We start from the raw sequence: 72,089 nt of genomic DNA, 5'->3' as shown, positions 1-72,089 counted from the left end.
TATGCATAAAAATGTAGAAGTTATGATCATTTTATTTTGTCGTGACAAATGAAAAAACGAATGCGTGTTATTTATAGGTAGGATTAATAAATGTAGGATTAGTAAATGTGAAACAAAGAGGCGTCCTGAAAAATTTTATTTAAAACGATAGATCTTATTAATTATTATTATTATCGTAGATGCTTTAATGTCAAAAATCTTATTTCGATAATTCTTTGTGAATGAGATTACCAATCCCATTTCCATTTTCTTTTTAAAAGTATTCCAGATATAATAAGGATGTGTATATACAAAATCATATTTTTGTCGTATACAACAAAGATAAAAAAGTGTAAAAATTGTTATATCCGCTTATAATATTTTTATAATTGTAAGTGTGGCAGATAAGTAGAGTTCTATAAAAATAATAAATATTTATTCGTTTATATAAAAAATAATATAAAAATATTGTATATATTATACAATACATTTTGCAGTCTTGTTAATCGGACACAATATTAATAAAATGCATATAAAATAAATATAAATAAAGCATAGTTATACATGCGTTTATATAATATTGCTATTTTTCGTCATTTTGACATTTTGTGCGTCTGAGTTTTTTTCTGTCCTTCTGTTAAAGAACTATCTACATAAGTTCGTACATAAACTCGTTCGTCCATTACGTCAAGCAGATCGCTACGAGACTCTCTGTTGAAGGCATGTTCTATTTCATAATTAATAACGCGGAAGCTGAACGATCTTTAATAAATTGACAATAAAATTTCTGCATAATTATATTTTATCGAGTCACTAATTAAATTACTATTTACTAATTATTTACGCGTAAACTTTTAAGATATACTTTACAATTCATCACAGTATAAAATTACACAATCTTCATAATAAACCTTCAAAAATCTTATCAGAAAAACTTAAACGTTTTCTAAGTCTTTGGTGTCACATCATTTTGCTTAAAATCGAACGCAATTTAACGTCAAAAGCTATTTGTTTATAAAATAGTTTTGATTTAAAAGTATAAAGACCACCCAATCTCAATAAATATTATCATAAAAGTGTAAATAAAAAATAAATAATTAAAAAACGGTATATAAAAGATTAAAGTAATTGGAAAAAAATAAAGAAAGTAGTATACATGTGTGTGTGTGTGTACGTGTATGCGTGTAACTATGTATGTGTGTATGTGTGTGTACATTCTCATGTTCATTTAGCTCTACATTCAACATTAATTTATAATTATCCGATACTGAGTATAATTTGTCAAAAATTCTATTTAACGCGTAAGACGGTTAGACAGTCATAGCGCCAAATATGTAAAATTGTAAACCAAAAGTAAGATAATCACATTTAATATGTAATGTGAATGTATTGTAGATCTAAATTTTTGAGATATCACAGATTCAAATACTAAGAGCGAGAAAAATATAATAGCACTCGTGGGTAATCTAATGTCCTACTGACGAGAGTCCCGCAGTATCCGCGATTATCTATAAATAGAGTCACGAAAGTAGGTAAAACTCTTGTATTGCATGTCCTTCACACATCGGAGATGCCCTTGTTTACCTGCCTATGTATCCGTAATCCGTAATGTGACGTCATGTGACCGTCGCCGTTGCCGTAAATATGTGCGTCGCTGTGCGTCATTGATGTATTCATGCGTCGTGCTGTTCGTCGTTCAAAAATTCGGGCATGACATTTAAAAATAAATAAACAGAGTAGTATCTGCTATTACTGTAGAGAGAGTTAGAGGGTGCGACGATAACGATCGCAGAAGATGAGAGAGATAAAAAAGAAGAAAAAAGACAAAAAGGAAAGAGAAGATTAAAACGGATAATATAAATAAATATTATGTAGGCTAATTCTACGGAAAATTTTCAAGAATACGGATCCGAGAACGTCATACTTCTCATCTCAACGTCGATCTCGGACGATTCTTGGATACTGGTTCTTTGTCGACCATAAAAGTTATTTACTTTACGTGCGCCGAATAAGCCAGTTCATGGGCCTTTGACTGTCCCAAGATGGGCGTTTGTTCGTGAAAACTTCTTCCCCATCCGCTGGAATAGCTATCACCGTGACCATGATCATGATGAGGATGTGCCACTACCTCGTAGGTCACGTGTTTTCCTTGTGAAAAGAGCTTCTTTAGACCTATGATACCAGCTAATAGAAGAGCGATCTTCGATAGAAGAAGAGCCTTGCCGACCAAAAGAGCGAGCGCTTTGAATGCGAGACCAGCGATGAGGCCCATCTTCAAGACAGCCGCAGCAATCAACGGGCCCATGTTGTTCTTCTTCCCACGGCCTGTAAAAGGCGAAACAAAAATAACTTCGTTGTCACTTTCGGTGAGTTAGCCAAGCGGTGGGCAAAGAAGTGGCGCGACATGCATAATTGTACTTTCCACGCGAAAAGCAATAAAGTTCGGTGATAAGCGGATGAATGAACCAAAGGAGAAAGCTATTTGTTTATGCATTCGGTGACATAACTTCACTCGCGCGAATACAGCGAAAATCGAAACCAGACTAAAGCTAACACGTCATTTAAATATGTAAGGTGTATAGGGTGTTCGATGTATGTAGCGTGATATTTTTTTATTCGATCATACTGGAATAATTTTTTCTTGACAGGGAAGCCAAATAATTAATAATTTCTGAATAATTGAAAAAAAAAAAAGAAATTTAGAAAAATTAAATTTAAAAACTCTTTTAACAAATATTTTAAATAAATTTTGAATAAAATTTTACTTGTTTAGAATAGAATTTGAAATATTTAATTATATCGAATTTTTAAAATCTATGAAAATATATGACTCGTCTATAAACAAATTTTTAATAAAGAAAATTCATTATGCTTGGTGCAGTTTATCAAACATCTGATTTTAATACTAAATGTGCGTATTTTAGCTGAAAAAAAAAAACAGTGATAAAAACATTCGTGAAAAAATGCAAAATTATAATTACCGTCTTGAACAGGTTTGTCAGCGCGTTCGACGGATAAACCCAAATTTAACGAGCCAGCCTCATCCTCCGACGCGGACACAACAATATCATCCTCGGGTAAAATCCTCCATTTGATGCTTCTCGATTTGATGAAGGCGTAAAATTTATTTGCGACGAGATCAAGAAATTGAGTCTCATCGTCCTTACTTCTACCAGACTCGAACGTGATCGCATCCTCTGACGTTTGGCTCGTCTTCCTGATCTCGATGTCATCCGTAAGCTCGATCGATGCCTTCTTCAACAACTTGTTCATGTACGTCACCAACTTCAACATCACGCAACTGCTGATGTCGTTTTGGGAGCATTTCGAGTTGAGCTTACGAAGAAGTTCCTCTTCGTACTTAGCTCGATCCGTTGGCGTCATAGACTGCTGCTCTATGACACTTATCTTCTCCTTCTTCTCCAAAGGATTTGCCAAACATACTCCCAAACAAAATAATGCCAATACTAAGATCTTCATGATAACTCTTCTGCTGAAACGTAAATTCAATTAAGCAAAAGAAATAAAATATATTTTACGGATATATTTGATACCGGTTATATAATTCGATTATAAACAATTTAATATGCATAATAAAGTAAAAAATTTTATTCGTAGAATAAAATTTAATTATTTATAATATTTATTAATTATCGTAAATAAAAAAATTATTTTATTTTTTTGTAATTCATTATTATTATTATAAATAAATAAAATAATAATTTTTTTTATTTATAATAATTATAAAAATGAATGAGAAAAAAAATTTAATATTGACACACGGCAAGATGTAACTAAAATGCCAATGATACCTAAGGCAAGATGCAATTGTCGATGCGCGTGCCTTCGAGCGACGTATGAACGAGCACAAATCGAGTTCAACATTCAATGATCCACGAATAACGGAAATGATAAATTGACCCACCTGGACCTGAAGCCGCGAAAGCTACAAAGGCGCGAGGAGAAGGAAACGTGATGTTCACGCCGCGGCAAAAACTTGCGGCCCTTCTCTCGATTAACTGGTCGATACCGTAAGAGCCCTTCTAGACGCGCTCTTCTAGACTCTTGTCAATCCCAACACGTAGATCGACGAGTAATACGAGGCTTCTAAACCCGCGTCTCGCCCCGACGACTTTATATACGTAGATCACCGCCTTAGAGTAGACACTGGGATGTGCACGATGTTATTGCACGGTGACCCACCACCTTCCCGTGGGGAAATATACAGGGGCCCCCTGGCGAGGGGGACGATGACGCGCGGATGTGGCGGGTGGCGACGGTCAGGGACAGGAACGAGCGGTGGCGGTGCCCACTTTTGTCTTTGATATACGGCTCTAAGAACGGTGGGCCCGAATAGCGATGGTGGGATAGCATGATCGTGCATGACTGCCTTGTAGTACGCGTGATCTCGCGGGCGAAAGAGAGGATTGACCTGAGAATCCATCGAAAGAAGCTGAGGATAGACGCTATGCGTTCTGTCCTTTGCGCGTAAACTGGTTTTGTTTGCGTTCGCAAAGCGAACAACACCAGCAACGCCAATATCTCTCTCGTAAGGGGGAGGAGAGAGAAGCCGCGTATCGTTCACCTGCGTGCACACACAAACTAGTTCTCAGTGCAACGTACATGATACGCGTCGTGTGCGCGTCGTAGATAAACACCGACATGCGAATAGCGGTTCATCACACTCTCGTCCTTGTGTGGGTCGAGACGGCATCGCGCAATTTATGAACGAACCGCACGGAAACACGCGAGCCGTTGTCGTTCTGATGGACCATTACCGACTTGCCTGGCCGCGAGAACCGTGTCACGGATGTGGAGCACGCATGCCATCCATCCCCGGTACCTTATACGCAAACGTGCGACTCGTACGGCACATTAATCGCGGCTCTAAGCCCAGATTTTCACAAGTCCCTATACGCACTCGTGGACTTTTAGAGTAGAGAGATGAGACTCGATCACGGCAGGATGTCGGAGGAAAGCCGATAATGCTGGGAAAGCGCTCGAATAAACGAGTTATTGTAGCTCGAGAAGATTACTCGAGTAGACGAGTATCCGGCAAAATGCGCTTAAAATTCCCTCGATCGAATTTAATTAATTTTTGCGAAAACCGTTGCAAAAGCGTTAATAAGAGCGCGTGAGATCTGGTCGCTACATCGAATTAACATACTTCTGTGGCAACATATGGCGAGCAGCAGTTGATGCACCGGACATACGTCTGCCCTAAAATTACGAGAATTCGAGGAGAAACTCTCGTATCTATCGGTAAACTCGCGATATTTAGGTGCGTATGCTTAAACATAGACAATACTAATCACATGTTATACGCAGACTGTTTGAGCTATCAGATCTTTATCGAATACTATCTAGAATACTATCCACGTTTACTCGCCATTCATTAATACACTCACTTGTAAATCTATCCACGTCGCTTGATTGTAAAACAAAATCAAAGAGCGCACGTAGAAAGCGCATTACAAAAATCTCGAAGAAAGTAAAGAGAGGCAAAGAGTCTTTCGAATGAACGAAGATATTGTCAACTGTGATTTATCACAATTGCATGTCATACGTGTTCGCGGTTGATCGCATGCTAATTTCTATTTAGACACTATACAGTGACAACTTTCAACGAGTAAGTGCCATTAATATTTTACCGATCTTCCTTTCCCGCGTTGTCTTATAATACTATTATCTAATCCACAATAAACAAGATGTATTATATATTGGATGATTGCATAAGTTCGTGCCCGATTTAAATATAAACTTCAATAGATTATATTTTAGAGATAACACTTTTATTAATCAATTATATAGTCTCCATTCTTTTCTACAATGGTTTTCCAACGATCTATAAGCTTGTCGATTCCATTTTTGAAGAAAGAACTTGGTTTTTCTTGAAAAAAGTTTGTAAGGTGGTTTTCGACAGCTTCCTCGAAATTGAGATTCTTGCCATTTAAATTATTCTGCAAAGACCGGAACGGATAAAAATCTGAAGGCGCAATATCTGGAGAATATGGCGGGTGCTGCAGAATTTCCCATTGCAACTCCTGCAGTTTTCCTGCAGCTTATTCCTTTCAGTCAGAAGATGCGGTACCCACGTATCAAGCTTGGAAATGTATCCAAGCTTTTTTAAATGACGAAAAGCGGTTGAATTATCGATGTTGAGCCTCTCAGCAATATCCTCAGTTGTAATCCTTGGGTTTCTTTCCACTAAGGCATGCACAATGTCATCATCGATGCCAGAAGGCCGTCCAGAGCGGGGTTGATCCTCCATGTTGAAATCACCATTTCGAAATCTGCCAAACCACTTTTTGACTGTTCGGAGAGCAGGAGCGCGGTCCAAATAAACGCTTTGAATATTTTTTTGTGCAATCCCAACACTCACGCCTTTCCGAAATTCATATCGCATTACATGCCGCAAATGCACCTTTCGTTCTCCATTTTTAATGATTTCTCTTATGCACAAATGGACTTATCTGAACAATGTTTGACGCTAAATTGACATAAGACAACGTCACCAGACTTTACTCAATAATATCTCCTTTATTAAGCGTTATGGAAAAAAATGTTACAAGGACTTTTCTATTCAGTTTACTGTGCTCTACCCGCTCACGAGCGTTGGCGCAATCTTTACCGGACTCCCTGTATAACAGGGTATAATAAAAATTAATTTGAAAAAATAACAATATATATATTTTATATATGCGTATATATAATGTAGGAAAAATAAAAGATTTGATTTACTTTAACTCTTGCAGTTCCATATGAGGTGTAAACTTGCTAAATAATTGCATTATTCTTAACACACGTTATTTAAATTTAACACACGTGCACAAAAGAAATATAATTAAGTTCCTATGTTGAAAATGATTTCTCGTCAAATCTGTCTAGTAAGATTTATCTTTCTGAAGGAAGCTGGTATATAAAGATATATAATCCATGATACAATATTAATGAGATCGATCGATTTACATTTACTATATCACATAACGGCTAACAAACAATTTTGTTTATAATTAATTATAAATAACTCGAAAGATTTATATTTGTCTGATAGATTTGTTATAGTAATAAATGAATCGTTAAGTTTCACTATACTGAGAGCGCAGACAACATGTATATGTTTTTTGCTTCAAAATCTGTTTTAATTTTAAAATTATTTGATATTTATATATAATATTAAATTTTTTGGAGCAATTTTTACACATGATTTTCCTCATCGGCCTAAATTTATATCGTATTTATTAACAGAAAAATAATTGCAAAATTGTGAAAAGAGAAAGACCAAAAAGAAATTCAAGTGGCTATTATTCTCTAATGCGTCTTTATGGAATAAATTTATGAAATAAATGAATTATAAAGAAGACCATTTAAACAATTATAATACATTTACAGTCATAGTCTAAAGTATCTCTCAAATATATTGGATGCTTAATCGACGGATAATGAGGCGTGGGCGAAATTGGAGAAAATGCATCATATCCGCCTCTCTCGTTCTTGAATCTAGAGCCCGTTTTCTCGTAAGAGCGACTTTCGCGATAGATAGGTAAGTAGATAGGTACAGAGGTTAACATCACGACCTAGTCGCGAAAGCTCGCCTATACAGGGCGTCCTAGACCACCTGTACACCCCCTTTCTTTCAAAAACTAAGCATTTTAGAGAAAATTGTTTTCAACAAAAATTGTATAGTTTTAAGGGGAACATAAGATGGTGTCATTGGTTTGACCTTGGATGGCATCGTTAAGGTCAAGTCAAGGACACCTTTAATTTCTTAAATAGAACCCCCTATTTTTTATTGCATATTCTTATAGCTTATATCGAGAGCTTTCCAAAACACTATATAATAAAGTATTTTTTCATAAAATACTTTTTGACTTTTTTTATATTTTAATCTAACATATTTTGATATAAAAAATAAAATATTTCGTAAAATATTCAGTTTTCGATAACCATAATACTTTTATATACAGAATAACGAGACAAATCAATTAGTATAAAAAAAATAATTGTTTTTAAGAAATGTATTTTTTTAAATAATTATTTGGTTTTTTTTTTGGCATTAATTGATTTGTCTCATTATTCTGTACATAAAAGTATTACGGTAAGATTATTGAAAACTGAATATTTTACGAAATATTTTATTTTTTATATCAAAATATGTCAGATTAAAATATAAAATAACTCAAAAAGTACTTAATGAAAAAAATACTTTATTATAGTGTTTTGGAAAGCTCTCGAGATAAGCTACAAGAATATGTAATGAAAAATGGGGGGTTCCATTTAAGAAATTAAAGGTGTCCTTGACTTGATCTTAACGATGCCATCCAAAGTCAAACCAATGACACCATCTTATGTTTCCCTCAAAACCATACAATTTTTGTTGAGAACGTTTTTCTCTAAAATGCTTAGTTTTTGAAAGAAAAGGAGTGTACGGGTGGGGTCTAGGACACCCTATGTACACATACCAATATTTCTCTACACGAGTCGCACCATCATAAGGCGCTCGTAAGAAAGAGCGCGTTTTGGTGCACCCTTACGTCGAATTTCGAATGTATACATTCTGCTTGTCGAAATAAAGTAACTATAATATACTAGCAAATACCCCTTATATATCTACATATGACCAGCATCAAATCATTTAATATCACTCTAGAAAGCTGTCATTTAAAATTGCTTATTTATTGTATTTTAAATTTATAATTTAATTCGTGGGAAAATTTTAAAATAATATATGTAATAAAAACACATATAAATAATACAGTCAGAATTTGTGTTAAATGCGTGATCTAGTACAATATATACAGCTTTGTGGAATGTAGAATTCTGCGCAAATGCCTTAGGATTGTTTGCCTTAATTTGCATACATACGTAGCTCTTTAGCTAGCTAGATCCCACACTCATAATAAGTGATACTAACTCAGATTGCGTGATGGCGGAAAAAAGATAATACGATTTTAATTAAAAGAAAGCACAGTGTTAATAATAGAATACATCATCAACTATTATTTAGTGCATATAACAGTACAGTCGCATTATTTAATACACGAAACTGAGTTGTGTGTGTGTATGTGTGTGTGCATATATACACACAAGTGGAAACTTTTCTAGTATATATATATATATATATAATATATAATATTTCATATGTATATAATATTATATGTATTATATGTATGTATATGTGAGTATGTATATAAGACTCATTGTTAGAGCGAGTTATGTTTTTTTATAAAAAAACAGAGTCGGCAAAATATGTATTAGAGAAATATGTGCTAGGAAAGTTTCTAAGCTCATCCTTTGCAACTGGCTTCCGGCAATTTAATAGAAAGTATAGAAAAGCCGAAAAGTCGAACAACGCATTTTTGTACGTAGATGTAAATGTCGCTTTCGCTGCGTTTGTAATTAGGATAAGCATCAGTGTTCTCAGTCAGTAATTTGTTATATATATACTTACGCGTATCTATGAAAATTTATATAATTATAAGCGCACCAGTTTGCACATACAATAGCGTCTTCCTTGCATTAAAAGAATCAAATAATCGCATTACTATATCATAATTCGTATTTCCTTTCACTATCGCGATTATCGTAAAAAAAAAAAAAAAAAAAGATTAATTATTTTTATTTCATAAAATATCTCCTTCTTGCCCTGAAATATCGCGCCTCAAAAAATCAAAACTTCTTTGGATATCATATGAAAATATTTTTTATATAATATTAAAATAGTATTCTCTCTTTTATCAGATCCTTACAAACGATATACCATCAAATTATTATGAAAAATTTAATTACTATTATTAATGTACATATGTACAATATCTTCTGCTTTACGGAAAAATAATGAATCTGGACAAAGCATCGCAGTGTATTATACATTGTCATCTCTTTGTCTCCAATTTAAAAAATCTCAATTCTCGATACATAGTAACGTGGAGGATTAGGATCGATGTGCATTTCTATCAATTTGATTTCCGTATATCGTTACGAAACGGCGATTTCCGGTCTTCTCGACAAACGAGGCCACTTGGTCAGCGGGTCCGTTCTATCCGATTCCCTGGATCGCGAATGAGAATCGTATCAGACCGGTTCACCGTATAAGATAGTTCCCCATATTGCATCTAAGAGAGAACCAGTGGAATATCACGCACAGAATTTTTACACGATTTAATGTGCACTTTGACACAATAACCGAGACATCTCCGATGCAATCAAAGATGCTAGTATTAAATGTTAATATGAAAAAACGCAGCGAACATACATTTTCCTTATAATATCACATTTAAATTTATAAATCTTTGTTGCTATAGTGTGATAATAATAATTGTGTATATTACAGTAAAGTTTATAATTCTTTAATTTATTTAAAATTTTATAATATATATATATATATATATTTACTTTTAACGTAAAATTGTGCAGAAACAACAATTTTTTTTTTCAGCTGTTTATTCTCTTTATATTTATAACTTTAGATCGACACTATATATAATTTCAATTATATACAATGAATCTTTATGCATAATTAACTTCTTATAAAAATTGCTATGTTCTATTTTTTTGTAGTTGTTTCAGTATCTTTATTATAAAGAGATTAAATATTTTAAAAATAATTACATAAAAAAATATGTCCTATATCAAATATCTTCTTAACCTCCATTTTTGGATAAATTTTATTAAGAATTGAAAGAATTTAATGAGAATAATTTTGAGTATACGTACATTTGTTTAATATTAAAAATGTTGGATTTATAATAATAATTAAGTTTTAAGAAAAGATAATTTAGTCAGATAATTTTAAGTGTACTATTTGCACAATGCTGTAAAAGCATTCTTTTACGAATCGTAAATAATTCATATGTAATGAGCGCGTATTAGAAAGTCGGTTTCAGCAGATGATTTATCGTATGATATTTTAATTTTGTATCCAATAAACGGTTCGGTTTGAATTGATTAGAATTCAATTGATTGCCTGATAAGGACAAGATGAGATCATCGTCGTTTGATACCATCTTGTCTCTTGTCTCATACCACATAATATCGCCATATCATGTCCTCATATATGTATAGCCTACCAACCACGGCCTTCTTTTTTTCTACATCTCGAAGATATATGTATATGTTTTAGTTTGATGAATTGGCTAGAACAAGCATGATTTCTGCGATATCATGACATCTATAAGCCGCTATGATATTATAATAAATCATATTTAAACAAATTTAAATCAGATTAAAACCGGAATGTACTCCGAGACAAAAGCCGGATTAAACAAGACTCGCGCGATCCTATTCATCAATTATGTTTTCTTTCGATTTAAAATCTTTGTTCCAATTATCTCATCGATTTGAAGTATGAAAAACTTGTATTGCTTTAATCGGTTTACATATGTATATAATTTTATCACGTATAGATTAAAAACTAAAAATATAAATATAAATATATTACCATTATTTTATATCAATATAAATTTAAAATATATTGATTATTATATAAAATATATTGGCTATTATAAAGTATTAAACAATATAGTACACATTAATGTATTTGCATACAATATATAAGAAAATCAAATGTGATATGGCAAATGGTGCGCGCGCGGCGCGCGCTTTTAATGTTCTAGTAAATAAAAAAAATCATAATTTATAAAATTTTTTTGTAGTCACTATAAAAATATTAGTTTGATATAAAATAGTATTTACGCTGTCTAAGATTAAATTATATTTCATAGAGCGAATTCTTACTACTTTAATTAATAAATTAATTATTAATTTGATAACGACGTGTGATAGACCCCCAAGTCGATGTCACGCCTATTTTTAGAGAGAAATTTATTTTTTTTTTTTTTTTACAAAAAATATTTAGACTGCGTTTCGATATTAACTGTCAATATTGAAAACGTATAGTTTATATCTCTCTCCTCGGTACACTATATTTTCAGTACTAGCAGTGAATACCGGAACGCAGTCCTAGACTCATACATTTACGTTTTAACTAATATATACAACATATTTCATTCATTCGCAAACATATACAATATATATATAATAAAAATATAAAAAGTACGATTTTCTTATATAAAAATAAGTAGTTTGGATATGATAATGATCTTGAAAACATAATTAAAATCAACGTCGCATTTATAAATAACTTTTATAACTTTTATAAAAATTCGGCTTTTAATTTAATTATTATCTGCTTTCTGATAAATGAGTCAATTATTTACGATTTATAATGTTGATATCCACGATATGCCAAATCCTGACCATAAGATTCTGCATTTCCATAATGACCTTGGTAATCAATATCCGGTTGTACTCCGTAATGAGGGTGCGCAATGCCGTTTTTGGTATAAACTGGCGGGTAATAATTTTGGTATGGTTTGTAAAGTTTAAAGAAACCTATTAGACCGGGTATGATGATTGCCAGGAATCCGAGGAACTTCTTAAACGAAGCTAATCCCAAAATCAAAGGCAAGAAGAGTAGTATCTTCAATTTGAAAAGCTTTAAAACGAGCAAAACCGGTATTAAAAGCTTCCTGAATTGATGACGAGCTAAAACAAATATAAAATCTATCTTAATAAATAATGAATATATAAATTAGAAATTAGTAAATTAATAAATTTAATATTGATTTAATTTAATATTGATTATTTTTCGAAAAAAAAAATTATATCAAGCAAATCTAAATAAAAACATTTCTTTTCAGACTTTTAAGACTTTTAAAACTTTTTTGAGATATCACTTTTTAAATAATATTTAACATAACATATAAATTTTAGAATTAACTTTCCAAATATGTTGTTACATGGAACAAATACTATTTACATTAATCTTATGTAATAGATAAAAAAAGAAATTAACTGATTAGGATACACACGGATATTTTTAGCGTACTATACATAAATAAATGTGTGGTTGAAAATACAAGACTGTCATAATAATGAAATATTAATTAATGAATATTAATAACATTCCTTTAGATAGATTTTCTAATAAATTATTTAAATTATACAAAAATAAACATGTACTCGCATATGTTACACAAGTATATATCATACTCTTAATGTCTTATGACTTTTTTAAATATTGAAAAAACTTTCTTTTGTGTTATATAATATTTCGAATACTTACAAAATAATGTATCCTTCTTATTCTCAAGTGTATCGATCTCATCAGCAATTTCATCCAAAAATCTTGGCTCATATGAACCATTGCGACCAGTCTCCGTATCAGGTATAGTCAATTCAAAGGACATTGTCTTGACAAATTTTTCCGCTTTCCTTTTTACAAAGTTAATCATTTGATCCCATTCTGTTTCACCGGATCTGTTGAATATATTCTATTTTTAATAAAGAAAAAAATAGTGATGACTATATTTCATCAATATAATTCATAATATTTCAATGTAATAAATAATTATATTTAAGAAAATTATTTGCATATTTCTTAAATATATAAATATCTTTATGTACTTATCTGTATATACAATATATGATATACAGTATATACAATTATATATATATATATATATACTTTTCTTATTTTTCTCATTTATGTCTCTCCATATCTATAAAAATGATAACATACCTAGGTTCGTTAGAATATTCGTATGGCTGATGATTTATTTCCGTTACCACTCGATCAGACATTCGTTTAACTCGGACATAATCGCTTAAAGAATATTCGGCATGATCGAAGAAATCCGAAAAATAATTTAACGCTTGAGATTTGAAACATTCAGCTAAATCGCCGGTTATACAACGTTCATTAACTTTTGCCAAGTATGGATCGACATTTCGCCCAGTTCCAAGACCAATATAGTGGAATAGATCTTCTACATGTTGAACAGGATTAAATCCTCTCTGTTGCGATGAAGTTTCTTCAAAATTTTCTGAAATTATAAACATATATTATTTAACTTTTTTTCTATTGATATAATTGTATAATTGTTCTCTTTATTTTAAATTAAATGTTACAATCTTGAACTGAATAATATTGGTTTTTTTAATAAGTTAAATAAATTATATCTTTTATAACTTAATATTGTAAAAATATAGAGCGTTTTATTTATTTGAATTGCGTAATGTGTAAAACATAAAAAAATGCTTATTTATGGAAACATTTTATTCATATTTAACACATTAAGTATATGCAATTTTTAAGTTATATATAATTTTTTTATTAATTTCTAATAATTATATATATATATATATATATAATAATTATGTAATTTTTAAAATTATATATATCTATGTAATTTGTCTATATATATATATATATATATATATATATATATATATATATATACATATACACAAAAACATATTTCCTCAAATAGATATAAAAGTTTCTGCAATTAGATATATGTAGCTTTATTAAAAGAATTATTATAAAATAAAATTTATATATATATATTTACACGCGCGCATATAAATTGAAAAATAAAATGCCATACCTTGTTTTTTTGCTTGCTGTTCAGAAACGCCATCTTGAAATGTAACTTTGCTAGCAGATTGACAGCATACAAGCAAGGACAATATTAAAAGAACTCCTAGAATTCCCAACAATCGCTGCAGTTGCATTCTGCCCTTCTAATTATTCCACCTGTAATCATGCGTTTTTATCAGTTCGTTTTACAAAAAAATACATACATTGAAAGACACACAATATCATCACGCGTATAATATCAACGTAATGATCAATATCTAATATTAATCAGAGAATGTTTATTTATTTTTGAGAAGTGACATATAAACAATATTAAATTGTTAATTTTGTTATTATTAAATTATTTTGTATTTTTTTATTATTTTTCTAATAATGGAATCTTAATTTTATAATAAAACATATTAAAATACTTTAACATGTTTACATAATTAATTTTGTATTATCACTAAGCATGGAACATAGCAGTGACCACGTACAATTCACATATATTTGTTCGTTTAATAGAAACAATTTAAATACGATTTAATTTCTCACCAAACTATCGAATAATCGACACTCGCTACACGACATCTTTATTAAAAAAACACGCTCGTGGTGATCCTCGAACAGCACTCGAACGTCTGCGAGATCGACTGTTGGCAGTCGACGTGCTGGTTCACCAAGTGCCGTTACATTAGCGCACCAATCAGAGTTAAAGAATAAGAGAAGAGAACCCGCTTTTCGATTCTGAATTCTGATCACGCGCGCATTCCACTTGAATAATAATAGTAATGTATACCTTGTAATCACATTTTTGTGATTTTGTAAAATTGCAAAGTGAATTGTTATTCTATAAAACTGTGAGAGAAACTGTAATATCAATGTATTTCTTTTAGATGAAACATTATGAGTAGACCAAGAGCTTATAGAGAAATAATAAATGAATAAAGTATGAGTGAAATGCAAATTAGTAAAATAAATTTGAAAGACAATATATAAATAAACGAAATAAATTACAGAAAAATGTTTAATTATAAAAGTGATAGAAAATTTATTTTTAAAACGTAAAGTATATATAACTTACCTCTCCGTGACAAGTAGAGCGTAAATTTCATTAATCGGAATACCAGGCGTTCTAAATAACTAATAAAATGTACCCGTCAGTACGTACTGGATACCGTCTTATCCAACTGCCATGTGATGCCCTAACTCACGCATCATCTTTATATTTACCTGTATGGACCACCTTGATCTTTGAGAAGGGGAAGGATCCGCGAGTCGTTCCCAGAACGGCCAGCAGGAACATCTACAAAAATCGAAAGTGAAAGTGGTGCCTGGAATTATAACCGGAACTAGATAGTTTTAAAGAACGGAGACGGAAAGTGCGTCACTGTAGGAGAGAGGAAGTCATTGTACTTTCATCTCCAGTTTACAACCTAAGGTGCGTCATCGCCATATCAGGAAGTCATTCTTGCTTCATCGCCATTCTTTCTTCTGTCATCTCGTAATATGATTCTCGTGTCATAAATCTCATTTTTATCTTATACATATAATATAACATTTATTGCTTTTGTGATACGCCGCTCATTCGATATTACACAATCTCATCTTTTACAAAAGATTTCACATTGATTAGTACAATATATTGTTTTTATGAGATTAGCATATTACGCGCGCTACGTAGCCGCCATTCATATATTTCAGCAATTATTTTAGTTATCTGCTTTATTATTACTATATATATTATTCACATGTATAATCGTTTTATTATTAACAATTCTTTTATGTTTTTAAAAGAGAGAATAATATTTTTCAAATAATTTTTATTTAATTGAATGTACAAGAAGCTTCTAATCGTAAGACCATTTTTGGTTTGGACATTTCTCTTATTTCTCAAACCTTCACCAAGTTTCTCTCTACAAGCCTTTTTAATAGATTTTATTTTATTTTTCATTACTTATCAATCATAATATCTGTCTTGTTCAAGTAACGCCTTCATTCTTTGAAAACATTATTTCTAGTAATTGTGTTTGAGCAATCTGTATGTTTTGCATTTCATCAATGACGAAAGCGACACGTCACAAACGGACTTTATCGACGAAAGCAACACGCCGCGTATACTTATTAAAATTAAATATTACAATTATTTCCGTTCCTCTGCAATTTCAATTGAAGCTATCAAATTATACAATCTTCGCTCAATGACAGATTTACATCGATACGAAATAATGTATTACGCGCATGTCGCGATATTTAATAGATATCATAAAAAAGAGATAATAAAATAAATTTCAGTATTTTCGAGCAATTGATTTTGCTCATCTTTATACACTTTTCTTAAGAATAAATTATTACAATTTGCATTTTTAATAAAACAAGATACTCTCTTTTGTTCTTACCGCTTTATATTTTAAACAGGACTTTTAATTATATAAACGTAATTATATTGAAAACCGTAACGCATTTTACAGTCTTACTATATGACTGATGTCAAATGTCTTTTTTGACATTCTTTATGTATTTATAAATATATTATGAAAAAGTAATGGTATAATCGCGCAAGTTTTTAATAACATTAGATTAATCTAAATACATATGTACGCTTTAGGCGTACATATCGCTCAAATTGAATATAAATTAGTATCTTCATATTTACGTCATTAAATAAATAATATCCAAAGTCACGTAATCGTTTATCGCAAAATAAAATCTCGTGTCTACTCGATATAGTACTCGATAAATAAATAAAATTAAATACAATTATTTTAATGCTACGCGCTTATATCTACAAATTTGGGATAATAATTCATTTACGTCGTTAAATTCTTAACCAATTATTTTCTCATTTGTGCGAAATAACGAAATAAATTATAGTTTTTTTTTTTTAGAGATTCAAGAACCCTATGCAAGATATATTCACTAAAAGTGTACTGTAACCTAATTGTATATCAATCCCCTGAAGAAATTCTCTTATGAAAAAGATACATTTCTCTCTAACTATATTCTCACATTAAAATTATAATCAGATCACACTTCAATTATTATTTCGCTTTGCTACGTGAGAAGTATAGATTGATGTACTCCTCCCGTAATCCAAAGCTGAACGTTACGTAAAAGTGGTCTTTTATTGTATCAACACACAGTTTCCACTTTTAAAAATGCTTAGAAAATAATACCAATGTTAATTATTAATTGTTCACAATTATGCATGACCGGCTTTCTTAAGGAATACATATGTATACATGATGACCTCTCTCATTCGATGCGCTTTCTTTCACCGTATTTACGATAATTTTACTATTCTTTATTAAGGTTGTAGTCTTGATTAAACGTGTTTTAAAAACAGAATTTAGTTAACATAGTAAGAAAACAATAGCAGAAGATAAAATGAATATGTCAGAATAATTTTTAACAAATTTTTATGCTAATGATTTATAATATTTTAATCATTTCTAAGTTTTCATAAATAATTTAATAAAAGTTCTCAAAGATTTACGTAACGTCACTTAATTGTCTGAATCGAAAATCGAGCAACTTTTATTTAGCACAAACGATACTTAGGAAACTACGTGTATACGATACATTAAAAGTTTGTTTAGTTATAGAAATTGAAAGCTTTAATAGTGTTGGATTAAGACTGGACCTCAAGAGCCCCAAGCGCAAATCGATTTCAAGTCCTCTTATTTAAATCTTATCAAAACCCCGAGAAAGTTTCAAAGAACGTTAAATACTGTTCTTAATGTCTAAAATTAATAAAATCAAAAATTAATAAATTTTCTCGAGAATGAAAATCGTATCTATGCGTCTTGAGGCTTCAGATGAGCGCTTTGTCTACGATCTCTCCAGTAAGAGAGAGAATATCTATCAACTTTACATACATACAAAATCTGCGAATGAATTGAAAGCAGGCGCTAAATTTTTTAACAGCTGTCCTAAATTCAATCGAAATTATACAGGCGGCTGTTTCTAAAGCTCTAAGTTCGAGACGCATCTTCTTCCTTTATCGCATTCGCAATTGATAGCAATTACCAAATATGTTTTTTTTTTTTAGATCTTTCTCGCCTGAACGAGCTTGTTGATGTCTTGATACGTCGCCAACATCGCTTGATTTTGCTTCGCAGTCTGATCCTCACGACCATTCGCGCAACCGGCGTAGATCTCTTCGCACTTGACGCCATCCTGGCCGTCCTTGGCGGCCTTCATGTACCTGAAGAAGCGCAGAACGTCGGGATTGTCGCTGCTGGGTTTCCTCAGCTCGTTCAACTCCCTGGACAGCTGGGCAGAGACCAGGTTCGAGTAGGGTGCGTATCGCGCCGGGCTCCGATACATCGCGCACACCGCGTATTCCCTGCAGCCTTCTGTGTTGTGGCCGAGACGGGAGAACACGGCGTCGAGACGCGATAACAGAGGTGAGTAGAACGGATCGTAGTTCGTCAAGAGCAGGGAGCTCGTCGGGATCTCGTGGAAGACCTGCCATCGATAATCAATGTGTGGTCATTCGATGGTCGCCGTATCTATTATACGCAACGACTAGGCGCCGCACTTGTCGAACAAGTTGGAATGAAGTCAGTAAGGAAGTGGGTCGCGTGAATCTCAATAGACGAGAGTGTCAAAAGTGGAAGGCGTAGTTGATCGCGCTAATCGTTGATAATGTGAGGAAGCGTTCGAGTAGAAAAAGAAGACGAAAATGTATTGTTATGGCATACTTACCTACTTCATTATGCGAACATCGACAAAAAGTTCTTCCTAAGAATGAGCGACTGATAATGCGATAGCAATATGTACAAAATACAATCAATTTTTCCAGTATATAGAATGGGGGCATTTATATCGAGACATCTAAATATTTAAAAATTAAAGAAAGATAAAAAGAAATGTTTCAGACAAAAATTGTCCCCTTGCCATTAGTTTGACCTTGGGTGGAGGCGCTTCGGAGATTTCAATGTCAATCTAGTTTTTTTTTTTTTTTTTAATGAAAACATACCAATTTTTCTACATAAATCGATTCCTTGCATCGATATTCTGCATAAAAAGTTATAGGGGTATGAGGGCCAAAAGTTTAATAGTTTACGAGATATTTTATATTTAATTTTATTACTTTACTTCAACATAATTTTACATAAACTATGAAATATCTCATAAAATTATTTATTTTGCAATAATGCTACCTCAATGTTTTAAGCTAAAAAAATGAGAGATATCGATTGGTGTAAAGAAAATAAAATAAGATTGATATTGAAATCTCCGAAGCGCCTCTATCCAAGATCAAACTAATGGCATCATCTTACGACCCCCTTAGAACCGAACAACTTTTGTCTGAAACATTTCTTTCTATCTTGCTTTATTTTTTAGATATTTAGGTGTCTCGATATAAATGCCCCTGTATAGCTAAAAAAAAAGTTTAATAAGAAAATTAGACTCTTAAATTTCTGTGTTAAATATATGAAGAGAGACACGTTATTGTTATTAGAATCCAAGAAATTGTGTAATAGAGCGCATCGTTTATCCAATAATATTTATTTTTAAAACGTAAGATTTTTTTCCAAAAGAGAAAAAAAATAAAAGAATAACTGTATTATTACATATTTAAAAAGCTCACCTTAAAGTCCTGTTTTTTAGAAAGTCCGTGTGAAGCCACGTGTCGCGTGTAATAACGATCCGAAAGCGCATTTGCATGAGATACTTTTGTATCGACGAATGCATAGCGAGACGCAATATCCGGGCTTTTCTGCGTTTGCATCATGCTCTCATCGTACATGGCGGATGCTGGTAACGTTCCTACGGGTTGTCGCGTCAGATAGTCGTCGTTGTACAGATCAGTGTTATCCTTGAACTCGAAATTTTCCTCGGGTGCTATGGGTGCGGTATGCGACGATTGCGCGAAAGTGGAAACACCTGTAATTTTAGCATAACACACATTCGTATAATACTTAGTTAATGATAAAAACTTTCTGTATTAATATTAATGTGTGTTACTATGCAAATTCCACGCAGCAGCATTCCTTAAGAAGGAAAGACACCTCTCTCCTCTGAATAAACATTTATTCATTGTCGTATTATCTCACTACTTTTGACTTTCTAACATTAACTTTACTGATCTTCCAAATTTCAAGATACAATTCTTTAAAGACATTTAAAATTAATTTACATATACACGCAAGAGTATTATATATCTCTGAAATTTTAATATTGCCTATTAATAATAAGCAAAGAACCTATTAATTTTTTGTTTAATGTTGTAAACAATCTCATACGTGAATTTCAATGTTACTTGAATTAGATTTCGATTTATTTGAATCACTTACCACATATCGCAGATACTTATAGGATATTTTAATTGATGAAAGACGGCCATGTCACTTATTACTAATTATCTCAAAATATATCTACTCTTACAATTTAATTTAAACTGCACGCAAAATAATACGTACCTTTTCCAACAATATTACCAATACTGCCGATAATACTCGGTAGGAAGAGGGCGAGTAACACACTCTTAATTATCTGCACGCCAAAGATCAGGGGTAGCAATAGTTTCTTCAGACCGAACGCTAGAAAACCAAGTCCGAATCCTGTTAAAAAGGTACTCTTTCCCTGAAAGACGGCTGAAAGCAAAAGTACCAGCTTGTTAAAGCCCTGCGGTTAGCCCTGAAAGCCATGCTGCGCAATCAGCATCATTTCACATTCTACGTCTGCCATTCCGCGTGCCACGCGTTTTGCTGAAACACTCTACGTGTGGATAAAAATATCCCCACGTTGATTATTGTATAATTAATTTCACCCCTCGCACAATGTTATATTCGCCTTGTTTTTTTCCTTGTTATACCCGTTTCATCGCTGGTTTAGTTCGCGTTTCTGCCAATTAGCATTGACCCAACTTTTATTTAGCTCCAAAAAAAAAAAAGCCAATTCAATTAAAATTAAAGCTCTCTCACACCCTGATTTTGTTTATGCTTAGATTATGTCTACGAGCGTACTAGATTCGTCGCTTATCGAATAATTAAAAAAGAAATCAAATAATGAATTCATTGCCGAAAACTCTGTATAAATAATAATCTTGAGAAAAAAAAGTTTGATTACTTAACTTTAACATATATCTTGAGAGTAAAATTGAAAGATGAAAACTAAAGAGAAGTAAGATCGCAAACTTTACTTATTTTATATTCTCTTTTTTTTCCACAGAGCTCAATTACTCTCACTTTGCATCAATTACAAATTACGCAATTGCTTCGCGGCGAGCGCCACAACATGCGAATAATGATTAACGATAATAATTATGATTAATGATTGCGATCGCTCGGCGATGCAATTTCGAGAAAATCTATTTTTCGTGTCGGCAGAAGTAACGGTACTAGTACACACGTGACAAAAACGAGTAGCAAGCAGTCCAAGAAACTCACAACCAAAGAACGTCCTGGCTTTACTAACAAGGCCCAGATCCTTGTTCAGTTGTATTTTCATGACGTGTGTCCTGGCGTAGCGATGAACCTTATCCAGAAGACTCGAATCCGGATCGTCGTTATTTCTTCGATCATTGCACGTGACATTTGCTTCAGGATTTCTTATTATTTGCACGGATTCCGTTACGTTGTACGTGTCAACTCTTGATAGGCGATCGAGAAAATCCGAGAAGTCTTTTCGAATGCAGGTGACTATGCGTTTCTCTCTGCATTCCGTCGAATTCGATAGAAACTGGCTAGTCGTTGAATTCATTTCAATCGGATTAGCTGTGACATTAGCCATTCTCGACGGTTCAATCTGATAATCCTCTTTATCGTCCGTATGAAACTCTATGTCAAATTTGCTTGGCTTCCCGGACATTTTGTGAGGATGATTATACGCAAATTCATCGGTTTTGTTTTCAGATTTGTGAAAGAGAGGTGCCACGTTTTCCTTAACGGTGTAGTCATCGTGATGCACGGTCTCGTTCAAGGACGCAGCCTCCGCGTGGACCTTGACTTCGGCGATAGAGTGAAGGCACGCGACAGCCAGGATCACAATCGAAATTATCGTGGCTGCTCTCCCTCTTGCCATTGTCCGATCGTCCGAAAAAGGCCCCAGGTGCTCGACAGTTAGCTAGCTGTGATTACTATGGAAAAAGAACTGCATCTCGACCAGCAGCTTCGTTTCCTGAAATAAAATAGGTATGAATCGAAGAATAAAAGAATCAAAAATTTTAGGATTAAATAAGTTAAATAACAATTGTTAATATACGAAAACAAAAATGCAAAGCTATGTTTGTAATTAAAAAATCGGAAAGAAGAAAACAGAAAAGTACAAAAGATAAACTTGAAGAAAATGAACTACGTATACATAAACATATGTCAAATAATCTTATATTATAATTTTTCTATTAAAAACGCATTTTTTTATCATTTAAAAAAAAACTATTCTATTTAATAATTAAATAACTCAAAATTATCTAGGAATCAAAAAAACTACTATTCTATTAATCTAACAAACACAAGTCAACTATATTTTTTTTGTCTCTCGATTAATAAGATAGATACGTAACAGTGTACCATATATACAAAAGAAATATTATAAAATCATTACAAGTGAACCAGTTTATAGTAATAGCATAGTTCTCTCTATACATGTGGCAAAACTCGGTTATGCTAGATCACTCTTGCATGTCCTTTCTTTTCCAAACGGTCAGCTGATCCTGTCATCCATGCGAGTGAACTGTACGCAAAAGATCCTGCTGAACGCGTGTATATTAATAATCAACGATTGAACTTTCTTTTTAACAATCTGTTAATATTTCCATAAATTATTTATTATCTTTACTAACAAATTTTTATATATTTTAATTATATTAATCACCAACTAATTTCCCAAAAAATTTTTTTTATATTAATTTTATATATTACATATAGTTATGAGTGTTTTAATGTTATAGCTATTACATATATGTAATATTTAAAATATTCTTTGGTACATCCTATATTAATAAAATTAATTTTTACGTATATTTCTTAATAAAATTAAGAAAGGAGAGCTAAATCAATGACAACTTTCTCTTATCGTTTTTAAATTTCGCTGAAATCCTCGTGTGAAATTTAATATAATATAATAACATAAAATATATCGACGTATGTTTAAGTTGTAATTTACTTTTTAAAGGTTTAAACACGCACACGCGTATGTGACAAATACTTAGCGTACGAAAAGTATGGCCCTTTCATCAATCAATTTTAGATATGATCTCACACAGACGAGCTCTGTTTCCTTTTCTACAAGCGCGTAAGTGCTAGTGATAATTCCATCCATCGATCAAATGCAATGATCCATAGAAGTGTTAATGAATATCTCTTATTCGCGAATTGCCCTGTACTCACTCTCACGGTGTATCGCTGACATCAACACCCTGTTTGCATCTAGATTATAGACAATCGGCGTAAATCTCAGCAATCGAATGACTCGTTTCACGATGGAGAAGTAGCCGGTCGATAGAGCGCGCTTGAATAATCAAGCCGCCAGAAAGCCGGAATCGTGTACGACGTCCGATGCTGCACTGGCAGCCGGTCTCCGTAGGATCGGCTCGACTGACCCGATCTGGGTTACCCGGCCATCATCCGTCTCTTCGTCCCTCTAGCCATTCCTTTCCAAACGACTTCTCGCTGACCACGTTCGTTCATTCGTCCGTTTGTTCCCGCCATCGATTTAGAATCTACCCTTCTTACTCTTTCCTAGGAAGAATCGTAGATACGATCGCTGCTTTAAGGGGGAATCCTTCCCCGTTCGGAACCGATCGATCGAATTTGTCGCGGGTCTAGCTACTGAAATCCTACTGCTTACGTGCGATTTCACTCGACAGAATTTTTGGCGAACGTCTAGATCAGTCAGTGTAATGAGCTTCGCTCGACGTTGCTCAATGAGAGATTGTCTCCCCATGATAATCGCTGTAAAATCTAGTATGTCTATAGTAATAAATCTTAATTTGCACAAAAAAGAGATAAAAGAGAGATAACAGCCAAGACAAAAAATAATAGAAGACAATCGAAAAAATTCAAATTAATTTACAAATTAATCTACATCTTTCTCAAACTCACGATCCATACTTTGAAAAGATCTCTGGCTATGGTATTGGTCTTTCTTTCTTGAGAGATCTGGTTTGATCCAGAATAAGGATGCGCACACACCAAAGGCTTCTATTATTATCCGTGTTATATTAATTTTTTTTATAATGGCAAGATTTAGATAGCTAATTAAAATCTACTCTTTTGTATCTGTGTGAATAAGATACATTAATCATATTCGTACTGTTTCTAATGTGCTTGCTTACGACATTAATATAATTAGCGGAAGACATTTTAATTAGTAGATACTGGTGCGAAAGTCATGGTATTGATTATATACAAATATGTATTAACAAAGGGATAAGAGAATGTAAAAAAGCGAGTTTTGATCAATTTTCTGTGTGATCTACTTTTTATGTGGAAACTACATTTGGTTATGACATCAGCGGAGAGCCACTCATTCCAATTGAATCAAATTAGTCGTGAATTCAATCGTGGTTGCATACTTTTACGAGCGATTTCTCTTGTTCTCTCGAAAATTTACCAATATATCAGAGGTGAATACCTTCAGTGACATTTTTATCGAATAGCACTCGTGACCTAATTCAATCTTCAAAAAACTGGTTTAGGTTTCATCGACAATCGACAGATAAGTCTCATCCTTTCTTTTGTAATGAAACTAACAGCTGACTCGATTACTGCATAGTGATTACCATTTATACTTGACATCGGGGTACATTAGATCAATAATTCAAGATACTATTTGCAAATGAATATTTAGTGTTAGAAGGAAACCGTTATAATCCCAAAAGAACTTTTACAAGAATATCATCGAATACTATTGACGTTTTTAAACAGGAACAGATTCTCGAGAGCTTCGTAAAAAGGCCAATAAAATTTGCATCATAAATCGCGAAATGCTTGTAAGAAGAGAGGATAAGCTTTACAAAAATAATATTTCTTTCTATGAAAACAGATACAAATAATAGTACAGAGCTTTTTCTTACAGTTTAAAAATCCAGTCTTTGTGAAAACATTTCAAGCTACAATAAAATAAATTCTATAACAAATGAATTTTTCTTAGTCCTTAAAATTACATGTATGATCATTCCTGACGATACATTCTTTCTACCGGTTTTTAACAATTCATAGTTCGGTACTATAAGTTAAAATCCCTGATTTCTCACTTCATTGTACAAAAATGTATTCCTTATGAAAACAGGGTCAAATCGGTGTGTTACTTCTTTTCGTTCAAGTTTCACGTTCAAACCAGTGTGACACACCTACAGAATCATTCGCTTACTTCACGAAAACGTAAGTTGTACATTTAGCTTCCTGCTATTAATATTTTTGCCTCTTCTTTCGCAGATTCTTTTTAAGCGATTTTTCCTTAATACTTATGTTTAACTTATCACGTATCGAAATTAATAAAAGAAACACTGAATAAGAAAAGCCATTATTTTTAAACGCAAAGATTTAATGAAAAAAAAAAAATAATATAATCTTTTTATATTCTTATCCTATTCTTAACATGTAAGTCAAACAATGTAAATATATTACAATCGTTGATCGATCGATATGTTACAATCTCGACACAAAGCAGAGCGTGAAACTCGTAAGTACAATATATTGTATTATAGCGCACATTTCAATTGAGGATAAATAAGAAGAACATTAATTTTTTTTTTTTACGATTTTATTTTACTTATATTTACAATCACAAATGAAAAATGATATTAAACACACGATCTGCTTTTAATCGCAAAAGATTGCCAAAAAGATTTTAGAAACTAAATTTATGAAAATTAAAAAATACATAATCGATCACCAACGCTATATAATAGCATTCTTCTACTTATTCTCATTTTATTCCATTCGCACAAAGACGCAAGCAATATCTTATATTTTGCTACTAATATTGGTAAAAATTATCTAGAAAAAGAATTAAATTTATATAGTTTAAATTAAATCTATACACAAAACGCATCGAATTTGTCGATCACGCGATATCAACATTTTTATAGACAGACGAGCAGAGAATTGAAACCTGAAGACGCATTCATACATTGCGAAACGGTGCTAAAAGTTCATATTTCATCTAAGATTTTTCCCAGAAAATCATTTATTTATCGTGATATATAATTCTATTCGATTTCAAAAACAATTTCCTCTAAAAGAAAAAGAGACAGATCGCTAAACCTTCAATTAAATCATACATGCCGACACTCCTTTCCTTTCGGCAAACTCAATTTATGACATCCTGAGAAACATCTCCGGTATTTAACGCGTACCGTTCAAGATCGTTCATCTACATCATACGCGTATATATGAATTGTACAAGAATTGTACAGTCGATACGTTCGACGTACGTACGTCGGATGCGTAAGTCGAGCGCCGTGACATGGACGACGGTCCGTTACGTTAATGCGACTTTTTCGTTCGCATATAACGTAAGAACGTAACGGTCGAATTGCCGTGGACAAGTGCATGCCGCGTATCGATCGCTTATCCGTAGGGATGCGCAATGTGTCGCTTCCGATTCGCATTTTCTACCGTTTCGTAAAGTCCGCGTGAACATCGTTATCAATCTGTCGCTCGTCGGTGAAGCGGCGACTTCACAAATTCTCACTTTTTTTTTTTTTTTTTTTTTTTTTTTCATTTATAATATCCTTTATAGCAGGTCTCAGTATCCTTTCTTATAATTGAAAATAATGAAAAATTCTAACGACGCGAAAAAAGAAAATCACTTCTTTAGAAAACAAAAAGATCGATCGTCTGAGTGATTTTGAGGATACGTATTAAAAGATGTGATAGAGAAAAATAATGAAAAATTAATTGTAAGATTAATCCTATCGCTGAGCGCGCGCGGTGGGTTTAGGAGACCGGTGGAATCGAGAAAAGGAAAGAGCGAGAGCAAAATATTGTAATATATCGGATGTAACAATATCATCCTAAATAATCTAACAAATGTGTGGACGACAAATACGATTGGTCTCTCGTCCGCGAGCCGATAACGGTCTTCGATCGAACCGTGCGACGAGTCACACACGCGTGTGTATACGCCAATCAAGGTGGTGTCCACGGCACAGCGGCACGAACAAACCAGCTTACGCGCGTGTGTTTGAACCAGAAACTGGACGCTCGTCCAAATCTGTCAGTAGGTCAGTCAGAGGAGTCATCGTACGAGACCGAATATCCGGGCGGCGCGTGACCTTCACCACAGAATCATTCTTGTAGTCATCTGGTACCTGGCGACCCGTCGATTCTCATCTTAAAAAATTCTGCTTTTCTGGAGAAACGCGCGTGGGACAAGCATGTCGAACGCAATGCTAAGTGTCAGAGGTCAACAGACACTTCGTAGGTACTATAAATAATTTTCATCATTTATAAGAGATAGGCGTTTTATCTCTTTATCTTTGTGACAGAGAGATCTTTTCTCTCTCTCTCTCTCTCTCTCTCTCTCTTTCTTCCTTCTTCTTTCACGCATCCTCTATTAATGTAGGATTTAAAAAAAAAAAGACGGATGTATCGTTAACACCATGCCCTTTCTTAAAGTCTACAAAGTTGCGAAGACTGGAAATATATCAATATGTGCCTCACAAATAACGGTAATAAGCTATGTGAAAGTCATTTCGCAAGTATGCGTTCTTCGGTAGGATAGGCGGCAAACGAACGGAGCCGATATAAGCATCGGCGACGTTGATTGGAATTCATTCGGCACATACCGATTCACTGCAAATACCGCGAATAATTTTATTGAAAGTTTACGCGCGATTATCATGATTAGATAGATTATAAAAATCAATCTGATCAAACTTGCATTATTTATTAAGATATTAACAATGTCGCGTGTCTCAATACAACTGACTCGCACACTTCTCTAAGATTATCCAAAAATAAAGAATTATACGAATTTTTCGCTTGTGATCGGTAATAGTTTGCAACATTTTCACCCGTAAGGATTGCGAAACAGCTGATAATTCGTATAACCTAGCTGATAATCATTTCTGTGCCAATTAGTGTCGTCTTGTCCATATCCTGTAAAGAGAATGTTAAAATGCGTATTAAAAAAATTACGGTACTCTAAACAAATAGGCGTAGAGGGCTTTTCCTAACACATGACAAAATTTTGCGAGGGAAATAAATTCAATAAATTAAAGCGAATATTAATATTGAACGTTTGTGATGCGCTCTCTCAAGATTTAAAAAAAGATAATGACGCATCTAATTATGTCAAATGAACAGTTATCGGGACAAACTCTAACAGATGCTGTCGATTGACATAAAATATATTGATGTCAACGCATCAATACTTTATATATATATATATATTCGTCTACAAAAATGCATCAACTAGCTTCTTACACCATATGAACGGTGTTGAGCTTGACTTAGCCTAGATAATTTATGATTATGCAAAGCTATCATGCTGTACCAGTTACTTTTGTTCGGCAATGATATTTATTTCACATTAGCACATATGACTTAATAATGTAATCAAATGTGTAGCGTTATCATTATAAAAGGAATCTCAAGTGCAATAACAGATATTAATAATTTTTGGAAATATATTGGAAATATAAATATTATAATATTTGAAAATATTTTACTATTCTTCGTATTTTTTTTTTTTTTTATTCATCCTATTTAAAAGTTTATCGAATAATAAATGCTTGTTTAGTATATATAATTTGAGAAAAAATAATTCTTCGAAATATATTCTTACCCGTTGGATAGTCACTTGATTCCGCAGCAGTGGACCATAAATGAAAAGGATGCGAATGATGCGCATGAGCACCATATTGGCCAGCAGCTTGTATTTTGCATACTTTTAAATGCGCCAATATCGATGTTAAAAGGAACGATCCGAACACGAGAATCTTTTTAATAAAGTGAACTCCTAGGATAATTGGTAATAACAACAGTTTTAGTTTTATTAAATTTAATAATATTAGAACCGGAAAGATTATAGATTTCTTCTTCTTGAAAATTCGCCAATCACCTGTAAAATAATATAATTATCAATTTTTTTGGTCTCTTTTGTAAATACTATCACTAAATACTATAGAATTATCGATACCAGCTAAATATCGTTGCCGTTACAAGAAATACAAGGAAGCAAACGTTGTCATTTCATTGTAACATTCATCGCATTTTTCAAATATGCAGGGCATTGTAAGAGTTGATTGCAGAGTTTCTGCAGTGATAATACTTGTTTTGTAACGTTACCCGTTATCCGAAACAAAATGCAACACAAGCTACAATTATGCTGTCGGATACGAATTTTAATGTCCCGTTGTATAAAACAGTAAGTACATATTTCCTTTATTATTGCCAAGAAATCAATACATTATCATAAAGACTAACAACTTCAAGAATTTCAAGAATAAAAAATTTAAAGAATAGTTATGGTATGGTATATATGTACAATATATATATATATATACGTTTGTCCATCTCTCTCAAAGTTTTTATTATATGTATATATAATTTAAATAAAAATATATTTATAGAAATGTATTTAGAGATTGTAAAATAAAAAATAAGAACGCGCAGGAAAACTACAATATTTTCAGATCTATTCTTATTGATACGAATATATTTTATTGTTCGATAGAACAATATTTTTCTATAAGAACAATATTGTTCTACTATCAGATCTTACCTTCTACTTCTTCCTTATCTTTCATCTGCGTAAGTTCATCTTCGTCCACTAACATTAAACTCGACGGGAAGCCTCTAGCAACTGCTGAATTGTCTACTGTATATACGATGGCACGTTTTGTCAATAAATCCTCTACGCTATTCCTAACAAATTTTAGGATTTCCATTATGTTGCTCTTAAATGCTCGAGAACGTGGTAAATAGGGCAAAAAGGATTGCTTGTGCATGGATGGTATCCTTATAATTCGAAACGGACCATAATTAAATTCCTAAATTATAATATTTTTTTCAGTTAATTATAATTTTATAAATTATACATAAACACATGCGCGCGCGCACACACACACACACACACATATATATATATATATAATTGTTATTGTTTATTATTTAACCTAATTTATATTAATCATTAATCATCTTTTTACAAATTTTATTATAATCCCGTCATTAAAATCATATTTAATATAGCTAGATTAGAATCATATAAATAAAAGTCAAATCAAATTAATAACTTTATTATTTTAACATAAAAGTAAGAATATATAAAATAATATATTTATTTGGAAACGGGTTATTTATTTTCCATATTTCTTACACAATTAGCGTCGTAACGATGTGGATTATTAATTTCTAAATTTCTAAATGTAATTGGGCATAATATATATATATACGTATACAGATAACCCTTACCTTCTCTCTAACTATTGTATTCAACCATCTCACAACTTTGTATTTCCCGCAGGTTGTAAAATCTTTATGCAAACTACATTCCATTTGGCATTTTTGGACAAAAAGATTCGTTGTATTATCAAATGTCAATGAGTAAGTTCGTCGTGAACAAACAATCAACAGAATTAATATCCAACACGATATTTGTGCCACTCTTGGACATCCGGTTCTGCAAGACCACTCGATAACTTGAAAATTTCCGCACTTCATAATGTAAATAGACAATTTTAATCTTGCACTATTAATTTTGATTGTCTCAATTAACTGGTTTACATATCTCATTGTAGACGACGCCGATCAGCTGTGCGGTGCCGAATTTTCATTTTTAGTATAGTCATTCTCGATCGCGAATTGTATGAAACATCGAGATGCCTCACACACACACACACACACACACACACACACACACACAGAGAGAAAGAAAGACAGTTATAATTAATTTAAAAAAATTATAAATGACGTGTTATACAAAGTGTAAAAAAATTAACGCCACGAAACCGCACACTATTTTCATAGCACCGTGATGTATATTGCAGACGAGATTAGATGCACTGCTTACTGACAGCGGTGAGAAGGTGTCGTGACCATTTATACGGCGTGCATTTAGGTCGGTGGGGGTAACGGTCCATGGCTTAGATAACACTGTTGAGAGAGATTGCCGCTGCACTCTATGCAACGCGACGTCTTGGGAGGCACATACAGGATTCGTTTAATGGTTGGCTGGTCGTAGAATTTTCGTGTAATGACAGTGAAATAAGCTCAAAATTCATAACATTAAATAAAATACTGAACAATGAGGGAAAAGTAGCGGGGAGAAATTATCGGATAACGTCCTGCGAGAAAGAATGCTTCTAGATAAATGTATTAATGTTTTTTGCTAACCGTTATACCACATGTTTATGTCTATAAGAAATAGAAAGACACTTATTTAATTGATTGTAATAAAAATTTATATCTATATAAAAAAATGTTAGGCTACTTTAAAAGTCCCAATCTAACTTTCTTGTCTCGTCTAACGGAAGAATTCTGGGAAGAATATGAACATAATTTAATTTTTGATCAAAAAGAAATTATTTTAACGGGACATCGTAACTGCATGATAAAGTTGTCAACCCAGCGGCCGCCAAACAATCAAGATTTCTCACAAAGTTTCTTACTCGAAGTAACAGCGGCGAATCGCACCGTAATTATTAAACGCTATACATTCCATTTTCATTCTGTAGTACACGATTAGCAAGCGGGGCGTCCTGTAATCGTACGTACAGAATGGGAGCAAACGGCAACGCACGTGCCGTAATAACAATATCCTTCAGTAATCCGTTTCACAGATCCAGGAAAGGTTCTTCTCCGCGACATTCACTTCCACGCAATTGTAAACATTTCTCGACGAGTGGGAACGCTATATTATCTAAGGTACCCACCCGCAACGACCCTCAATTTTTTATCGTGGATAATTACAGGTAACGTTATAATTCGTAAATTATCTCTGCCTAAAGCGGAAAGTAAACACTATAAAATTAGGTTCAATTTTATTTTTGAGAAAACATTGTCGTACCAGAAACTTTGACCCATATATGATAATTCGTCTTAATGAATCTCGGAAGCCGATTTCTTTTTAGCGAAAAAAAGAATTGCGAAAGTGTACAGTTTTTCTGTCCTTCTACCGTCTAAATATTGAGATATTATCATAAATTTAAGTTCAAGCAACTAAATTACAATTTAAAATAGCCAAACATTATATTTAGTCTCAATTTACGTTTTATTAAATTTTTATCAAATATTAATTTGTGAGTTAACTGTGTGAGAGATTTAATGTTAAATATTAAGCAGTTAAGTTAAGAAAAAATCATGTCTAAATCTTCACTACAAAAAAAAGATCCTAAATTATCTAAAGAAAATCAAAGAGACGGAGAGAAAAAGAGAGAGAGAGAGAGAGATTATACGTAACTTTCAAATATTATATTTAAATTGACAAAAAAAGAGAGAGAGAGAGAGAGACAGAGAGAGAGAGAGAAATCTCGTTATATAATAACTAGTAGAACGTAGTAAATGAAATATATAAAAAAATTGATCGACTGATATTGATTATGTATTAACGCCATTGCATTCTCCACACATGGGATCAGAATACATGCATGTTTGAGATGCAGCCTCTTTTCTGCAACCGGTTTGTAACCTTCGTACGACAGTTGTGCGCCTTACTTTGATTTCGAATCGTTTATTTGCCATTCGAGTGCAATTTTTAAAAACCTCTCTTTCTCCACGGTCAATATCTGATTTTCTTAGCATGCTTGACTTCCTTTACTTATATGAGCTATCATCGATGCAACATTGTTTGACATTTAAGATTGATAAGTTACTGTTAGATCAGTTGAATTTTTTATTATTTTGTTCTATTTATTTGGTTATTTCTTAATGCAACGATGCAACATTACATCGTTAACAAGTAACTAAATAAATAGAACTAAATAATAAAAGGCTGAACTAATATAACAGCTATTTATTAAATTTGAATTTTTATATTACTCTATATAATTTTACGATTTTTATAGCATTGTCGATATGTAAATTTGCATAACGGTATATCGTATCTAAATTGATATACAACTTTATTTTTAGATATCTACTTTTTATTATTATTTTTTTTTTAATGTCGTATCAGGGTGTCTCAAATTTTGTAAAAAGCTCTGTCTAATTTTTCAGGATTTTTTATTCAAAATTCCAGATAAAGAAAATTTTTTTACCCATTCTTTTTGGATGCAACTTTCTAAAATAAGTTTTTTAATTGTGTGCGTTTTTTAATATTTTTTTCACTCATACGAAGAAAAAATAGTCACTTAAGTGCTAGATTTGAAAATGTATCGAAAAAAAGACTGAATAACTTTCATAAGATAAACATTTTTCACCTGCATAACATTTTTAATTTTATATCACTAAAAATTACAATAATAAATATGAACTGCACATTCTGTATTCTGTGTTCGGACATTTAATATTTAAACAAAAATAGATATACAGGGTGTCCGGTAAAGATCGTGCCAACGCTCGTGAGCAGGTAGAGCACAATAAACTGAACAGAAAAGTCCTGTAACATTTTTTTCTATAACATTTAATAAAGAAGTTATTATTGAATAAAGTCTGCCAATCAGCTTCGATCTTTTATAATATATTTCATTTATAATATATTTTATAATATATTTCATTTATAATATATTTCAGACACATAATTCAGTTGGTCGCATTTACGTTACAATATAAGAGTGATTATCAAAGAAAACAATTTTTTTTTTTAATTTCCCGAGACCTAATAAAATTCCATAAGGATATCGATTTTTCCAAATATAAAAAAAATCCCTGAGAATTCTAAGTTCTTCATGTTTTTCCAGGGACATCCTGCATATAGCGACTGCTTTTTTATTCGAGATCTATCTGTTCAGATAAGTGAACGATCGCATTTAAATTATAAATCCTGTAGCATTATACATCCTATAGTTTACGCAATATTATGGCATAAAAGAATGCTTTTAGAAAAGAAGAATTATTTTATTTAAGAAATAGAACCTGGAAAATTCTATCCTTATCAAAAATATGATCTATAATAATTAATTTTCTTTTTCTCCGTTCATACATGTATGTGATTATTGATGTTCTTATGCTTTCGACGTGACTTTTTAAAAATTCGTCGAGCTTATCTTTCAAACTACAAAAGAAATGCGATTCGTTAAAATCATTGAGTCCGGACAATATTTTCGCAGAACGCAACCCGGAAAAGACGATCGTCTTACTCCACTGATCTGGAAATATAGATCTATCACATTTGCATAGGAAACACATCATCACCGACAGATAGTTTCCCGCAAATCTTTTACGCATCTATAGGTGATAACGAGAAACGCGAATAACAAGTGTACAATACCGGAAGTATGACGAGCACGTTCGAGGGCGCGCGAGCTTTCACTCACGGCTACGAGCGCGATAGAAAAAGAATATGCGTCGTAGATGAGTGTCATTCATCGACTTCTACATTGAGAATCATGAAGTAAGAAGACGACGCGCAATGATGAGTCGGGTGGGATACTGAAGAGCACGCTTGTCGTCCCATGTTACCCCTTTGCCCGATTGACCCAGTACGGAACATCGACAGAATATAAAATGGTAATCTCGAGTAATCGGTTGCAACTGATCGCGCCAATCTCGATAGTCTAGTTTGTTACACATTCTTGATTGGAAAACAAGTTCACTGAAGAGGTGCAAAAAATTGTCTGCGGAAAGATTATTATATCTACTTGAACTTTTACTGAACATCATTAATCATCACAGATCTCAAAGCTTACAAAGATCCTACTGATAGAAAATGTATCAAGGTGTACGCACACAAACACAGAGTGTGAATTAAATTCGTTTATTTTCGAAATATTAATCTTATATCAAAGAAGCGCGAGAGGAAAACAGAGATGAATCTTGTAATATTCAATTATTATACAATTCTTGTTGTCTTATTATATTAGCGTATTAATATTAGATATAATACTTCGGAAAATAATTATGTACATAATTATTAACAATTAATACTTGTGGTATTTATATCTTCGATATATAAAATGTGAATAGGAATTCGAAAAATGTTGTTAACATCAACGATATACGATATCTTATGTACTTATACATAACTCTCATCAAAAGTCTGATTTATATTTTATTCAAAATAAACAATGCATTCAATTTCTTTACCCATTTGCAAAAACAGAGATTCTGTGTTGTTGGACATGGACAATTACTTATTTTAATGTTATCAACAAGTCAATACGATAATTATAATACTCAAGATCCATTATAAAAAAATGAGTAAAAGATTAATAAAAGATGAACGAGTTTACACGAGACTTTGTAGCTATTAAGCCTTGAAACCCGCGCACGTTAGATACAGTTTATTTTACAAAGCGTTAAATGGCGGAATTAATATCCTGGAGCCGCGGAAGATTTATTTTATTTACTTATGTTAGGTACAATCACTTCATTCACGAGCTATTTCATGGAGAGTCCATTACGTACTTAAATGACGGCAGATAGATATCGCGTGACATTTGGGAATGACGTGAATGAATTTGGCATTACGTGAAAAATGTTAAACAATGTAAAAAAAGACTGCAAAGATATGGACCGTTTATTTTGAAAGTGGTGCAAGTCCATTTTCTTTTGTTTCGAGAAAATTAAATGTTAGCAGATCTGACAATTAAAAAATATAGATTAATTATGTGAAGTCTGGGAATGTTTGTACTAATTTATCAATATGTAATTTGATTATATAAATTTCTTTTAGGCGAATTTAATTAAAATAATATATATTTCCAGGCTGCAAATGGACTTACACCACTTTCATAATTAGTCAATTGAAAATATCATTTAATTTCAATTTTAAAATAACAAATATCACTTAAAATATATTTCATATTAATCCAATTTTGTTTATAAATAATAACAAGAAATAAAATAGAATCAGTATTTTTTATTTTGAACGTTAATTATATTTATATATTGTTAAACTTAACACAAGATATTGGTATTATTAATTATTTATGCTTTTCATGCGGCAGTGTTTTGAAATATTCATGATGCACAGGAGGTATATAAGGTAATAACTGCTGCATATCCTTATATTTTTCGTATGTAATAGGCCTGGCATCGTGATGGAAATTGGACTTACACCACTTTCATAATCAATGGTTACGCAATTTCTTTTACCGGCCAATTTTAAATTGAACAAAGCATTGGCATTTTTTAAGATATTAAATACTAACTAGTTATAAACAAAAAGTTTACACTAAATTAAGCATAAATTACGTCATATCTCATTTTTTTAAAAAAAGGACTTACACCACTTTCAAAATAAACGGTCCATATATAGAAACTTTATTTGCATCAAAACAAAATAATCTATATACCATTTCATATCATAAAAATGTGTTTGTATTTTTTTGAGAGTTATTCTTATAAACCGAATTATATATGTGATATATCGTATATAGTAAGACTATTTCGATTATTTATCAGCAGTTATATTTCAGCTATAACTAACAATTAATTATAATTACGTTACACGTATCATCAATGAATATTACTAATTTACATTTGATTCAGCAATTAGCATGAATTGAAGATGTATTTGGCGACAATCACTATTCGATTCATGACCAGAGAAACGACGCAGAGTCGACCCGAGAAAGAGCCTCGATTAAGGCCTTTGACTGTCAACATTGTGCAATCATAAATCATAGATTGTCGCGCAGCAATTGCGTACATTATAAACAGAAAACGTATGGCTCTTTCTTTTTATTACTTTCTCAACTACAACAACATAATAAAATTACAAAGTAGAAAATTGTGTTAGAATGTAAAAATAGATATTTTCTATTTTTCTATATTTTTAATATTTTCTGTATTGTTAATTCACTGGATATTTCTATATAATAATATCTGCTTTGTGATCATTTTCGGAGAGGTTGCTTTTAATATTGCATATATATATATATATATATATATATATATATATATATATATACTCACGCTTTACTACCTTACTGTTCGAGTGTCGCCGTGAGAATGATTAACTATAAAAGTTGTAATACGTTAACAATAGCGAGCTAATGTTTACGTCGCCAAGGCCGAAGATCATGTTATTGACAATTCGCAACCGAAAATATTTTTCGCGTATTATGACTTATAAACAAGCGGAATAATAAATTATATAGATATTTTAAATTACGGATCAATTATTTAATAAACGATTAATATATCACAGAGCTTACCGTTATGTTAATTACTCGAACTTGCGATTCGACTATTTTATTATGTGTTTTCAATTCGAATCGTATGTAAATCTTCGAAAAGTTAAATGAAAAAGCAGAACGGACAAAATATAATTAAAACTTAAGTATTTTTAGAGAAATAATTATTATTTATAAAGGGAGAGAAAAAGATCGCGACAAAACAATTTACATTTACAATTTTGATATCTATCATTTCAACTCTTGATTAAATGTGTATACACGTCACGCGAAATACGTGCCTCGAAATTTATTGTTGCGGTATAATTATTTAAGATATGTAAAAGATAATTTATGTTTATCGTATCAAATTATTTCCCGATATTTATCGAGATTTCGTTTAAAAAGAGAATTTGACGGAGTGTCTCGTGCTTACTGTTCGAGTGTCGCCGTGAGAATGATTAGCTATAAAAGTTGTAATACATTAACAATAGCAAGCTAATGTTTACGTCGCCAAGGCCGAAGATCATGTTATTGACAATTCGCAACCGAAAATATTTTTCGCGTATTATGACTTATAAACAAGCGGAATAATAAATTATATAGATATTTTAAATTACGGATCAATTATTTAATAAACGATTAATATATCACGGAGCTTACCGTTATGTTAATTACTCGAACTTGCGATTCGACTATTTTATTATATGTTTTCAATTCGAATCGTATGTAAATCTTCGAAAAGTTAAATGAAAAAGCAGAACGGACAAAATATAATTAAAACTTAAGTATTTTTAGAGAAATAATTATTATTTATAAAGGGAGAGAAAAAGATCGCGACAAAACAATTTACATTTACAATTTTGATATCTATCATTTCAACTCTTGATTAAATGTGTATACACGTCACGCGAAATACGTGCCTCGAAATTTATTGTTGCGGTATAATTATTTAAGATATGTAAAAGATAATTTATGTTTATCGTATCAAATTATTTCCCGATATCTATCGAGATTTCGTTTAAAAAGAGAATTTGACGGAGTGTCTCGTGCTTATTGTTCGAGTGTCGCCGTGAGAATGATTAGCTATAAAAGTTGTAATACATTAACAATAGCGAGCTAATGTTTACGTCGCCAAGGCCGAAGATCATGTTATTGACAATTCGCAACCGAAAATATTTTTTGCATATTATGACTTATAAACAAGCGGAATATTAAATTATATAGATATTTTAAATTATGGATCAATTATTTAATAAATTAATATGTCTCGAAGCTTATCGTCATTTTAATTATTCGGACCTGCGATTCGACTATTTTTTTATGCGTTTTTAATCCGAATCATATTCAAATCGTCGAAAAGTTTAATGAAAAAGCAAAACAGACGAAATATAATTAAATCCTAATTATTTTTAGAGAAATAATTATTATTTATAAAGAGAGAGAAAGATCGCGACAAAACAATTTACATTTACAATTTTGATTCCTGTCACTTCGACTCTTGATTAAATGTGTATACATCACGCGAAATACGTGCCTCGAAATTTATTGTTACGATATAATTACGTATTATTTAAGGTATGTAAAAGATCATTTATATTTATCGTATCAAGTTATTTCTCGATACTTCTCGCGATCGCGTTTGTAAAAGAAATTTGACGGAGTGTCTCGCGCTTTACTACCTTACTGTTCGAGTGTCGCCGCGAGAATGATTGGCCCCATAAGTCGTAATACGTCAACAATAGCGCGCTAATGTTTACGCCGTCTAGGCCGGATACCATATTATTGATTCATTGTTGAAATATTTTACGTATTATGACATATATATATATATATATATATATATATATATATATATAAATATTTTATATGATGTATGTATATGAAATATTTTACGTATTATGACACACACACACATATATATATATATATATATATATATATATATATATATATATATATGATATACATAAATGCATTTACTTTCTTATAATATTGCTATTTTTTAATTTTCGAAGTTTTAATCACAATAAGAATTATACTTTTTTTAATTACAAAATAAGAATTGTACTTCAAAAATGCTTTACGCGAATAAAATAAATACGCGAAAAATGTAAGTTATAAATATTAATTTCTTGTTAGTACAATATCTAGGCAAGATAGATTCGCTTATTCAAATAGATATTCAAGCGAATCGATATTCGTAACAAAAATAATTGAGATCACTTGCTTTTTTAACATCTATTATCGATAATAGCATAGTTATTGTGATAAAAAATATGCCACTATTGTAAAAAAATATTCTTTTAAATGTGGATACCCATACATGCAACTACTCAAAAACTCATCCTCGTAAGTGTGCAATATATATATATATATATATATATATATATATATGTGTGTGTGTGTGTGTGTGTGTGTGTGTGTGTGTGTGTGTGTGTGTGTGTGTGTGTGTGTGTGTGTGTGTGTGTGTGTGTGTGTGTGTGTGTGTGTGTGTGTGTGTGTGTGTGTGTGTGTGTGTGTGTGTGTGTGTGTGTGTGTGTGTGTGTGTGTGTGTGTGTGTGTGTGTGTGTGTGTGTGTGTGTGTGTGTGTGTATGTATATGTATGTATATTGATTAATTAATGTATTTAGAATGAACAAATTAACACTGTAAATGTAGCGTGTAAAAGCCGTTTTTGCGCAAAAAGAAATAATTACTATAATCATTTTTTCGAGTATAATAGATATTGGGTATTATATTCTCTACTCTTCGGCAAATAAAACATAATATTACATCCACTTTAATTACTAATAGAATTGCGTGTTCATATGAAATATTTGTTTAGAAAGGGAAAGAATATTACATATCTCTTACTCTGCCTGAAATTATCGTTTCAAGATAATAAATCATCATTGAATGGAACACATCGCTGTCGATGATCGTAAAGATAATCATGCAATGAATAATAGAATTAGATGCAATAATAGACAAGATAATACGAGAAATGAAACATAACATTGATATTAATATATATATATATATAATTTAATACATACATAAAACAATAAAAGTAAAGCAAAATAAGAATAAATAATCGAAAACGAGAAAAAGATATAAATAACATTGATGGAAGTAATATTTGTCGTATTAAAATGTGTCCAATACATAGATAATTGATATTTAGAAATTGAATGGTTTCGATTTATTCTTGTCATTTTCTGATAATTTATCGGAAGTTAAATTCAGAAATTGAGACTTACTGCAGTCTCTCTAAAATTTTAACGGTAAATTGTCATGACTTTGATCTCAACTAATCTGGATATATGGTAATGTGCCGGAAATATCCTTATTGAGTATTTCTATACAAGATTGTATTTTCAATAGAGTAGACATTCAAAAAAACAAGCATATATATATATATATAGCATTGAGTATACACTTCTACACAATTTTCTACAATCTCCATATAATCATCCTATCTTCGTACTTTTCTTTTTCGGTCTCACCTTTATGTTCTATTGCCAGCAAATAAGTAGGCTAGTGGAATGCTCCGCTATTATCATTCTAGTATTAAACGTGGTATACAAAAAAAATAAACATCATTAGAAAGGTTGTGTCTGAAAACAATATACTCAATGCATCAGCTAAATGCTGCTTCGTAATTATCATACAAGCAAAATCGCTTGAATACTATTTCCTTCTTTGAAGAAAGTATAGTATTTCTCTGAATTTGAACTTGACAGTGAAAGAATAATTTTCGTTAAATTAAGCTTATTATTCTGCGATCAATTAAGTATCAACATAAAAATATTGATTATTATTATGTATATATATATTTTTTTTTCTCTTTAAATATATTTCGTATAAGAATATAATTATTAGACTGATACGTTTCATAGACACAGTTGTGTATCAATACATATATGGTACTTAGAATATAAAATAATTTACAAAAAATTCACTCGGAATTAAAACAAAATATTATCATACATCGATTTTTGTTAATATATAAAAAAAATAGATTTATAATAATATTTTGTTTTAATTAATTCCGAATGAATTTTTTAAAATTATTTTACATTCCATATATACGTATTGACATACGATTGTCTAATAGTGTCTGTGAAACGTATCAATCTTTTTATAATGTTTATGTTCTTACACGGAACGCTTAACATATTGATACACATCGTCCTGCATTCCACTCTACAGTGAAAAGGTACGTGACATGCATATATTGAACATTAACTCCTACGGGCATTAGATCGTGATTCTGAGAAAATTAGTGGATTCGTCTCTCTCTTTTAATCTGGAATGCCGATCAGACATATCTGCAATTACATGGCACATTTTGGTCTCTTGTAATATACATATATCATAAAATTAATATAATAAAAATTATGTAGAAACTAATAATTTCTTGAAATTGTGTGTTTTAAAATAATTAATAGTTTAAGTTAGGTATATAGCTCTCTGAGAAAATTTAAAGCAAATAAATTTCCTCGAAAGCTTTTTCGACATTTCGACCAAAAATCGCACGTATGATCTACTTTTTTAAAACAAAAATTAGTTATTTTTTAATCACAAAAGATGCTGCTATAATGAAATATTAAAAATTGCTATTGTATTGTAGATATGTATATATAAACAAAAATGTGTGTCGACAAAAAATTCTAGTTTAATCAAATATTGTTAATTAAAATTGTTGATTTAGTTTAGTTGATATTGTTTTCACATGCAAATATCTCTCTACGATGCTCTCAATCGCATAATTGAACTAAAGATAAGATTACGGTTAGGGCAATAAACGTAAATTGCGTCATTAAAATCAAGTCAAATAGTATGATACTTGACGAGACCATTTAGAAAGTTCGGTGAACGATCGAGCATTCGTTAAAATATATTCCGCTCAGCGCCAAAAAATATGTCGATCAACTAATAATAATTGCACATGATTTAGGTCGTTTCAGCGATTGACATAAACACTGACCCTTGCTAATAAGAGAAAAGTCGTAATTAACGTATCAATGACAAATTTACATGATAATAGTTGGAAACAATTCCGTACAATCTACAGGATTACAATCATTGTAGACTTAACCTTCTTATGCTCTTCATTCATTTTAGTCACACACAGATTCTTGACATAGATTCTTTTTCCTTCTTGTTATGTGTAATATAAAATAATAGTTTCTGTCGGTGTTAGATATCACACACATACACACACATATGGTACATATATACACTGGTAATGTTTAAATTTCTACAGTTAAAAAGAATAAAAAAATTAAATTAAATATTTCAATAATATTAATTAGCTTCTATCTGTCTTTAATACAATTTTTAAGTTTTAATAGCCTTAATATATAAGCATGTAACAGTAAATATTGATTTATTTCGAGAATTCTTCCTAGTATAATTACGCAATTAATATCCCACTTGCCAAAAGGCAAATTTGAGATTAACACATATTACGTTTCATTAAGATTCAACTAAAGTTAATGCATTATCATTAATTACTAATTGAAGCATTATTTCCAATAATTAAAATTAATCATAGAACACTGGTCTAACATTTAATATGCTTTATAGAAACAAAAATAATCATTTATATTATTTATTATTTTCATTATAAATAATTATACATAATGCTACATGTGTAAGGTATATTAATAAGCTGTTAGCTTCTTGTTATCGATAGATGATTTAATTAGGAGAAAGTAATAATCCCGTAACAAATATCTATTCACATGCTCTAAATACAATTCTATTATTCTAAGGAACGTTCACGAATAAAGAGTTTCTTCGCAACCACGATCACGATTAGTTAACAAAATCATTTAGCGATGTTATCACCTTGAAAGTGAATTTCTTGTCCCAGAAAATTTCTTTGAGAGGATCAGAGATCTGTTAATTTAAAAATTTAAACACATAAAACGGTCACACACGGTGATAACTATGTTCATCATTTGTTACAATACTCATAAAATATATATACAAAAATAATATTATATATGATCGCTAATAATATTATATTATAGATATTATATAATAAGATTACGAACTTATATAAACACAAGTTTATTCGGATTCGTACAAAAGTATATTTACAACAGGTAAAAGATATTAATATGTCATTAATTATTCATCAACTATTGTATTTAAAAATCTAAAAATGTTACGTAAGACATACGTTGAGATGATTGAATAATAAGACTTTTGATCATAAATTAAAACTGATGCAAATACAATTTTATAAATCTTTTATTACTTTCTCTACTCGTAATAATATAACATATAATTCAATAATGTATTATACATTTCATAAATTAAATTAATAAATTAATAAATTAATAAATTAAGAACATGATCAAATTTGTAATTTTATATCTTGCAATTTTTTATCACGTTTTCGTTTTTTAATTAATATTAGATCTAGATTATCGCTCCCTTAAAAATGCAATGCTAAAATAATATTCAAGTAGAAAAATGTCTGGAAAAACTGATTACAAGTCAAAAACTAACCATTTTTTTACTAATTTTAAATTTACTGAGCAGTAACTGTCCAATGACTGGGTACAAAATTCTATTAAGATAAAATGCTATTTAAATGGCTAGCTACTAAAACATAATTTAATTTTTTAATAGATGGTGCTGTTAAAAAATGCTGTTAAAAAAAAAACACTTTCTGGACAAAAAATAGTGAGAAAATAATCAAACTAAACGAATCGGTAAATGATAACTAGTATCAGAGTAAATGATGTTTAGACAAAAGTTTGAATATTTCAGTTATTATTTTCTGACCAAGAATTAGACAAGATAAACTAATCAGTAAATGATAGCTAATCTATGTTCTGTCAAAACTTACAATATTCTGACTATTATTTCCTAATTAAGAATTAGCCAGGAATTATCAAGAGAAACGCATTATCGCGTTTTCCATTTTTTAATTAATATTATATGTTTAAATTATCGCGCTCTTTTAGAAATGCAATATCAAAATAATAATATCGCAATGCTAATGAAATGCCATATTAATAAAAAAGATTCTTTTCAGATTAACAATTTTTTTTAGTTTTCTTCTTTTACAACATTATATCAAATTTTTTTTAATGACTTATCACGCATGTATCGTTCACATTTTTTCTATGAAATTAATATTTTGAACATTTTTTTTTTTTTTTCAAATTATACATTGTGATATCATTAAAAAATATATTCTTATCAATCATAAAAAAACAGGTGAATTTCTCCGTGTGCCACCATCTCGTGGAAAATCCGTCAAACGGAGATATGTGGGTGGCTCGTGCGCGCGCATAACAGTCTTATCGATGAGAGCTGAACGCGGCAAGAGGCAAAGTACATAGCCGATGGATCGAACAAGGGGAGCGAAGGGAAGAAACGACACCCAGGAAGCGAAGAGAGAGAGAGAGAGAGAGGGAGAGGAGAACTAGATCGGCTGGACTCTGGAACGGGTTAGTCGACTGGTAGCTGAGTGAACAGCCTGCCTCGTTGATAGAACGGCACCGTATGCCGTCTCCTTGGAGGCTGCCGAAGCCTCCTCAGCAGGTGAGAAGAAAAGGCGACGATTCTCTAACATCAAGAAGGTGAGGTGGGGAGAGGGTGAATTCAGGTGGGAAAGAGAGACAGCAGCTCGTAGCAGGAAAATAGCTGGAAGAGATGTCGGAAAGAAAGGAGACAGTGGCGCAGGATAACGAGCCGGATGGGATAGACATCGAAAGACCGTACTGGGATCAGAGCACATATCAAGGAAGGGCATTGCACTTTCTGACAGTGACGAATCCGCTCAATGTCTTTGCTTCGAACCAGCGGCTCGAGCACGCGCGTGATGTCGTCACGAAATACAGGTAGTCCTTGCTACAATTAGTTTTTTCTCCTTCTCTCTATTGGAATGTATATGATCAGCAAACTGCCATCATATGTCACATTAGCGTGTAAAGCATGTATGTGTGTAATATTATGTATCAATGTTATAATGTCATTATTTTTATGTCTTGAATTAGACTGTCAATTACCTTACTGAAATGTTTAAAGAAGAATTATAATAAATTTTGTTTAAGACAATTCATCTATTTCCATTACTTCGTATTTTTATTTAAGTTTTATATCCTTCTCTGAAATAAATTCTATATTTTTCTTTCTTATCTCTCTCTTTTTTCTCTCTTTTTTTGTTCTTTATTTATTATATAAATATAAAATAATGATCCGTGTAACTTTATCGGCGTAGAAAGGGCGAAAGCCTAGAAAAACAAGGGATCATCGCGGATGAGTTATGGAACTGCAAATATCTTTACGACAGCGCTTACCATCCTGATACTGGCGAAAAAATGCTATCAATTGGGCGTATGAGCGCTCAAGTGCCTATGAATATGATAATAACTGGCTGTATGATGACATTTTACAAGTACGTACTCAAAATTATCAACATACATAAAATTATCGTGATAAGAGCATCGAGTACTTCGAATACTTTGATACTTTTTAACAAAATATGAAGACTAATCTCTTAAGCAATAGCAATACGCAGTAATTTTCCGATCGCTATATCCATCGATTTTTACATTTTTCACAACAAAAAACGGTTGAAAATATATGTTAACAAATAGTTTTCGATAACTTCAAATACGATTATTTCGCGAGAGCAGTACAAAGTCCACAATCAAAACATTCAAGAGACTGGAAAATTAGGATTATTACTTAGCGATTGGAAGATCGTCCATTTACGATATTTATTAGCAGTCTACGTTGTTATCGAAAGACGTTTATAATTCTCGTAGGTCAACGCCAGCTGTAATTTTCTGGCAATGGATCAACCAGTCGTTCAATGCTGTAGTAAATTACACGAACCGCAGTGGCTCGAGTCCGATCCCCACGGAAACGTTAGCGCGAAGTTATATCGGCGCTACCGGAGGCGCCGTGATAACGGCGTTGACCTTGAACCGTCTTGCTCAACGTGGACCACCGTTGGCAGGTCGGCTGGTACCATTAGCGGCGGTTGCGGCAGCTAATTGCGTGAATATTCCTCTGATGAGGATTACTGAACTACAAAGTGGTATCGAATTGCAAACCGAGGACGGTACAAAAGTCGGTAACAGTAAACGTGCGGCGAAACAGGCAATCGCATCTGTGACGTTATCACGAATACTTATGGCCTCTCCGAGCATGAGTAAGTTTCGCTGCGTTAGGTTTATTAATCAAACTTCTTAAATAGTATTTTTCAATCAATCGTATCTGAACTATATGTATGTGTAGGCAATTGATAGCTTTCTCATTTTTCATTTATAAGTTAAAAGCCAATTACATTATCAGCAATTACTACTTGTTAGCTAAATTTTTTTCTATTTTTATATATTATTATGTAAGCAAAAATTATACGGATAGCTATATTTATTACCATACAATTATTTACATAAATCTAAATTTTTATAAACAGACCTCATTTGCCTCGAAGTAATTAACGAAGTCGATAAAAAGATCGTGTGGATTTACAGATCATATAATGGAAAACATTATTTTATTGTTACAGTATTGGCGCCGATAGTAATGAATTACTTGGATCGAAGACAATTGTTGCGTAAGGCGAAGTGGGCTGCCGGACCAATTCAAGTTCTGATTTGTGGAGTCTGTCTCACTTTCGCGACACCGCTCTGCTGTGCTCTTTTCGCACAACGCGTCCCTATCTCGGTAAATCGATTAGAATCCGACGTACAAGAACAGATACGCTCGCACAATCCCAATCTGGAAACTGTTTACTACAATAAGGGCCTTTAAATAATATGGGGCACGATCCCGATACCTTTATCAATCCGATTCAAGGACGTAAATCTACTCTTGAAACTCAGGTATACACGAGACATTCCCAAACACAACATTCGAAAGCACAAATATGCCACTATTATCAATGACTTCCAACGATTATGTAAACAGTTTGTTTACGGATGTGTGTTTTGCTGTATATAATTTATATTTCCGTAAATATAATCAATAGTAAACTGAAAATTTACGGGGATATTATCGTACGAGAGTGTATTTAAATCTTTAAAAAAATTCTTTAATTTTCAACACTTTTTTTGAATTTTTATATAACATTAAAACATTTCTTCTTTTATACTTTAACAAATTTAATATAAATTTATTTTGAGCTTTTTAGAGTTTTTAACTTATACAATCATAATAAAGAAAATTAAAAATTTCTCGAAAATTTCTTTAGATTTCGGAGATAAATTTTCCTGAATCTTTTTTCATTTTTTCGAGCAAAAAATTATCTTGAAAATCTTTTCTAGATTTTTCCAAGCACTCTATCTACGATCTATAAACGAATTCTCTTAGCTATATACGTCCAAAAAAATACATACATATCTTCCCTTCCACTCTGGCCTGTATACATATAACGAATGTTTCGAGATACAATATATAAGGGATATATAAAAGATCGAGACTGTTAAGTGAGAAAGGGTAACGACGACAATAAAATAAACAATTTAGTGTTCTGAATAAATTTTAATATATTGTATATCTTAATCCGCCACTGTGATTTGTCAATGTATGATAGTTTAAGCAATTTCCGTGCAACTCAAGACAACAATTTCTGGTTTTTTGTTTAATCCGCCATCGATACGTTTTACTTTAGGAGGCGGCTTTATTTTACGACCGAATCTGCCAGTTTTACGTTGCCACAATCCGCTCCTCGGTCGATTTCCCAATTCGCGATTTTTCTGCGCGCTGCCAACTGGTGTAGAAGCATGTTCGATGTTCGATAATCGACCGACCGTAGCCATACACGTTTCATGCAAGCTAAAAAGCTTTTTGTTCGGCATTTGTATCACGGTACGATCCTCCTCTCGCTTTACTATCGTTGCAAAAGTACCAGCGGCATGAATCAGAAATGCACCCAGTCCTGGATATTTCTCTATGCAATTAACTTTAATTCCTACGGGTAAAGCACCGAGGGGATAGGCATCTCCCTCCGACGGCCTTACAGAATTACGCGGTATTCCTTGATGAGTACGTATTATGTCGCCCGGTTTCATGTTCTGGGTAGCTAAAATATATTTAAGTTCGCGTCCGGTACCAACCAACGCGACGAAACACGTTCTGCAACCGTCCTTGAAGATCTCTAGAACTTTCTCTTCCTTTGGTGGTTCATTAAGGTCTTTAGGTCCATCCCTGATCCAATTGATCCAGTGATACTTGTGCTTTATACCACCCCCGATTCCTTTTACCGCTACTCTACCTGTTTCAATGATTCAAAAACGATCCATTTTTTTATTTTATAATTAAATCTCGCTTCAAATAAACAAGGTAGATGCTCCAATTAAATATTTGCAATATTTTTGCAAAGAAAATATTGATCGCAAGTAGAATATTTACTGCCTAATCTCAAACGCTGAAGATTAATCTTAACTTCAATTTTTTTTTTCTAATGCTATTATTATCCAAAATACCATTGTATAAAAAATTATTCTGCATATAAAGTTTATATAATTAATAATGCATTAATTTCTCTCTCTCCCTCTGTCTCTCTCTTTCTTTCTCTCTAACATATAACATAAGCATGTATATTTCACATTATATCAGTATTATATCTATATAATATACCAAATTTATCTTTAATCATATAATAATTGTATTTTTATTATATAATTTAATTATATTATTAAAATATGTGATAGATGGCCGAGATATGTACAAGAATCTAATATTAACAGAAGCCGATGTGTAAGTTATCTATATTATCTTCCAGTAATTTCCTGCTTCGTCAACAGAGGTCAGACTTACTCTTTTCATATGCTTCGTAATATATATACACTTCGATTATGCTTTTCCCATTAAATTTGTGAACAATAAGAAAATCAAATATTATATCAATCTAAGATGTAATAGAATGTGAGATGCTGCAGCAATGATATTATCTCACGTACCTGTGACAGGATCCCTGCCTGCTAAATTTGTAACCTGCAAAGGCTCAACCGTGTATTTATCCTTGAAATGGACAATTCTTCGAAAAGCTTTGCCGTGGCCAATTTGCGGCAACCTTACGAGTTTCCATTTGTATCTTCTTGGTACTTGAGAGAACACTGAGATCGTCGAACTAACTAAATTAGGTATTTGTTGGCCGAAAACGCGACACGCCAACGTCGCGATAGACATCTTGATTTAAATGGCACTGTATCGAGTTCAAGTGATGCCATCTGTGAACACGATCTTGCCTGAGATTCGACGAAATTCTCTTTATCGATGGAAAGTAAGAAAAATTACTCGATAATATATTCGCTGCTCATTTCACTTCAAGGCTTATATGCATAAACTTCACTTTGGAATCTATTGTACATGCATTTATATGCACGATGTGATATATTTTTTAAAGATTCTTAAGCATAGTTAAAAAAGAAGATTAATATTTAATTTTCATATACTTGGACAAATTGAAGATCCGATACCGCAAAATATATAATATCTTTATCTGGATTTTTGCTGAGAAAAGAAGATAAGTGTTAATTTATTCACAAACTAAAAAAATATAAATCCATCTTTTGAATTTATCTCGAATGGCAAAGAAAATTGATCTTGAAATCGCAAAGAATTAATATATCTTGAAAAAATATTCGAAAATCTTAATATACGAAACAAATAATCGAAAAAGAGAAAACAACTATCGGAGATTTATCCATATATATATATATTTTTTTATTTAAAAACTTACTGTATACTGTATACGTTTAATAAATCGATTCAACGGTGCTTTATATCGTTATACGTAATTTAATTTAATCAGAATTTCTCACATCGTAGCGTCTTCAAGATTGTCGCATGAAACTGCGCAAAGTCGCACGATCAACGTACCTTATTGCGGCACTCATCATAATGAGAACAAAGTTTAGTCGCACAAACGCGACACGCCAATTAGTGGATGCGCCTTAAGGTCTCGGCGCGTAAATCCCGCAAAGTGATAACGAATAAACGCTCGAATAACATGCCGCGTTAATATCCCGCCCAAGACCGCTCGTGGAAAATGCGCGCAGCGTCCCGCATAGAGAGGAGCGAACGAACGGCGGGGTGGAGGGGAACGCTTAATTGGTCCGGGGTAATTATTTTATTAAGTGAGAAGATGGCGGATGGAATGCTAAGAGAGAGCACGCTGGTGCGGTCTGCCGACTAGGGGGCGCCGACGGAAACGTCGCGACTGGAACGATAGGCAGAAAGAGGGGTGGATAGGCGAAGGGGTGACAGGGGGTAACTCTGTGCGGAGAACGTTTAAATACCTATACGTATCCATGGACGACTGTACCTCGGAGCGGCGTACAGCTTTCCGTACAAGTGAACCGGGCGGCCGCAATATTTCGGTCGTGTATATACGCGTCTCTCGCGTGCACGCGCAATTCTCACCGTCACGCACGTTCATGAGCCTGTCTCCCCGCATTTTCCCTTCCGTCTCATCTCCCGCTGGTCTTGCCGCGAGAGAGAAAGGCGGCGGCGAGAGAAGAAGAGGATAAGCGAGATAAAGGAGGATGCCGTACGCTTTTGCGCGCGCGTTCAGCGTCTCCGCGTTGGTCGTGAAAGAGGAGAACATCTATTACCCGGTACATAGACCAGGATAAGGGGACGAAGGAGGTGGAGGTCTCGGAATCGTCCAGGGAGGGGTGCGGGCAAGAGTAGTCGAGCGGCAAATTGTCCGCCATCTTACCCACCTTATACCTTATCTCACACTCTCGCCCGTAACCACCCTTATCCACCCCTTCCTCCGCCACACTTTCCTCCAACCAGACCCTCTCACCCTACGCGCGCCAACCACCCCCGTTACCCTCCGCCTAGCCCACCTCTCTTCATCGTCCTCCATCCTCTCCACCCCCCCCCCCTTGGTACCGCTCTCTCCTCTCGTCCGCCCTTTCTCTCGGCAGCCACCGCCTCGAAAGCTTTAGATTACCTACCCCTTATAAGCGCTCGTGTTGCCCATTTATTACCACGACTCCCGCGACTACCACGACCGAAAGACCACCCCCACTTTCACCTCGCGCTCTCTTTCGTCCTTCGTTTTCCTTCATCTCTATTTCCTCCCCGCTACCACCTTCGACGTATATCGGCCGTCTTACTTTCGCTTCTTCGTTTTGTTCCCGAGTACCATCTCTTTTTTTTTATATTAACGCTTTAACGCTATCATTACATAACTACGCGGGCCCGCTTCTCGACTCGAATAACAAATTAATTGAGTTTACAGAAAATTACTCTCTAGCCACTATGCATTATACGTCTAGATTTAAATGATCGAACAGTTCTCTGAATAAGCAGCTGTTACCTAATACCGCGTTTACATAGTTTATTTATTATTATCTGTAATTATAAGATAAATGATCGAAAAATCAATTCCTCTAATTCTTGCTGAGTTTTTTCTTCTTCTTCTTCTTCATTTTCCACCGTTTATTTCTATACTTTTGTTCTTCTACAAATACCTAGCACCCAACACCCGTTTCCTTTGTTTCGTATCTTGACTCTTGACAGTCTCGAGACTCTCACACCGTCCTTATTACCTTTAACGTTACCGTTACATATCCACGCTCGCGGTTTACGAGCAGAGACTCGAATAACACGATTAAGCGAGTTTACGGCGAATTACGTGTACTACGTCTATCCGAGGCTCACTACCGCTGCTTTTATCCATTTAGAGGTGAGAACAATTTTCTTTAGAATGCGAAAAGCGCAAAGTGTGATAACTATATGGAGAAGTTGCGCGTATATATTATGCATTTCCCGTTAATCATTCTAATAATTTCTCTTGAAAATTATAATTCCTATCTCTTTCTACATTTAGCATTAAATATATAGAGTCGGATTTTGTATATTTTGTCTATAATTTGAAAAAAGGCGTACGATGTAAACAAATGAAATAAGATAACGCAATGAGAACTTGATGGCTACATTTAGCACTAAATGTGCTAATGTTGAAAATTCAAATGTATTTTAATTTCTGGCGCAACGAAAACTTGCCTATTTATTTTTCAACCGTGGAATAATTAGCTCGTATACGCACGTGTCACGAAAAGTCATACTGTTGTTCGCATCATGAGCAACGCGTTCACGTGCCATTTTAAATTAATGTTAAACTGTATACATTCCAGAGGATTGAAAATAGCGAAAACTAAATTGTAAACACGATATTTTACACGACAGTATAAAGACATTAATTCTTTGCACGTAAATATCATTGAGATAAAGTTTGAAATTATGCGTAATACGCAACACACCATACTCTAAATTTGCCTCTTTATATTTAAATAATGCGGAAAATTAGGACGTTTTTAAATACGGCACAACTCGTCCTGCAATAAATATCATCGCGAGCTATCTTATATCGATAGTATAAGCAGCAGTATTTAATGCGGAACGGCTCGGTGATCTTCACGCCGATTGGTGATTTTCGACCGTTAAAGAATAACCCTGATATTAGACACGCGAGGAAAGTTCGAAGGAGGCGAGAAAAAGCCCGAAGGAAAAAAAGCCGGGAATGGCGGTCTCGGTCGATGAAACGTTTCCGCAGGGACGAGTTGAAATGAGCCGCGCGCGGAAAGCTGGGGAGGAGCAATGAGAGAAAGAGAAAGCGAGAATGGACGGGAAAAAAATGAGCTTGCGCGCAACCACGAGAAAGATGAAGAGAGAAATGAAGAGTGATAAAAAAAAACGCGAACAGAGATATACAGCGAGCCGAAGGGCGCGACGCGGGGATGGCATTTCGCATTGTAAAATTTTCGCAGACGACCGCAGTGAGAGGGAGAGAACGATGGAGAATGACAGGAAGGACGATAAAAAGAACGATACGAATGAAAGACAAAAAGGGAACGGATCGAGAGAGATAAAGAGAGAGAGAGAGAGAGAGAGAGGAAGAGAGGAAAACGGTTTCGGTTGACGGGCGGTTGCTTCGGTCCTGTGTTCTCGTTCGTTTCCTCTCAATTCGTCGGTTAACGATAGCGGAGAGAGATCTACACACGAAGAACAGGAGTGCGAGAGAATGGAGTCGCGGGATGATGCGAGAGAATGGCGAAGAGAGAGAGAGAGAGAGAGATTCGCGTAACGAGAAGGGAGGTGCAGGAGAGAACTGCAAAGCATTACGCAGGATGGCACAACTATGAGGATGCTGGGCGAGAGAAATAGAGAGGTGAAGACAGAAAAGGAGAGAAGGATAGGGTGAGAGATATAGAGAAAGAGAGAAAACGGAGGCAGCCACTCCAGCAGGATGATGGGACTGTTACGAAGAGGTGAGGAGTCAGGAGGATACGAACGAAGGAGGGTGCAAATAATAACAATAATCATATTTCCCGGCAACATGGCCGCTGAAAGAGGGTGGCAGCCTGCCAGCCTGGTGTACGCGTAGGAGGGAAACGAGAGAAAGAGAGAGAAAGTGAGATAGACAGAGAGCGAGAGAGAAGAAGGGAGGAAGCCGGGCGCAGGCGGGGAGAGGGTTATCATAATATTACAAACCACCGCCGCAGGGACGTATCTATACAATCCCTCACCCTCGCTCGCGTTCCAGCCCTCCTTGTGCTCATCCCTCTCCCTCTTACCTTCATCCCCCTCGCGGAGATTCACGTACACGGTACCTAAGTTCCCCGCGCGCAATTCGTACGAACGGTCGCATCCCGGCAATTGTCGCGTTATATACCTCAACCCCTCGTTTCTCTCTTTCTCCCTCTCGCGCGTCCTCCTCACCCTACCGTCGCCCCCTTTCGCCATCACCTGCTCTTCCTCCTCCTCCTCCTCGTCGTTCTCCATCCGCGATCCTACCGTTAGTAGCTCTTCCTCGTCCTTGTCTCTCACGGTTGGGTCTCCGCTGTTCTCCGTGGATACGATCCCGTAGAAAATGTACACCCGCATCCGCGACATGATCTGGCTTTAGTTTGCACGTCCAATGGCAGTCGCCGTTCGACGTGGATTCTCGCTTGACGAGACTCATTCGCAGCCCCTATTACACACCCCTCCTCCCGCTGCGGCGATCCTCTCGCGCCATCTCTATCTCATCTCATCTTCGACGACGAGAAACAGGCCCGTACGTTCGGGAAAAAATAATTACCTATAAATTCTACGCCAGCGAGGTCGACGCTTTCGAACCATTCGCGCGTTTCGCTCCACTCGCCTATCTCTCTCTCTCTCTCTCTCTCTCTCTCTCTCTCTCTCTCTCTCTCTCTCTCTCTCTTCTCTTTTCTGTTTTTTTAAATTTATTTTTTGAGCGTTTGCTCTCGCGCGCGCCACAAGCAGCGCATTGTTCACCATTGATATAATACCCAGACGCGAAACGACGAACTTTCCTCCCCGATGATTGTCTTCGGCCACGGCACCGTCAACAGCTCATTTTTATTTATTTTTTTATTTTTTTTTTACGAACCACGAATATGTCGAAACGCCTCGAATGCTCGTCGTTACACCGCCGCGCTTTCTAGGCACCGAGAGTATTTGTCCGGTGCTCGCGCTCGCTTTTGTTTTAATTGTACAGCGCGCAGTCGAATCGCGGAAAAAAATCCCCTTGGAAATGCCGCGCGCTGGCAAACGACCGGGAATATCAAAACTGCGGATAACTCGATAGAATTTTAATGTCCACTCGCCCGAGCTTACGTGCTATGCGAAAAAAAGCTACGTATTCCCGTAAAATCCCGATTTTATTAAGACATTACGAAATATGATATTTTCATACGCAATTAATTCAGTGAATTCGTCAATAAGTTGTGAATAACGATCTGTTGCTCCGATAGGATTATCAAAGTGGTGTAGATCATTACAGGACGCGATTATGAGAGAACGCCTATCCATCTCAATGTTTGTACAAGTTCTTAATCGCAGGCTTAACGCTTCATTAATTCGCCGCGTTAAAATCTAAGGATCAAAGTTATAAAGTTAATTCCTAATTTCTTCTGTAATTTTATGTCTCTATGATATACATACATGCGCTGCGAAAATATATATGTATGTGTGTGTTTAAACAGATCGAAATAAATTTCTAAAATATTTATACGATTAATCAAGCAAATATTATAAGAAAAGGTCAAATCGCTTTTAATAAACAATGTTAACGAAGTCTCCAACGCTCGTAATATTTTTATTAAATTTTTGCACTTTTTCTAGAAAATAATTATTATCGACAATACTAATTTATAAACTTCCAACCTCTATACATTTCATCACAATATCCCTCGCATTCAAGGATTATTAATATATATGTATGTGTGTGTTTAAACAGATCGAAATAAATTTCTAAAATATTTATACGATTAATCAAGCAAATATTATAAGAAAAGGTCAAATCGCTTTTAATAAACAATGTTAACGAAGTCTCCAACGCTCGTAATATTTTTATTAAATTTTTGCACTTTTTCTAGAAAATAATTATTATCGACAATACTAATTTATAAACTTCCAACCTCTATACATTTCATCACAATATCCCTCGCATTCAAGGGATTATTAATATCGTATCAATGGATGTGTACGTATCACATTCTTTTATGACGTCCCCGCCATGTTTTCCGGTCGAAATGGGAAACCGATGCGGATTTTAAATAAATAGCGACAGGGACAAAGAAACACGAAACTGTCGGAAACGCACCGGAGACAGCGTGTCTGCGGAAAAGAGCCGCTCGACTTAATTTTATCCAGATGTTCGGGCATCTTCGAACGGTTCGTTGACTTTCCTGCGGCAGCGGCCCGACATCACCCCTTTTAATGGCTCCCCGAGATGTCCTTGCCGACAAACTTGGCGCTATATCGGGTAGACACGCGCGAACACAATTCCGGCATGTAAATAGGGTACTTGGATGGTAGGATTATATTTTGTTCATCGCGTGAGCACAGATGTGGAAAACCGCAATCTGCCCGTATGTAAGTACATAGTAATTTTACTCGTTCGTGGAACTGCCACGCTCTCGATCCGCATGTACTCATTCAGGGATAATTATGTCATTTACCGAACGCGTATAGTGAGCCGCGCCGCCGCGACTCCGACTAGTTGCGCAAGTTACGAGCCTCGCGTGTGCTAATATCATTGCAATTATGAAACTCGACGTTCTAATTTGCGGTGGTAATGCTCTATTTATGATGCAACGCGCGAGCGACGCGGCGTGCAGGGATCGACGAATTAACGAGAACACCCTCGAGTACCGAAAATTCAAGCGGAAATCGAGTTGCATCGAGAGTGCCGTTTATAGCGCTTTGATTCTTATACATTGAGTTGTGAAACTGATTAGATAATTGTTATGTATTTATTATATCGATTGAACGTGTGTGTTTTCTTAATAGTAATCGCGAACAAAAATGTATTAATCATAAAATTAATAATCGATATGAAAAATACAAGCACACATTATATTTATTATCTATACGTTGAAAAAAAGATCTATAGATAGCCAAGAATAAAAGCAATCGTATGAAAATTAGTAAATATCATTTCTGAAAAGATTTATAATATCCAAAATCAATGTAACGGATATAATTTTTTACGCCCTTTATATACATATATATATATATATATATATATATATATATATATATATATATATATATATATATAAAGCAACTAAATATATATAATAAATATTATTTTTAGTACGTTAAAATTTTTTTAAATTATTATTTTTATCTTTTTAAGATAACATCTCGAGTTCAATGTATTGTACATAGCATAATTTCCTCTTGATATTGAAACACTGCTCTCGCGTACTCATTACAGTGCATTCAATCTGAAGCCATTTAACTTTCGCATTGCTAAGGAGATTAACGGCATTACGTTAAGGCGTCTTGTTCTCTCTCTCTCTCTCTCTCTCTCTTTGTCTCTCTTTCGGTCTCTCTGCTTCACCCTCGTAGAACTGGAGATTAGTAGGTGCATACGGAAAATTGCTAAAAGGCAGTATCTCAGTGCTGAGGATGACAAAGAAGGGAGGAAAAGAGAGCGGGTCGTATATAGATCCTGAAGTGGCACCGCGAGCACGTCGGTCTGATGGGTGGGTAGCCGGGGGTAGGTCGGGACCGAGGAACGGCCCCCGGGTAAGAGCGACGGAGTCGTGGGCGACGGCGCGAGCGGGGGAGAAAGGAAGCACTTAAAGAATTATCCGAACTCGCAGGAGGGATGGGATTCCTCGCCAGCACGTGCAGTCGTTCCCAGGCCAACACCTAATACCTACTAATACCGTGCCGTGTATCTATCTACCCTTTTACCGCTCTGACGCGAGTCCTACGAGGCCAGGACTACGGAAAGAGTAAGTAGGGTCGTGTTTATAAGTGGATACCTACGTAGTGGCTGGCTGCGGACGCGACCCCGACGACCGGAAGGTTCATCGGATCCTTGAATCTGGACCACCAAAAAAAAAAAAAAAAAAAAAGGCGGTAGGCGTCACGTATAGCGTATACAACTTATCAAACCAGCCGGTATATATTGTCATCTAATTATCTTTTTTATTGATCATCACATTTTATAAAGAGCTGATAATAAGCGGAGCGCAAAATCTACGTACTTTTGAAGCACGTAGATTCTGAACAAAAAATCGTATTTGCAATGTTTTGCTTCTGCTTAAAAAAAAAAAAAAAAAAAAAAAAAAAAAAAAAAAAAAAAAAAAAAAACCCGATATTGTAATATAAAATTAAGACAAAAAAATATCGTTTTCGAAATCTTTGCGAATCTCGTTAAAAATTCTCTAACTTGATCTTATCCATCTCTATTTTACGCTCTATAATAATGCCTATAGATTGAGAAATTTGAATAGTAATATTATAGTTTAATGATGCGGACAAACACGTTTGTAGTTCTCGGAACGTCAACAGATTCTACACGAATTTCGATCTACGTGAATCCAGATTTCTCCGTATGAGAGAGATGTACGGCGAAGCAAACACAGCTCGCTGATTCGTAAAGGATGTTTATTTATGTATGCCTTTAGTAACTAGTAACTAGTAGCATATTTAAAATGTATCGAAGCTGAAAAAATTTACACAATGTTTGATTAACGTGTTTTGAAATTTTCAAGAGTATCAATAGAATTAAATACAATATATGTGTCTCTACAATGTATAATAATATAAAACGCATGACAAAGAAAATATATCCATACGATATATAATTAGCCTAAAATATAAAAGATGGTACAATATAAGATAATGATTGACAAATATCATGGATTTATTTGTTGTTTCTAAATGCTTTATTTTTATCTACGCTTACAAATAAGGATCGTCTAATTTACTGCTATGTGATGTAGTATGTGAATCTCTTATAAGAACAGATAGATCGTGATTAAGACGAGAAGCTTCTATTGGAGAACACTCATATATCCCAAAGCAAACTACGAGGCTAATTTGCTTTTTCGACGAGATTCTTGACTACTCCGGCTAATTATTCGTTTCTCGAAATAATATTTTTAGATTAAGACTTTTCTCTTTATTCCTTTACGTATTACTAAAATTTATGTTAAATGAAAATTCATGAACAATATGTACAGCATAATCTTATAATTAGAGAGAATTTAATAAACTCACTTCTAATTTTCATTGCAATATGTAAAATAGAATAGTAACACATATACAATATATATGTATGTATGTATGCGTGTTGCCCAAATTTTTCTACGATAAAATGTATATAAGAGAAATTTTAAAGATATTTTTCTTTTTACATACTATAAAACGGACTATACTAACTTATATCGCCATTTCGCCCAGCCATACTCGCACTTTTACGTGTAATATATCTTTCGACGAGGGTCGAAACGTCGAAACGGGGAATGTCACTTCACTCCGCGATCGAAAGACGAGTCCTCTTCTCTCCGGAGGTGACTGCAAGTCTGGTCCGATCGTTCTTCTTGCGTCGTAGGACGCTTAATTGCCTGCCTTTTTTTCATTGGCGTACTCCTCGATGGTCCTTCGCGTTGCGCCTAGATTTCGTGGGGTTTTTCGGCATACTCATCATGAGACATACGAGAGACGGAGAAAGACGGGAGGGACGAGGTCTCGCGAGTGCCACACGTGTTGCCAACACATTCCCCGACAAATTGACTTCAGACCTCGACGCGCTCTGCGGCCGCGCACCCGTCGTCTCTCCTCCTACCTTCGCCCTCTGTGAAAATGATCCTCTCCTCTCCTACATTCTCTCCATCTCATTCTCTCTCTACCAGAGACACGACCCACCGTCAGGCGATGCTCAACGTACGACGACTCCTTTATTATTAGCCGCGGCGAAGCTAGTTAACCGAGTTAGTTAAGTGAGAATTATTATTTAGCTGCCACCCTCGACCCCTGACGTCCCCAGCCGACCGTCTCAATTTCTCTCTCTCTCTCTCTCTATCTTTATCTCTCTCCCTTATTCTCCCTCTCTCTTATAGACTCTGATACGCTTATACTCATCTCTCGTGTTCTCTCGGGCTGAATGGAAGACGACTGAATCTCGAAGCGCTTGTCGACTCCGATATGTCGCGCGTCGTTCCCGTCGTCATCGCCTCATCCTCTTGCGCGCTGTCTTATTTGTCCAGGAGGATCGAGGTGTCGAGCACTTTACGATTTCCGACTACTTTTCCGTGCCGTTTCGTTTCTTTCGCGAAGCGTTTGGGATACATCTTGCCCATCCATTCGCGTTAAAAGCAAAACAAACGAGAAGTAGTTGCCTGATGGTTCCATTGATGACGCCTTATATAAATATCAGATCTTATATATGTATCTATTATTAAACAAAACGTTTCCTAGTAATTGACCAGCATCGTCCGCCAAAGATTTTAGCAAAAACTAAAACGCATTAGAGAAAAATTTTAAAGAATAATATTATTTCTTTTCAAATTTTTTTTTTTTTTTTATAATTTAACATTTTAATTTGAAAATTTTAATATTTTAATAATTAAATCTAAATTGATTGTAGATCTTATCAGATTTTATTTTCCGTAAAAATTTGCGCGTGTTGCAGAAAGCTACCCCGATAAACTAAAAAGAAGTTTTTAGAAAAAAAACAGTAATATATATTTTCACGATGTATCTCTATATGGGTGATTAAATCAGGTAAACGCCACATGTAACATCAGACGAATCGAGCTCATCGCTTCACTATCCGATATGAAGATACGCTGAATCCTGAACGGTCACGGTTCATCGAGGATCGTCCGCCACTTTAGATATCTACTCTGGATATCTAAGTCGACTCCGGGGAATCCGGGAGAACTATTCGCTTTTTGATATCGCGGATAAGGGAACGAAGGGACACGATGGCGAGAAGAAGGAAGAAGGAATCGAGGCGAAAGCAGTCGGATACTCTTATCTGTCTACGGTAGGTCGTAACGATTACTCGAGATTGGTCTGGTCTATGTATAACATGTATATATATATATATATATATATATATATATATATATATATATATATATATATATAAGTATCGCGGAGAGAATACGACAGAGGGTTCACCATCCTCGAGTCCTGGGGTCAGGACACGTTACTAGGTCGGTGGAATTTTGTTTCCGCTAGAGTTGCTCCCCGACGAGAGTCACCGAATAGAACCATCTCTTAATTAGCTCTTAAGCGAAAGGTAATTTGTGCTTGGATATAAGCTCAAGTGCAAACTTGTCGCTACGCTATTTTAAACGTTTACGCAAACTTTGAATCCTGCCCGCATCTCAATGAGAACATCGCGAGCGGAGAAGAGACTCCGTGCTCTCTCTCTCTCTCTCTCTTTCTCTTTTACTTCTGTTTGGAAGCGCAATCTCAAAATAACTACTTCTCGAACAATATTAACGGCAAGCAGACACTGCGCTGTAAAAGGAAGATTATAGCGTGCAACGTTAATAATCAACCGAACCAAATTAAACAGGAGAAATGAAAGAGAAGATATCTCAATAATATATCTAACGAAATTCTCGATGAAATGATCGTTTTGCATTATAAAATATCGCAAAAATCTAATCTCTTTAGATAAGCTGTTAATGAATAAATACTAAAAAAAAAAAAAAAAAAAAATAACAACGATATAAATTATCGATGATTTTTAAATTAAAGCGCGTAAGCAATTTACGATTACAAAATTTTCGCGAATTAAGCTTCACAGCTCGAAGTGGATAACCTCTCGCCCTACTCGCAGCTGATTAATTAAGCGCGACACGATTCATGGCGGAGCCAATTTACGCAATTGCCACCACTTTTTGGAGCGCGGCGCGGTGCATCGAGGTGCGACGTGTTGTCTGTAATTTGATCCGTCGACAATACGGACGAGCAATCTCGCCCCGTTACCCGGCCCAACTATCGCAAAATACTCGATTGCAATTTAAATGACGCGTACGCTTATAATTAACTGAACGCGGTAGATAGGTAGACGGCTGAACGCCGGATAGGGCGTACAAGTCTCCGGTATATAAATTAGTAGGAGCGAGCGATAGCTAATTCACGCGGCTTCCTAGTTTAGGGTACAGACAGGCATACAAGCACGCCGGTGTCTTCGGTGTCGAAGACCCCGCGGAGAAGCACGACGAGACGATTCGTGCTCGTGGTTGGGAGCCGGCAAACAAGGAGCCGGCGCGGAGAGAAATGTAACGGAGGCGACGGTTGGCAGGCGGCGGTGGCAGGGGGTGGAAATAGGGATTCCATTATTTAACCGAGGTAGTTTAGGCGAGTATTAGGGGGTTGAGTTTATGACACCCCTCGGCTGTCCGGATTGCCTATTAATACGATATGAGCCCCGCGCTCTACGGGCTCCGCGCGCGCCATCGTGTTTCCCGGCCAAGCTTATGTATTGCTCGATTTTTGACTGCTCTTTTTTTCAAACCCGTTTTTTTTTTTTTTTTTTTTTTTTTTAAGTGCACGGTAAGCAAAATACGCTTTTCGTGCGAGAATTCATAGCCTCGCGCGCGTCACGAATCGTCGTCGGTGCCGGGGTTACGAAATCCTTGATGTTATTACCCGCGATTTCGCTTCAATATTACCTACCTACCTACCTACCTACCACCTCTTCCTCCACCCTCCTCCCCCTCCCCATTATTCCGTATGCCGCGGAACAAAGAGCCCCGGCTCTCGATTAACCCGGCCTTTTGTGGTGAGTTTTAAACTTGCATCGAACCGCTGAATATCGCACTATTATCCGCTGTAATCTCACGGCTTGGCGATTACAATAGTCTCGTATAATGCTCTATTAAGTTATCGCATCTTTACCTAGAATAAAAAATTCGATATGTTGTTTATGGAGATATTGTAGCTAATACAATGTTCTTTTTACATTGCAAAATCAAGAAATTATTCGTTAGAATTAGTCTTGGAAGATAGCTCCTAAGAAGGAACTTACGATGACAAACGTAAAAGAATTAAGATGTATTCTCTGAAAAAAAAATAAAAATAAAATAAAATAAAAAGAAGCTTAAATTACGATCCTTTAAATTGTTTTTAAAAAAAATATTTTTCGCGCGATATATATTGTACATATATATATATATTTAATTGTAAGAATTTGAAAATAAACTTCATTCGCAGGCTAAAAATAAAGAACAAAGAGTATTGCATTAATAGAGAGGCTACGTCGACGCCTGCCTTTATACGTTTTCGCCAGCGTATCCCCCGTGTTATTTCAAGGAGAACAGTAGTCGACTGATCGTCGACTGATCGCGACCACTTGCCACGAGACTCGAACTCCGCAGACTGCGCGCGTACACTCCCTTCAACGGGTCGCTCGTCGATGGTTTTCTAATTTGGCGAGCAAACACACTCGCCGCTTTACGACGGGTATCGGTAGCGAATAGGTCGGCTGGGCGCAATCCGCAGCGGGGTCCCGCGACGGGGACTCCGGCGCGTTCAAAGTATGTATATAAGTAGCGACGAGAACGATCATCCTTCCGTCCCCTTCCATTCCTTGCCCCCATCCCCCTTCTTTCTCGCTGATTTACACACGTTACACGGACGCATTACGGGAACGCGTACCCCGGGGCACGTGCGGGGTATATACGCGCGTAAACGATCGCAGTTACACGTTACCCCTCGTGTATGTTGCGCGCGTGCGCGCGCGCGAGTATACGTACGCCAGGCACCGCTCCTTTCTCTCCCTCTGCCCTTTCGGGAGTTGCGCGCCCTACGCCGTCCGGGTTGCCCGCGCTGCAACGGTAACCACGAATGACGGTAGCCTCTGTTGGCGCGACGCGGATCTCCGCGTCGGTGTGCGTCGCGCGTGTGTCGTGCATCCCTCCGCTGTACGCCGGCTAACAGAAGGCAGATCTCTCCCGGGAGACTCGACGCTTGTTTGCGTTGCTTATCATCAGTTCCATTAATATTAAACCGCATTCAACGAACGAAGCCCGTTACCCGCCCGACCACCCCACGGCGGCCGCCCGATGTGTACATAGGTATAGAGGCGCGCGGGCGCGCCGCATACCGGGTGTCCCGGGCTTTCTTGCGTCTGCAGATTCCTGTCATCAGCGTGGAATCGAGATTTCCCTAACAAGAACTTGACGGGACGTCAACGAAGCGTCTTTTTAATAAAACGTCTCAACATATATTCATTTCTGTGAACTACCCTTGTGACCGATCCTAAAATTTCGTTAAAGTAAAGCTTGCTTAAAATTTGGGGGAAACGATTAAAAATGTTATCAATATCGGTAAACGTATTTATTTTTCTTAAAGATAAATTTACCCCGTAAGGGTACAAAGTTCAAGATTTTTATATCAAAGAAAGTACAGGCAGCTTAGATACTTTGTATAATACATATGAGAGGACCACCTTTCTCATACACCACGTTCGCTCCTGCATATATGCATTTCAGTCAGTCACAAATGCGCACACTCACACGCACGCTTTTCGTCGCGTATACACACACTGCAGTTACTCGAGCGTGAGACCGCCGAGTGCAGTGTGCGAAAATCCGTACGTACGTATGTATGTATGTATGTATGGGCAAATCGACGTTTTACGCAGACACGCTCAATTGTGTTGCGCGGGATGCGTACTGAGGCACGCGAAATTTACAGACGTGTGCGTTTATATCTATATGTATGTACGTTACATAGTCGATCTCCCCAAACTCTATACGTGCCGCCCGTTGGATGTTCAACGTCGGCACTGAACTGCGGGGGAGGGTGCTCAATTTTCACCCTTTGTTTAATCGCCGGCTACGGAGTCGACTACATTAATTTAATACCCACGCGTGCGCGCCGGCTCGCTCGATTCTAAAAGGGGAAAATTTTGGTGAGATCGGAACGCGCGTCTTACGTATCGTAGCGACGTATACGCAAACGAACGAACGATGGTCTTTTATTAGCGAGCTTTTTTCATGATACCTGCTCGAATCGAGACTCTTGGTTGACGAGAAACCCGACTAACGCGTAATATCGACGAAGAGCTATTAGGTGTACAACTTTGCTTCCGCCATTTTTTTTCCGAAATTCGAGGCTTTATTGTAAAAAACTGGTTATACATTTATGATTCAAAGTATTGTCCACTCCCAATGATCGTGCCAATTCTTTTTGACTTTGACTCGAGTCTTCGTTAAGTAATGCCTCCAATTCTGCATCTTCGAAAACCTTCTCTCTTCCACCGCTATGCCGGTCTTCGACGTGAAAATCACCGTTCTTGAAGCGTTGAAAGCACTCACGACACGTTCTTTCACCAATAGCGGCTTCACCATAAGTATTTGAGAGCATTCGATGAGCCTCAGCCGCAGATTTCTTCATATTGAAGCAGAAAATTAAAACCTCCCGCAAATGACGAGAATTTGCCTCGTAAACTGACATTTTCAATCGAGAATAACTTTATGATGCAGACACAAATCGACTAATGTTTCTATGGGATTATGTTGACAGATGCCCAAGTTTATCGCGTGACGTCTATGATCAATTTATTTCGACCACTACTTATCGCTAAAGCCATCTATAGGAAAACGGCGGAAGCAAAGTTGTACACCTAATATATAAGGCTACAATGAAAGTGCTATTTATCGATATGTAATTCAATCAAAAAAGTATTTACAATATAAATTCTTTTCTCACACGACACAGGAATGCATGCATTACGCGATGAGATGAATATTAATATTTGAGCAGCAAAAGTTTTGTAAAAATGTTTACAATTTTATATTTACATTTGCCAAATGGACGTTTCCATTCATTACAAAACCTAAATAAGAACAATAATGATATAGCTGTTTTCAAGATCCATGATTCTTTTTTAAATATTAAATAATTACATATATATTTTTTATAGAGAATTTGTATGTTGCTTGCTATACATCTGTTTTAAAAACAAACGCTTCTTTTCTTTAATTGTATAGAATTTTTAAAAGTTAGTAAAATATAAATGTTTATATATAAAGAGTATTTATCATAAAAATAATATATAGAGTATATTAAAAGTATTTACGCATCATAAATTCTAGAAATGTTGGAGAAAAGGCATCAAAGTTATTTATGCAGTTTCTTAGAAATATAAACTGCATGCGATCGTAAACTGGCATTAAAAACTGAGAATTTACTTTAAAAATCTATGCGGTTCGATATAGAATGACACGGCTGTTAATAACGCGATGTGGTCACGAATCCTACTTTTTTTCGTTACGGAGGAAGATCGAGTCGATTGCGTTTAAAATAAGACCAGTCATCTGAGACCTCGGAGACCTCTAACCGGGTGCGCGTAATAGAAGAGCCTGGCAGGGTAAAGCGTCTCGCTCGTCAGCAACAGCGGGAATGCGATCGCTTAGAGAGAGGCCAAAGGACGATTCAATTAGAATCAACCAGAGCAATCCTGTACCTGAACCGGTCCCATTCACCATCCTCTCGACCCACACTATGTAAATGTGCCCGATCAATCTTGTCGGAATCTCTCTTTCTACGATTAAAACATGTCCCTAAGTTTGTTTCTTCACATCCGTTCCATCGAATACGCAACGTTCGATATATAAATTTTATTGTACGAAATTTTTAACGTCCGTCAATAATTATGCGGTAACAACGGGCAATCGACCGCGACTATAATGGCAGATAAAAGGCGCGACGTATACAGACACCGTTCTTTTGTGCGGTAATAATGCTCGTGAACGTAAATTTTTCAACGGTATTTATATTTTCATTCTCGCGAACAATTTGTACTCTTTCGTCCATTCCTCATTACTTGAATATTTTATAGACGGTTTATATTTTATACCGGCGAACGTTTTGAAAAACGCTCAGTCATACCGATGAGAAAGTCAATACGGGGATTGTTTTAAACATTATCCGCGTTATTGCGCCTTCATTATTCTTAATCATAATTTTTCATTCTCCTATGCATGATTTTTTTACCTTCATTACATCCAATTCTAATGATAGATATCCTTTAACGTTCTTGAACTTTGTACCTCTTCTTTTATTTACAACTGCCTCCGTTGATGCCAATTAACTTTGATTGTTAGTCATAAGTATTTCTTTATAATTAAAGAGTATAAGTAAAGACACTTGCTTTATAATTACAAAAAAAAATTAATCTTTAGATTTGATTTAAAGTCTTATATTTGTCGTATTTATTTATTTTATCTATGCTTAAAAAGATCACTTTTATATCGTTTGATCTCGCGCATAGAGAACAATTTAATTCAAAGATGTTTCGTGGCGCATCAGAAATATATCGGCGCGATTGAATTCTCAGGGGACATTCCTAAGTGATCCGTCAAAACGATAATATATCCATATAGATTCCCATAAAGAGGGTGTTCGGGAGAATGAGCGGAACAGGCAATTTCTGCTCGATCGGTTTCAGGGATGATCGTTCGCCTCCTTACTGGCCGCATCTCAACGCTCACAGACGGGGTGACATCTCATTAGGGAGACAAATTGCTTCACCTCTCGACTCTATACGCTCTCCCCTTGCCTGCCCTTTCCCCACTTACATCGCGCGTGTAAGCGGTCTCTATAGAGATGGACGTCAACTGCAGCCCCTTCGTCTCTCCTCCTCCGCTTCTTCGCGGTTGCACGTGTGCGCGTCGCGCGCTTTCGGCATATGCGTAACATGCGTGAATGCAAAGGCGCAATTTGTGCACAGCCGTAATCATCGTAATCGCCGTCGTCGTCCACGATATTATTTTGAAATTCTTTACACTATGCCCAGAGATCACTAGAACCGCCTAATATAACGCAGTGGTTGACGAGAAGCGCGACGAGAAAAGAAAGAAAGAAAGAGACGGAAATACGGCGATTGAACGGAGAAAGGATTAGAGCAAAAGAGCGAAGAAACATCGAAAGCAAGGGGAGAGAGAGAGAGAGAGAGATAGAGAGAGTTGACAGGCAGACCGAGGGAGAAACGCCTGCGGCTGGTAGTCGCCGCCGGCGTGGAAATGTATTAGGGCTCGCATAGCTAAACTAATTGGTTAAATCTGTTGGGCCGCATAACTGGGAGGCTAATTGGGTGATTTCCTGACAAATTATATCCACCCCGACGACTACGCCTACTCGGTAGCGGGACCGTTTGTCACTTGACACTTTGAAGAGGCGAACGTCCAAGAAGCGCGAGAAAAAAGGGGAGGACGACGGCCGGGAAGGAGAAGAGAGAGTATAAAGGAGCAGTTCGGCTTCCGAGACAGCGAAATGGAGAAAGATCCGGCCGAGGGTTTCTTGTGCCAGAAACGTCCGAGTTTATTCGCGCCGCGGAGAACCGACGCGGACTTATAGACTCGTTCGTTTACATTGCACGCCGCGTCTTCTCCTCGTTCCTCGTCAAGACACGTCGCTACGGAACAAACGATCGTACGAGTCGTGAGTGAACGCCCGAGAGGGATCCAACCAGGGACAAATCTACAAGAGAACTGATCATGCTTCCGCGTGTGATCCTTGACTTTCGCGAAATAATCTTGTAGCAAAAATATTTCATTTTTATAAAGTTATATACTGCGTAAAATATTGTACAAATCCCCTCTGTCATTTAAAACTCCGACATGTTCGAAATTCGCAAAGATCATTCGTCAAATTTCTATTTATCTTTTATCAAATTTTACATACTATTATTAAATAAAAAAATTAAGATCTCCATGAGTCTTGTTACGATTCTCTTCCAGAAATTTCCTCGCGGAAAGATTAGCCTCCGTTTCAAAAACTCAGCCTCCGTCCCTGGATGCAACGAGTCATCTTGTACGGCCTGTCCGCTCCCCCCCCCCCCATTCCCCTCCATCGCGACGTCGCGATGGAGGAAGAAAATTATTTTTACTAACGAGCCGCGATGGGACACGGCCGTAAGTTTCGCGCGAAACTGCGACCAACCGCGCCGCTAATACGCGCGCGGTCGTTAAGAATTCAAACGCCGAGTCTTCGTTTCTCCGAGGCGGACGCGATTTCACGCGAAACGATAATCGCGAGCGAATCGAAAATTATGAGGTACAATATACGCAGCTTTTGCCACGAACAAGAGTAGCTCTGCGCGATGGCTTTTTCCGCCACGGCCGATGAAAGAACGCGGCGCGACGGCATTTTTCCGACGAGTTTGCCGCGCAAACGAGTTGACGGAGCGCGTAAATGTGGGATAACGAAATCTTATTTCTCGGTCCATTTCAAGTGGGCCGTGCTCTAACAGAGATTTAATCACCGAGAAAGTTAAGGCTAAAAATTAAAAAATATGACCTACGACGGAGCTAATTTATTTTTCTACGGCAGATGCGTACGAAAAAGTAAACTCTCAACTTTGAAGGAAACTTTAATTAAAACGGAAAGTGCTTTCTTATTAATTTCGTAGGTTTAATGTATAAAAATCTTGTTCTTTCCATTTCTTTATAATTTATATGATTTTTATATAAACGTATAAATATTGTATATCATGTCAGACTCGCACGATAGAGTAAAAGGGTACGAGCCAGATTACTTAAATGTTTTAAAAAAGCATTAAAACATTCACAAATAAATCATAAAATACATTTGACGTATATATTTGCGTACTCTTAATTTTTCGACGCAACTCTTTTGAAGAATCGGAGCAATTATTTCATATACTACGCATAATTGACTTAAATCATCCTAATTTTCGATGTCAATCTCCTAGGAATATTCAACAGCTCATATACGTGTCAAAAGTCCGGAAAGAGTTAATGCATCTCGGGATTCGCGCCAAAGTCTTAAGAGCATCGTTACTTAGTTGGTGGAAAGATGTGACGAATGTGAAGTATGAATTAGCATTATACATGTTTCTATTGAGCGGAACTCCTTCCATCAACGAATTTTGCAATAGTTTCGTCTATCTGCTGCCATAGCGAGACCCCGGTATTTCACAAGTCGAGCTTAACCACTTTGCGGCGTTTTCGTCGGAAAGACGTCTGGCACGACGCAACGTTTGGCAAAGCCGTATACATTTCACGTACGAGTTGTTCGCACAAGCGGCACACGACCTAAGTCAAGTATGCCGACAACTGTGAATTTCACTACTACACTCGCATTTGCTATTAAACGTGCCATTAATCGTAAATTAAACTGCAAATTACTCGCTCTCGTTAGACATGACGAAATATTATACCAAACAACTTTTGTCTTACACACACATATATATACAATATACACATTGTATAGTAAGAAAGAGAAATTAAATTATATTATAATATATAACATGAAAAGATATAAAGAAAATATGATGGAATTTTTACAAATAGAGACTCCAAAAAAATTGACAATTTTCCTAGAATACACGAATAATTCAACAGAAAAATCAAATATTTCTTTCGCGAAAAAATAGTTTATTCTTAAAAATCTTATTATTTCAAATTATGCCAAATCTAACGTAAAGATAACGATTTAAAAATTAGTCTGACACATCGATCTAATTTTATGGTCGAAAATTTGTCTGTTACATTTATGAACGAGTACATGATTGTTCGGTCGGTTTAGCCTAGATATCACGGTTGCCACATTAAATGTTCCATTAGTCGCGAATTAAAATCGCTCATCTCACGGGACATTACTCGGCATCGCGCGTGTCTATTAGGCCTTATGAAACGTGAGCCGTGAAAGGCGCGTGTACGCGCGTGCTAGAAAGCTCTACGTAGGTGGATCCATACGCGGGATACATATCGCATCCAAGCGGATGAGATCGCAGTTAGGAAACGCAAAGGAGGGAATCTTTTAATTTGACGCACCATAAAGCACGCCTAGCCGGTTTCCATGGGATCCCCAATGTTCGGCGATGGTGTGACAGTTGGTACCTACATTGTATATGATATCGCACGGAGTCCCCATGGGAGGTCACGGTTGACACCATGGCGTGTCGTATCGCTGTAATAATAACGCGTAAGCGATACCCAGACTGCGATCCCCGCGCCTAATGCGACATAATATATATATATATGTATGTATTCGCGCCCCTTTTTACTCTTTTCTTGTATCTGTATATAATGTATATATATATATATATAGTTCAACAATGTATGTGTGTGGCATATATGGTAAATTGGTTGAAGAAATCATACATGAGAAAGTTATATCTAGAGATACTCTGCGCGTATATATACACTCTGTATATATATAATCGTATATCGGAGCTCGATAGCCGTGTATAATCACCTCCTTCGGACCCTATTCGCTCCTTCGCACGCGACCCATTCTCGACATACCTCCACCTTGACAATTTGAAAATGTCCTCCTCGATGTTGAACTATCCGGAAAATAACACCATTATCTTTATTATAATATCGTGATATTAATGAAATATTCTTCGCTTTTCATCCTCCCGTTTTTTTTTGTTTTTTTTTTTACGAACCATGTTTCGTCCAATTTTTTTCCATTGCGCGTGAAATTCGCAGGCATTTGTTTCCGTTACGCCGTAGTATGGAACGGATGTAACATACTTTACGTTTCCGTGCGCGAATAACACACAGCCTCCGCGTGAAAAGTATGAAACACACTCATTCGCACATCCGGCACCCCGGTACGCCAACGTCGTTCGAAACATTCAACGTTTAAACACGAGAGAAATTGCACTTAATAATTTACATTAATCGATGCTCAATAGCCTATAGGAAATGCTAATTGCGGGCGGGTAATCGCTAACAATTAACGTTCACGCGAGTACATAGTCGACGTCATTGTGTTGTTCCTATGCGTATATATACTCGGCGGCGGCGCAGCAGCCAGGAGGAAAAGTGCGACTGTTAACGAGAGAACAGACTCGCGAGAACACAATATAAATATGCGTTATAATGCGCGGTGCTTTCCCAATGCACGAGAACCGTAAAGACGTACGTTATCTGCACGCGTATGCAACTTTTTACAAAAGCCGCGAAATTGTATTTATAGCATTTATGGATACGTCGACTATACATTGTTCATCTGCTGATCTCTCCCATCAGGGTGAATCTTTAAATTTTAATGAAAATTTCTGCAACGAATTTCATGCAGTGAATTTTTCAACAGACAGAATTTGGAAAAGGATAACTTTTCAATATTTAATCTGTATTAAATGTTTTAATATATCAAAGATCTCAGGTTGATATTTTTAGAAAATTGCAATCGACTTAAATGCAAGTGGAAAGACAGTTTAATTTTTAATTACTATGTTGCCTTAATAAACTTTTCATATTCTCGGTTTAT

General features: G+C 35.0%; 6 protein-coding genes across 6 annotated transcripts; 1 reads left to right on the top strand and 5 right to left on the bottom strand.

Annotated features, from left to right (window-relative positions):
- Window positions 1–1,969: 1,969 nt before the first annotated feature.
- Window positions 1,970–3,459, bottom strand: LOC138940410 (uncharacterized). The gene is made up of 2 exons (XM_070309297.1): window positions 2,961–3,459; window positions 1,970–2,304 (listed from the first exon to the last, which is right to left on the bottom strand). Exons 1-2 carry the CDS (start codon window positions 3,457–3,459, stop codon window positions 1,970–1,972), a joined length of 834 nt encoding a protein of 277 aa, XP_070165398.1.
- An 8,734-nt stretch (window positions 3,460–12,193) lies between these two features.
- Osi2 (DUF1676 domain-containing protein Osi2) lies at window positions 12,194–14,556 on the bottom strand. The gene is made up of 4 exons (XM_070309017.1): window positions 14,430–14,556; window positions 13,562–13,865; window positions 13,106–13,299; window positions 12,194–12,525 (listed from the first exon to the last, which is right to left on the bottom strand). The coding sequence occupies exons 1-4, from the start codon at window positions 14,554–14,556 to the stop codon at window positions 12,194–12,196; spliced, it is 957 nt and encodes a 318-aa protein (XP_070165118.1).
- Window positions 14,557–18,436: 3,880 nt separating this feature from the next.
- Osi24 (Protein) lies at window positions 18,437–22,435 on the bottom strand. Its single transcript, XM_070309009.1, has 4 exons — window positions 21,802–22,435; window positions 20,833–21,006; window positions 20,001–20,296; window positions 18,437–18,871 (listed from the first exon to the last, which is right to left on the bottom strand). The coding sequence occupies exons 1-4, from the start codon at window positions 22,433–22,435 to the stop codon at window positions 18,449–18,451; spliced, it is 1,527 nt and encodes a 508-aa protein (XP_070165110.1). The 3' UTR covers window positions 18,437–18,448.
- A 3,599-nt stretch (window positions 22,436–26,034) lies between these two features.
- On the bottom strand, window positions 26,035–32,358 carry LOC138940096 (uncharacterized). The gene is made up of 4 exons (XM_070308638.1): window positions 30,781–32,358; window positions 30,089–30,356; window positions 29,150–29,425; window positions 26,035–28,461 (listed from the first exon to the last, which is right to left on the bottom strand). The coding sequence occupies exons 1-4, from the start codon at window positions 31,099–31,101 to the stop codon at window positions 28,373–28,375; spliced, it is 954 nt and encodes a 317-aa protein (XP_070164739.1). The 5' UTR covers window positions 31,102–32,358; the 3' UTR covers window positions 26,035–28,372.
- A 12,592-nt stretch (window positions 32,359–44,950) lies between these two features.
- On the top strand, window positions 44,951–49,023 carry Sfxn1-3 (Sideroflexin-1-3). The gene is made up of 4 exons (XM_070308723.1): window positions 44,951–45,433; window positions 45,814–45,990; window positions 46,364–46,752; window positions 47,113–49,023. Exons 1-4 carry the CDS (start codon window positions 45,246–45,248, stop codon window positions 47,355–47,357), a joined length of 999 nt encoding a protein of 332 aa, XP_070164824.1. The 5' UTR covers window positions 44,951–45,245; the 3' UTR covers window positions 47,358–49,023.
- On the bottom strand, window positions 48,020–49,741 carry Mrpl2 (mitochondrial ribosomal protein L2). Its single transcript, XM_070308724.1, has 2 exons — window positions 49,508–49,741; window positions 48,020–48,819 (listed from the first exon to the last, which is right to left on the bottom strand). Exons 1-2 carry the CDS (start codon window positions 49,734–49,736, stop codon window positions 48,140–48,142), a joined length of 909 nt encoding a protein of 302 aa, XP_070164825.1. The 5' UTR covers window positions 49,737–49,741; the 3' UTR covers window positions 48,020–48,139.
- Between the last annotated feature and the right edge of the window lie 22,348 nt (window positions 49,742–72,089).

The sequence above is a fragment of the Polyergus mexicanus genome, unplaced genomic scaffold (genome assembly GCF_030449975.1).
Source record: "Polyergus mexicanus isolate NDT 795.1 unplaced genomic scaffold, iyPolMexi1.0 SCAF_16, whole genome shotgun sequence".
Classification (NCBI taxonomy): domain Eukaryota; kingdom Metazoa; phylum Arthropoda; class Insecta; order Hymenoptera; family Formicidae; genus Polyergus; species Polyergus mexicanus.
The sequence above is the reverse complement of the archived record's forward strand: the minus strand, read 5'-3'. Positions and strand labels throughout refer to the sequence as shown.

What these genes read in the sequence shown, in the direction of transcription:
- Sfxn1-3 (XM_070308723.1), top strand. Translation starts at nt 45,246, where the DNA reads ATGTCGGAAAGAAAGGAGACAGTGGCGCAGGATAACGAGCCGGATGGG. An exon ending in GATGTCGTCACGAAATACAG is followed by an intron (nt 45,434 to 45,813) that starts GTAGTCCTTGCT and finishes TTATCGGCGTAG; the next exon opens with AAAGGGCGAAAGCCTAGAAA. An exon ending in TGTATGATGACATTTTACAA is followed by an intron (nt 45,991 to 46,363) that starts GTACGTACTCAA and finishes TAATTCTCGTAG; the next exon opens with GTCAACGCCAGCTGTAATTT.
- Osi2 (XM_070309017.1), bottom strand. Translation starts at nt 14,556, where the DNA reads ATGCAACTGCAGCGATTGTTGGGAATTCTAGGAGTTCTTTTAATATTG. An exon ending in ACAGCAAGCAAAAAAACAAG is followed by an intron (nt 13,866 to 14,429) that starts GTATGGCATTTT and finishes TTATAATTTCAG; the next exon opens with AAAATTTTGAAGAAACTTCA. An exon ending in GAATATTCTAACGAACCTAG is followed by an intron (nt 13,300 to 13,561) that starts GTATGTTATCAT and finishes TATATTCAACAG; the next exon opens with ATCCGGTGAAACAGAATGGG.
- LOC138940410 (XM_070309297.1), bottom strand. Translation starts at nt 3,459, where the DNA reads ATGAAGATCTTAGTATTGGCATTATTTTGTTTGGGAGTATGTTTGGCA. An exon ending in TGACAAACCTGTTCAAGACG is followed by an intron (nt 2,305 to 2,960) that starts GTAATTATAATT and finishes CGCCTTTTACAG; the next exon opens with GCCGTGGGAAGAAGAACAAC.
- Osi24 (XM_070309009.1), bottom strand. Translation starts at nt 22,435, where the DNA reads ATGGCAAGAGGGAGAGCAGCCACGATAATTTCGATTGTGATCCTGGCT. An exon ending in AGCCAGGACGTTCTTTGGTT is followed by an intron (nt 21,007 to 21,801) that starts GTGAGTTTCTTG and finishes TTTTGCTTTCAG; the next exon opens with CCGTCTTTCAGGGAAAGAGT. An exon ending in TGGTAATATTGTTGGAAAAG is followed by an intron (nt 20,297 to 20,832) that starts GTACGTATTATT and finishes CTAAAATTACAG; the next exon opens with GTGTTTCCACTTTCGCGCAA.
- LOC138940096 (XM_070308638.1), bottom strand. Translation starts at nt 31,101, where the DNA reads ATGAGATATGTAAACCAGTTAATTGAGACAATCAAAATTAATAGTGCA. An exon ending in ATACAATAGTTAGAGAGAAG is followed by an intron (nt 30,357 to 30,780) that starts GTAAGGGTTATC and finishes ATTATAATTTAG; the next exon opens with GAATTTAATTATGGTCCGTT. An exon ending in AGATAAGGAAGAAGTAGAAG is followed by an intron (nt 29,426 to 30,088) that starts GTAAGATCTGAT and finishes ATTATTTTACAG; the next exon opens with GTGATTGGCGAATTTTCAAG.
- Mrpl2 (XM_070308724.1), bottom strand. Translation starts at nt 49,736, where the DNA reads ATGTCTATCGCGACGTTGGCGTGTCGCGTTTTCGGCCAACAAATACCT. An exon ending in AGGCAGGGATCCTGTCACAG is followed by an intron (nt 48,820 to 49,507) that starts GTACGTGAGATA and finishes TCATTGAAACAG; the next exon opens with GTAGAGTAGCGGTAAAAGGA.